Source organism: Dipteris shenzhenensis, chromosome 32 (assembly GCF_047967505.1).
Source record: "Dipteris shenzhenensis isolate YYH24624 ecotype China chromosome 32, Dip_SZ_1.0, whole genome shotgun sequence".
In the NCBI taxonomy this organism is placed as follows: Eukaryota; Viridiplantae; Streptophyta; class Polypodiopsida; order Gleicheniales; family Dipteridaceae; genus Dipteris; species Dipteris shenzhenensis.
Window position 1 is genome coordinate 19710652 of NC_141627.1, and position 72089 is coordinate 19782740.

At 41.5% G+C, this 72089-nt stretch overlaps 1 protein-coding gene across 1 annotated transcript; it reads left to right on the forward strand.

Annotated features, from left to right (window-relative positions):
- The first annotated feature begins 30843 nt into the window (after nt 1-30843).
- On the forward strand, nt 30844-50348 carry HL (HAL2-like protein). Its single transcript, XM_087371193.1, has 3 exons — nt 30844-31582; nt 48666-49353; nt 49565-50348. Exons 1-3 carry the CDS (start codon nt 30964-30966, stop codon nt 49866-49868), a joined length of 1611 nt encoding a protein of 536 aa, XP_087227319.1. The 5' UTR covers nt 30844-30963; the 3' UTR covers nt 49869-50348.
- The last annotated feature ends 21741 nt before the right edge of the window (nt 50349-72089 follow it).

The window sequence follows — 72089 nt, forward strand, 5'->3', positions numbered from 1 at the left end:
GCAATGCCTTCATGGACTTCACTCAAGATTGGCATGATCTCATGAGGCATTACACCTTCTTAATACCTGGTCCTTGCCCATCTTGTATAGTTGTCCTGCAATGAGTTGATAGGGTGTTGCCTTTAGAATCAGTTTTCTAGCATCTACTACTTTCATTTCAACGGGTGGTCTTCCTTCCATTAAGTACCCACCATTAAGTACCCAATGATATCTCCACACCACTCTGCAGCATCTATTTGAAATAGTGTGGCATCTGGTAAGTCGTCTTCTACTCCAGTGGCTTCTTCTCCCGACTTGACACGAGACATGTGATCGACAATGTAGTATTGGCCACCTTTGCGGATCACTATTTTGAAGTTGAATTCTTGAAGCAAGATGAGCCATCTGGTTATTCTTCCAATTGTACACGGATAGTTCACAAGATAAAGAAATGCTTGATGGTTGGTGTAGAAGAAAAATCATTTGCTAGTAGATAGTTCCAAAATTTCTTTACACTATACACCATTGCTAGGGCTTCTCTTTCTGTGGTGGTATAGTTGATCTCTGCATCATTGAGTTGTCAACTGGCGAAGTAGAATGGGTAGTCTTTCTTATGTTCACCAGGTTGACAAAGCACACTCCCAATTGCATACTTGGATCCATCAGTATGAACATGAAAATCAATATCCCAATTGAGAGATATAAGGATGGGTGTTGTGATTAGGCGCCACTTTTAAAGCTCAAAGGCTTGGTCACTCTCTTCTATCCATAAGAATTCCACTAATAATTTGTAAAGTGGTCTAGCTATCATGGCATACCATAATATAAATCTTCCATAATAGCCGGCATGTCCCATAAAGACTTGTACACCTTTGGAATTTGTAGGAGGAGGCAATTCCATGATGATTTTGATTTTGTCCATGTCAGTTGCAATCCCATGTTGAGAAACAATGTGTCCCAAAACCGTGGGTAACCATGAACTAGCATTTTGTTGGATTTAGGGAGATGCCATACTCCCTACATTGGATTAGTACTGCTTCAAGACATTTGAAGTGGTCTTTTTTGTTTGAATGGATACACAAATCATCCAAGAACACCTATAAAAACTTATTCAGAAATGACTTGAAATCTATGAACATCACTCGTTGGAATGTGGCCGGGGCATTATAAAGGCCGAATGGCATGACTCTATATGCAAAAATACCCCATTCGGTAGCAAATGTTGTTTTTGATTGGTCTTTAGGAGCAATTTGCAATTGGTTACAGCCACTGAAGCCATCCAAGAAGCTATATATTTTGGAGCCTGTCACCTTTTCCAACACTGTTTCTTTTAAGGGTAGGGGATAGTGATCCCTAATTGTGGCAACATTCACATTCTTTAAGTTTACACATATTTTGAGATTCTTGTTGCGCTTAGGTACAATGACAATGGGTGAAACCCAATCAGTGTGCTCTATCTTGTAGATGAATCCAGCATCTAGGAGTTTTTCCAGCTCATCATAAACCATGGTGCCATACTTAGGATTTGTGCGATAAGGTCCACATACCTTAGGGTGAGCACCTTTCCTTATAGGTATCGTGTGTACTGCCACATCTGGTGAAATTCCTTTCATCTCTTTGTATGACCATGCTAGGTAGTCACGGTATTCCGTTAGGAGTGCTTTGAGTTTAGTTTCACCCTCTTGTCAAAGTTGTTTCCCAATGAAATCTAGTTTTTCTTCCTCCCCTCTAAGGGCCAGGTTTATTGTGCATGTTTTTGCCGGTCCCTCATAGATTGGAGTTTCTCCAATGCTATCAGTTTCTTGAACTTCAGATTCTCTTAGTGGTCTTGGCATTGCTATTGGCGCACTACCACTTGTGTAATTCTTGAAGTATTCTAGCACTTCTCGAAGATTGGCATCTGATGTGGTGTTGAACTAGCCTGACATGTGCCATGTCTACTGGGTGGCATAGTTTCATTTACCAACTTGTTAGGATCTTTTTTACTTTCTTTTTCTGAAGGCTCTTGATCGAGCTTCATCTACACATGTGGCTTATATTTCCGAAACTTCTTACGTTGGGAACTATGGGGTAACTTTTCCACTAGTAAGATGTTTCCAAGTAAGGGTTCATTTGCTGCGCATACTCCTTCCAGTCCCTCAGGAGACCATTCAAGAGGTGGTGGTTCTGATTTTGAGGGAGCTGGCTTTGCAAGGTACAATTTGATGATCCTTGTTTGGACTTGTTCAAATTCATTATAAGTGTTTGGCCTTGGCTTTTCTACAATTTCCTCCTTCAACTTTCTTGCGAGATCTTCTGCTATTATTCAACTTTGGAGGTTCAACTTTCGGGAGCTCGACTGCCATTAGGGCATGCAAAATGGCTAAGTCATTATCAAATATTTGATCTTCAATTTCAGCCTTCTCAGCCTCTGTTTCAAGGTCCCAAGGAAAAGTACACATGATGAGGATCCAAGTGGCCTATAGACTGCCCATTCATTGGGGAGACATGGGCATCAAGCCTCTGATGTACCAAGTCTTATAATGCTCAAATCTCCTCTACCCAATTGAAATGTCAGGATTCTAATCCATAAACTAGAGATACAGGTCTGTCCATTGCTGACCCAACATGTGGGAAAAATAGCACACTCAGCCCCCTTTTTGCACTACTATGAGGAAAACAAAACAAAACACAGTCCGTGCAAAAACACAGTCTAATTAAACTAATCAACCTATAGAAAAACAAAACAATTTCAACCTCGAGGCTGGTTTAATACAGCCACATATAATGAATCTAATAATTAAACTAATCAAGCTACTAGCAAAACAAAACAATTTCAACCACCGTGCTAGTATAGGATAGTCACAATTTTAACCACTGGGCTGGTTTAGGACACGGTCACAATTTCAACCACCAAGCTAGTCACAATTTTAACTACCAGGCTGGTTTAATGTGATGGTCACAACTTCACATATTAGACAACAACAAGTACATTGCTTTTCATTTTTGAATTTCACAATTAAAAAATAACAATATATTGCTTTTCCTTTCTCAATTTTACAATTAGACAATACCAATATATTGTTTTTCATTTCTTTATTTATGTTCAACCACAATTTCAATCACTAGCTGCTATTTGACTTGAACCAGTTTCAGGCTAATTTAGGACAATCACATTAAGTCCAAGCCATCCCGGTCTAGAAATTAAGTGGTATATGACTTGAATAGTAGGAAATTAAATGTAACTAATTTAAGTACTAAGAAACACAGTAATTTCAACCATCGGGCTGGTCAACAACTAATGTTTGTTCAACCACGTTGGTTCACGATAATCACATAATTGCTATTTGAGTTGAACTAGCCAGGGTTGCATGATGTTCCAACCACCGAGCTGGTTTAGTAAAATAATGATATATTGATATTTTGTTTTAAAATATATTGCTTCTAATTTATATCGGGATGGTTTAGGACAATAACAATATATTGATGTTCTATTGGAAACTATATTGTTATTACTTTTTGTTTAATCACACTAGTTCAAATCAATCACATAACTCATGTTTGAGCTGAACCAGTGATGGTTGTATGATGTTCCACCAGGTTGGTTTAGGATAATCACACTAAGTCCAAGCCATCCTGGTTTAGAAATGAAACAAGTAAACTATCCCAAAGCTCAATCACAAACAACCACCGAGTTGGTTTAGGCAACCATTGACCTACATTGTATCAAGCATGTGTATGATGTGCTCGTCAAACATCTTGTATCCCGTTTTCTTTCTACAGATGTCCTTATTTAAAGAAACTCTCGTCTTTTTGCTCCAAAACGCCATCACTCTAGCAATGACTTCCACACTTATATTGTCTCTCCTTTTCTTACATTCTGCTGAGCCCACAGGCTTCTCAAGTGAGGATGATCCCATAGGCTTCTCAGATCGGGATGATCGTGCATTGCTTTTGCTCTACTTTCAACCACCCTTCTGATTGACAACATCTTTGACATTGTGCGCCCAAGCTGTTTCTCCTTTGTTTCACACCAACATAGCTAATGTCACCCTCTTTATACCTAGTTGATCTAAGCTATGCACCCCTTTCACTTTCTGTAGGCCATTTCTCAAGTTAGAGACCATGGCCTCTTGGGCGTGCATCTCTCAAGGTGTTAGTAGGGTTGTCACTCTACAAACTTTACAGTAAATCTTATGAAGACTTGAGACTTATATTCACCTAAATGGTTTGATGTTGCTGCCTCAAATGCTCCCACCAATCGTGACACCACAACTCGTGTTCTTTTCTTTGATGGAAATGATCATATGTGTGCATCTACAACTACTTCTTGCTATTGCTCTGCAAGAAGTCTTCTTTCTTCTCATTGTTTCTTTCTTTGCAACATTGCAAAAGTTTCTTCCATGCCATTGCTTTCCTCGACCCGCAATTTGTTTTGTATGCCTTGACCAAGCTTTTCAGCTTTCCTTTCTCACAACCCTCTATCTACTTCTCTTGCAAGCCATGGTGAGCTACATGTTGCCATTGACGCTATGGCGGTGATCAGTGAACCACCAGAATAGACCCTCCAAAATAGAGAGAAGATAGCTTGTGATGCAAGCCAAGAATAGAAGAGGAATAGGAGACAACTTACCCGAAAGATGACAATGCCAAACCAAAGTTTATGCAAGGTCACATCGAGATGCATGCAGGTTATAGGGCGGGGGTAGGTTGCAAGTACTTAATATTTCAAGATTTGACGAGGGGAGGTGTGAAAATTTAAAATTTGTAGAAGTAGCAAAATTTTCAACCGTCAAGTTTCCCCCTTGCGGCAATACATGTTAGGAAAATTGAATATCCCAAACAGCTGCAATGTGGCCTAAAATGCTTCAAAACACAAATAGATCAAAGGGCACATGATCAAGTTTCATGCTATGTATTATGAAATGCAATGACCTTTGGCATGCTTTTGAGCCATATAGCAAGCAAATGCATGGAAAAAGAAATAATTCAAAATTGTAAATAGTCTTGGATTTATTAAAATATCTTTGCACATGCACAAATTGCACATTTTCAAAATTTCCCATTCTAGGGTGAATCTGGATACCAATATCAACAACTATCAATGTTTTAAGACCACCATGTAGTAGTACCACTAGTTTGTATTTCAAATTTTCAATCCGTTTTGGTTTTCAACTAATCAAAAAAAGTTATGGAGCTTGCCCTCAAACGGGTGTGCATAATTTTAGCACAACATTAAAGTCCCATTAACCCATATCTAATGTTCTCAATTAGGTATGTCCTTGGGTTGAGGAGAAGCTCACATAGTGCACTTTTGAATGATTACTTGGTTGCATGTATGTACAAAACAAAATTTTGATGTTTTTGAATAAATTGCTATATCATATACTCTTCAGGATGCATGCTTCACATGCAACATAGCACTTGCAATTCTTTAATGGTCTCGTTCCAAATCGTTATTCCATAATTTTTTGGTCTCATGTTCAAGTTTGGAATGTGTACTATAACTTGAAGACAAAGTTTGTCAAATTTCGTTGAGCAATGTATAAGTTATGGGTCATGCAAGATACCTATATATATAAATTTCCCTGAACCTCACCAAAAATGGCTACACCCAAGCAAACAATAACCTAGATGTCAAGACATAAGCTATCTCGTGATGAAAGAGCTAGAAGAACAAAAAAAAGACCTCTGACATGAGAGGAGGAACAAGAAGAAGAGGAGCATTCTCATGCAATCCATAAACGTTATGAGTAAATGCCAACAATTTCCACTGCACTGTTGGGATATCTCAAGGTGTATGCCTCAGGCACACCTTATGTTTCTATGTGTGAGTGCTAGAGGCACAGTTAGGTGCCCACAAGCACAGTTAGGTGGTGGAAAAGCCACATAGGATGATTGAGTGAATCTAGGAGCAGATTGAGGAGATGATTGTGGAGCTTTGAGGTCATCAGTGATGTCAATGACCTTGTATGAGGTGCCTACTTAAGGACCTCTTTCTTCTTCATTCTATATGCAAGTATTCTGATTTTGTGTCCACTCTACTCTTTCCTTTCAGTGTTCCAACATGGTATCAGAGCCATTTGATCCCCCTTGAGCCCATTTTTGCCACATCATCATCTTCTTCTTCTTCTTCTTCTTGACCATCTCTCCCTCTTCTTCCAAAAATTTGCTTGAGCTTGTTCTCCTCTGATTCTCACCCATTTCCCATGCCCTTTCTGCTGGAGATCCCTCTTGTTGGGGCGAGTTTACAGCTGTAAGCAATTGAAGTATAAGACGCGCTGCTGGTCGCCATTGCACGAAAATCGTCGATCCTTCTTCCTACAAGTTCTTTGCGCCTGCTCTGTCTTTGCCTAATTCCTTCCAGGGCAAGCTTCTCCATACCTAGAGCTACCTTGTGCTGAAATCTGAGCAGCAATGGCTGCATATTGAAGGAGAAAACAGAGAAAAACCAGTCGACTTTGTTCAAGAAGGTGAAGGCGACCTGACGCATATTTTCGCCTCTTCTTCCCAGAGGATCTACTGTGGTATACCAGCTTTCTTTTGCCTTAGAAAGCCCCCTTTCTTTTGCTTTGAAGAGTGTGATATGAGCCCTCCAAGTTCAGCTCTCTAGTTTTGATAGTTTTGACATACTTTTGAAAATGATGCTACATAAAATGCTACTCTAGCATTTCTGGTCTTTTGAAGTTTTCAATAACTTCACTACAAGTGTTGCTTCAGTTTTGGTTACCCACCAGTGGTCAGTCACTTGACACATGGCAGATTTGACATAACCAGGGTTAGGTTCAGTCAACCCCTTTTGACTTGCTAGACCTGGTTGTGATTGGAAAGTGTTTATTTCATTCACTTCTATGAAGCATGCAAAAAGTAGCATCATTGTTTGAAAACTAGTCACTACTATTTGCTACATCAAGTGCCTATACTTTGGAAGTATTTCAGTTCTTTTTGCCTTGTAAGAGAGATAGACACTGCCCAATATCTGGGTTAGACCCTCTCATGGCTACTTTATATAATCTTGAGAAGTTCAATGGAAAGGGCTTCCATACATGGCAAATGAAGGTAAAATTTGCATTGATGCGGGAAAACTTATGGGGACTTGTCAAACCTGCTCCTACCGCTTCTTCTATGGCCTCAAATGCTGGAGAATCTTCAGCTCCGACACGACCGTCAAGGGATCCAGCAAGAGAAGAAAAAGCATATGGTATAATTGCTTTAGCTTTGGGTGATGATTACATACATCATATATCTGACTTGGAGTCTCCATCGGAAGCATGGCAAAAGCTAGACTTGATTTTTGGTGCAAGCTCTCACATATCTAAACTATCACTTAAAATCTCTTTCTTTGAATTAAAGATGGCAAGTGATACTACTTTAGCTGCTCATGTCAACTATATGTGGAGTCTTATGACTCAGTTAGCTTCTATCAACTCTCCTATCACCCCTGATGATGCTATGGCAGTACTACTTAAGAGTATGCCTGAAAGTTTTGATCACATTGTAAGCACTTTGAAGAATCTTCCCAATCCAAACCTTGAAGGCATTATCTCAGCTCTCCAAGAAGAAGAAAGACATATGGAGTTAAGGAAAGGCAATGACACTGCTTATATTATGAAATTCCAGAAGGGCAAGGATTCTCCTTGCAATCACTGTGGAAAGACAAATCACCTTTCAAAGGACTGCTTCAAAGTTAATCCATGCAAGCACTGTGGCAAAAACAACCATAGTGAGAAGTTTTGCAGAGACAAAGCAAAGACAGAAAATGCAAATCTACTTACAGTGAATGAGCCTCCACAAGATGAGGCATCCTTTGAAGATTATGCATTTTAACTCATCTCTATGTAAGCTCCAGATCTCTCTTTTTATGTCAAGGTACTCAGCCTGGATAGTCCTCCAAAATGAATGAAAATAAACTATTGTGTGTTGTGAGTTTTGTAAACACCTCTGGTCACCTTATGATGTAGGCCATGTGTATGTTTTGTTCCATGGTACCTCTTGCAGACATTGTGTGCATGTACATGCAAGGGAGATAACCATTGGAAGGTCTGTTTGTATCCCTTTCTGTTTACCTTACACCCAAGGGAACCCTTGCTAGCATGAGAACCTAGCCATAGATTTATCCTTGACCACCATGAGATGGCATGAGAAACTATGAGACTAGATGTATCCATGACATAGCCTGAGGCATTTCCTTGAGGGGGGGTTTGTTGGGATATCTCAAGGTGTATGCCTCAGGCACACCTTATGTTTCTATGTGTGAGTGCTAGAGGCACAGTTAGGTGCCCACAAGCACAGTTAGGTGGTGGAAAAGCCACATAGGATGATTGAGTGAATCTAGGAGCAGATTGAGGAGATGATTGTGGAGCTTTGAGGTCATCAGTGATGTCAATGACCTTGTATGAGGTGCCTACTTAAGGACCTCTTTCTTCTTCATTCTATATGCAAGTATTCTGATTTTGTGTCCACTCTACTCTTTCCTTTCAGTGTTCCAACATGCACCGCTTCCGCACTTGTCGAATATTGTCCAATGAACCTCACAATGGAAAAATCCTAAAGGCTCACAATGAACAACATCAAAAGATGAGTGTCAAAGGAGGAGGTGACGTCCATTTGGCCAATACGTCCAGAGGTAAAGGTAGAGGTAGAGTAGTCTCAAGGTGAGGGAAGCCAAATCCAATGAAGAAGAAGGCACTTGATGTCCCAATGCTCAGGCTGTTGAGCAGTATTGGTAGATTAGGCACTAGGAGATTAGAGCATCAACATGCAAAATGTAAATGGATGTATATGATAAATAACCTCATCATGAGGATCTCACTCTGTACTTTGCAAAGATGTCATTTTGGCACTTTGTAAAGGGACTCCCCATAGATTTCTCCTTACATACCAATAAACATGCAAGGTGTCACACAAAGGGTGTGATCACACAAGAGACTCTCAAATGCATTGGTTGGTGCACAAGAGACAATGGAGAAGCAACTAAAGAAGCTTCATAATGAAAATGAAGCACGTTATGAGGATTGAGCATTTGAAGAGCACAATGAGGGATGAAGCAGCATGAAACTTGGTTGTGGGCTCAAGCTGCACAGTTAGCAAATGTAACCAAATTGGGCATGCAGTCAAGGCAAGAATGCATGAAACAAAGAGGTACTACAGTCACACGTAATAGATAGCACAATATGTCACCACTCTGCAAACCAATGGTGCCCAATGTAGCTACATCCCAAAGGTGGTGAAGATGAACTTTTATGCCTAGCTTTGATAGGCAATTTTTTTAAAGAAAACAAAGTTTATTATACAATTTTTAATGCATCTATCAGATTTCATGTCACACCTTGTAGGCATATATTTCATCGTACTTGATTAATATAAACCATGAAACCAAGAATGTTGTGCCCACTTTGTCATGTTGAGCTCCATCCTTCTTTGTATATGATTTTTGGGCTTGGCAATGTTAAGCTCTTCAGTCTTGTAAATTAGAAACTTTTGTATTTGGCATTTTCCATCTCTTTTAATATTTAACATCCACATATTTTTTGGGGTTCTTAATAATGCTCTTTATCTTTTAATCTTGAAATGTTTGCAGAACATATTCCAAGTTCTTATTATTAAATTGTCCACACAATGTATCAGTACTTGACTCTCAAAATATTTATTTAAAGCCATATTTGTAATTATAATTTGTGCAACAAGCAAGCCCATTGTAGAAATCCACCAAACATGAAGCAACAAGAAAACCCATTGAAGCAACCTATCCAAGATTTTACAAGTGAAGCAACAAGAAAACCCATTAGAGCTACCTATTCAAGATTTTGCAAGTGTTTCAGATCACAATGGTGTGTGTGTGTGTGTGTGTGTGTGTGTGTGCATGTGTGTGTGTGTGTGCGCGCGTGCGCACGCGCACGTGTGTGTGTGTGTGTGTGTGTGTGTGTGTGTGTGTGTGTGTGTGTGTGTGTGTAGACATTCACAACACCCCTTTCATAGTAGTGAAAAGTAGACAAATTTGGAGTGAAAAAAGAGAAATGCTTTAGTAGAAGTAATTTGCAATAAATATCCACAAAAAAGGAATAGACATCATTAAAGAAAGAACAATTTTTGTTCCCAAAAGAGATAAAGCGAGTAGTAATGCTTTGAAAAGTAGTTGGCAGCAACACTTTTATTGAAGAGGGGAATCTGCCTACCTGCCACCATCCAACAAGAAAAATGATAAGGACCATGTTTTAACTTGGTTGGGAAAACAGGTGTCATTAACACCCCTCCCTTGTTATTGGAGTCACAATAAAATCAATGCTTTTGCTTACACCTTTTCAAGATTAAGTAGCAAAAATAATGAACTTTTGGAAATAAGTTTTGGTTAAGTAAAGAGCAATATTTAGCACTATTAGCCAAAGGTTTATGAAAAAAATAATGCACATTTAACTAAAAAGAGGTTAATGCAAAATGAAGGAGGTGAGAGAGAGAAAGGGTTTAATTAGAAGGAATTTAATAAGATAGGGGTGGCATGAGGGGGTGAGGAAAATATCTTTTTTTATAGAAAAAGGGTAAGCAAGAGGGAAGAATTGGGAGCATAAAAAAGGAGGGGTTGTTGTAAGAGAGAGGGAGAGAGAGAGTGTGGGTTTTAAAGTAGGGGGTCTTAAGAGGGAACATGGAAAAACCTAAACAGACTAAAGAAAAATAAGGTGCCAAGGAAAGAAAGGAGGTAGAGAAGCACAAGGTGAGGAGTCATTTGTTATAAAGAGAGAGGTTAAAGCAAAAAAGAGAGGGGGGGATTTTAATGTATAAAGAAAGAAAAAGGGGGGTCTTTTAGAAGTATTTATATAGAAGGGGGGGGAGGGGGGAACTTTAAGATAGAAAGGGGACAAAATAGTAAAAAGAAAAAGAGGGAGGGAGTAATTAAAAGAGGAGGAGGGAGAGTTTAGCAGTAAAAGATAGAAAAAAGAGGGGGGGGGCAGTAAAAAGGAAAGGGGAGAAATCAAAACATCTATCTAGAAAGGGGGGAAAAGAAAGGGGGGTTTTTGCTGTAGATATGTAATGTATATATAGAGCTTTAAAAAAGATGTAGGGTGATAGGGGGAGGGAGAGAGGGGGTTTTATTTGAAATAAATAAAGTAGAAAAGAGAGGGGGGGGGGATGTTTAAATAATTAAAGAAATCTAAAGAAACAAGAAGAAGGGGGGTTTTAAACAAGACAAAGGGAGGCAATAAAAGAGAGGTAATAAAATACCTCAGAATCCATGCTTGGATGGAGAGGTGTGAAGGCACGTGTGGGGGCAGAGTAGTGGAAGCGTAGACCAGAGCAAAGGCTATCAGAGCAGCAATGTCGAATGGCGGTTGGAGCAAGTACATCAAGGTTGACGGGGTGGAGCAATGAGCAGCGAGGGCCAGACAGTAGCAGGGCCATGTCAGGGAAGGAGTAGTGAGCCATGGGGGTAGACAGCAGTAGAGCGACGTCACATCAAGAGTGTGAGACGTGAGGCAAGGATCTTATAGGTTGTAGGGTAATAGATAGTGAGTGAAAGGGAGGGGGTTAATATAGAGGGAAGGAGTAAGCTAGTCGGGGGATTCGGGGAGATGAGAAACAAGGAGCCCGATGAAGCGAAAGCGGGAGGGACAGTGGGTGCACAGTTGGAGGAAGGCAAACCGCAATGCGAGGAGCAAAGCTAAAAGAAGGTGGCGCATACGAGAAATAGGGGGTATTTAGAGTTTAATAAATACAGAGGAGTAGGGGGAATATGGGAAATAGAGGAAGATATGTTGAGAGTTCACGCTCAACATCATGTGATCACGTGTGCATAGCACCATCTTGTGATCATATGTGCATAGCACTAACCTTATAGAGTGCTATAAAGGAAAGGGTTAGATCCCCTAACCCTAACCCTAAATGGGTTTGTATATATTATATTTTTTCAACTAAATCTAGTGTACAGTTAGTCATTTGTGGTGTGCTCTCTAGTTGTGCCCTCTCTCCTCATCTCCACTCTTCTCCTCTCCCCTCTTCATATTTTGTCATGGTATCAGAGCTCCCTTGCCTTTCGCTAAGGCATTGAGATCATTGTGAGAGAGATTGAGTGATTGTGAGTTCTCTTGAGTGTTCTCCGTGAGAGTTCACTTCCAGTGAGAGACTCCCATCTACTTTCATAGAATTTCCATCATACAATTATGTCCATGTGAGAGAGAGAGACTTCTATTGATTGAGAAGTCTTCAAAGGTTTTGTGAGAAAGATAGGGAGTGTCTTCTTCTTGCTTGAGAGAAAGAGAGTGATTCCTTCATAATATTTATGTTCTTTTCTTCCATGTGAGAAAGAGAGTACCTATTCATTCTGAGAGAAATTTTTTAAAGGGAGAGTTTTGTGACCATTTAATATCCATAAGGAGGAGGGTAGCCAGCAAGGGAAGCTCTGAGAGTACTCTCAACGGAAGCAAGAATGGAAGAGGGAGAGAGAGAAACAGAGAGCCACACAAGTTTTGGTGGGTGCAGAACATCCTAATCTTCTTTTTCATTCATTTATATATGTGTTTGAGTATTGTACATAACCGGGGTAAAGGCACAGTGATCTTTAACCCCCACATCTTATGCATATGTTTTTTCCACAAACCTTTCGTAGTCTGCTCATTTACTACTGTGAAATAAACTGACTCTGCAAGATGAAGTCTAATAGTAGACTTTGCTAATGCATCCAACTCATTCCAATCATCCTCAGACATATCCATAGGCTTAGCTTCTTTTGAATAAGCACATCCCTTATTTGTTCTTTCCACAAAGAAAAGTTTGTCCCATCAAACTTTTTAATGCTAAAAAACTCCTTTTCAGACATGGAAGAGGATGCCATGATGCAAATGAAGCAAAATCCCAAATGCTAGTGCCTGCAAGAGAGAATCACACCAAATACCAGGTGCACCCAAATGTGTATGCCACAATAGAGTGAAATATCACCAAAACTCAAAGCTCAAAGCATCAAAAGAAACAGCTAACTCATGTGTATGTACTATGAATCCATATGAGCAAATCTTGCCCAAAAGAAAATGCCAACTGCAATGGCAATCCAAAATGCCAATAAGTGTCAAATGGCTCAAGCATAAACACGGTGACCATCCATGGGCATATGCATCAACAATATCTCATCCAAGAGAGCATAACACTATCAGTGCATCACCTGCAATGTGTCAAAGCTGTCCCTCAGCATAAAATAGCATCCATGTGTAAAGCTTCCATAAAAAAATAGCATACCACAAGGTAATCTGGGACTATCAGTGCATCCAATAAGGATTGCAATGATGGCCTATAAATCATCCAGTACAACCCAATGCACACCACAAATGAGCGCACACGGCTCAAACTGCAACCAGAGTGATCTGCATTAGGTATGCTCAAGAAATCATGGTCCCACGGCAATGACCGCTACTGAAAATAGAACCTGAGATGCCTCAAAACATGGGTGCCATTGCATAATCAGACTCAGCAAGAAAATCTGCAAATATCTCTCTTCTGTTGGAACTTCAAAATCCCAAATAATGAGTGAGAAATGGGAGTCAACACTTATCCACTACCATGTGGCATAAATCTAAGGTCAAAATGACTTCTTTTGGTAACTGAGAGGTCCAATTGAGAAAGCAAAGAACTTAGCTTGAAGGGAGCCGAGAGGAAAGAAGATGTCTAAGTGATTAAGCATGTACCATAAAACATGGCAGCCACAAGATGGAGGACTTACAAGAGAGATTGGTCTTCTTGATAAGGCAGGTACATTTCATGTAAGGACGAAACATATTCCAGCTATTTTTGACATAGTAATTATCATCTTTGTTTGAGAACCCAGAGTCCTGTCGGTTGGAGCCTTTGGAGCGGAAAAATATCTCCTTAGTGAGACCACACTTGGAGAGATCAACGGTTTTAAGAAAGAAGGGGATGTTGAGGAAGTAATTAGAATTCAAATGTTGCCGACCATGGTAGGCATCATTTTTGCATTGTTCGACCTCTTTGGAAGAGAGGTTGCAAAGGAAGGCTAGAGATTGGATGGTGAAAGGGGCAAGGAAGCTGAGATTATTAAGGCACCATATTTTGTGTCTGGAGGGGAGTAAAGGAACACATGAGGCAAAATTCTTCAGCTCTTTTCCTTCAAGGGGTTGAGGAGGCTGGGAGTGAGACTGGGATAGAGTCTCAAAAGAAGCTTTGTCCTCAAGGGAGAGGAGGTCAAGGTTGATGAAGGAATGAAAGGTACTATTGGGAGGAGCAAGGCCGACAGGGATGTGGAGTGGGAAAGCACCATTGAGAATGAGTATGTTGTTGGCGAGGCCGGGGATAATGGAGTGATACTCATTAAGAGCATTGGTATCACCGAGATCAATTGGGGAAAGATTATCAGCAACTCTTTGAATTCTTGCTAGAGTGCCATCAGTTTTAGAGTGGGAGAATTTAAGAAGTTTAACCCAATCATTGAAGGAGAGGGTTTTGATGAGCAGAGGGGAGTTTTTTGCCAAAGCATTAAGATCATGAGTCCTGATAAACGAAAAGAACTCAAACACTTGAAAGCATGAGAGTATTGCCTGAGAAGCAGGAGAGGGAGCAGGCAGTGGGTTGTTGAGAGTCTTTGCCTTGTTTTTGTAAAGGAGGGGAGAAGAGAAAAAAAACCAAGTTAGAAAAAGGAGTCAAAAAGCCAAAAAGCGGCCTTGATGACTTAAAGGAACTATGTGCAACCGACCAGAGTTATAGGGGAAAGTGTGTGTGTGTGTAGTAGACATTAACAACACCCCTTTCATAGTGAAAAGTAGACAAATTCGGAGTGAAAAAAGAGAGATGTTTTAATAGAAGTAATTTGCAATAAATATCCACAAAAAAGGAATAGACATCATTAAGGAAGAAAAAAAAATTCCCAAAAGAGATAAAGTGAAAAGTAATGCTTTGAAAAGTCATTGGTAGCAACACTTTTATTGAAGAGGGGAATCTGCCTACCTGCCACCATCCAACAAGAAAAATGATAAGAACCATGTTTTAACTTGGTTGGGAAGATAGGTGTCATCAACATCCCTCCCTTGTTATTGGAGTCACAATAAAAATCGATGCTTTTGCTTACACACTTTTCAAGCTTAAGTAGCGAAAATAATGCACTTTTGTAAATAAGTTTTGGTTAAGTAAAGAGCAATATTTAGCACTATTAGCCAAAGATTTGTGAGAAAAATAATGCACATTTAACTTAAAAGAGGTTAATGCAAAATGAAGGAGGTGAGAGAGAGAAAGGGTTTAGTTAGAAGGAATTTAATAAGATAGGGGTGGCATGAGGGGGTGAGGAAAATATCTTTTTTTATAGAAAAAGGCTAAGCAAAAGGGAAGAATTGGGAGCATAAAAAAGGAGGGGTTGTTGTAAGAGAGTGGGAGAGAGAGAGAGTGGGTTTTAAAGCAGGGGGTCTTAAGAGGGAACATGGAAAAACCTAAAGAGACTAAAGAAAAATAAGGTGCCAAGGAAAGAAAGGAGGTAGAGAAGCACAAGGTGAGGGGGGGAGGAGAGGAATTTTGAGAGAGAAGGTAAAAAGGGGGGGGGGGGGGGAAGGGAAAAAAGGTAAAGTAACTGTAAGGTAAAAAGTGAATAGGAAGTGTGTGTGTGTATGTGTGTGTAGAATTGGATTCATGGGTCTACATTTGCATGGATAGCTCATTGCAGAAATCAACTTCTCGGCTTGTGGTCCCCTAAAATTTTGATATTGGTTCCACTCATCGCCTAAGAAGTGCATACTCATTCTTATGACTATCCTGTGTACTCTTCTCTATAAATATTGCACCTCCACTTTCCACATACTAATATCGTAATAAAATACAATGGCTTTGCAAGACTTTGACCTCATCCATGAGCCTCATCATCGGATCCTAAACATGTGATTCCTCATAGGATGACTTCAACTGTCTCAGCCACTAGTCCCCTACACTGTTTGATGTGATTTTTCTCATTGCCTACGAAGTGCTTACTTATTCTTGCCATTGTTCCGTAAAATTCTCAAGTGCAAATATTACATTTCCAATTTCCATTGTCGAGCATTGTTATGTAATCATGTGCCTTTGCAAGATCTTGATCTTGTCTCTCTATAGCTATGATTGCAGAAAGAGAAACATAAAGAATTTCACCCCTACTATTCTATTCTCATCTCAGTACTTAAAGGCTATAGAATTTCAAAAAAAATAGTCCCAAGGCATATATACATATCAGCACAATCTCTTCAAATACAACTAGTACCTCACACCTGACTACAAAAAGTAGGATTTACCTTAGATAAACCCTTTTGCATTCATTGCCTTACTATTGTGGTTGACTCTTAGCCCAATACACAAGATATTGGAGGAGTCAACCACTTCAAAAATCACAATGAACATCTCTCTCTCTCATTGCTCACAATTTGATCGTGGTACACCTTACCCCAACATGCTAAGTATAGAAACTATGGACTACAACTTTATTGAATGAAAGAGCCTTGCGGCTCTCATAGGCATTCTATATGCATGAAATGGGTTAGAAAGCGAACCAAATTTATTTTCGGTACAAGCACTAATACCACCAATGTATGTATGTATACCATCGATAATGTAACATATATCATTGGATTTTGTAACAAATCATATTTACTACCAGTATACCGATGCTATCCATATTACTAGTGGTATAATCACGTGATTCACTAGTGATTTTTCCAAGTTACCAATGTGATCATGTTATTCTCATGATTTTTGGATTGAAAATGATGTTTGTGAATAACATGTTAAAGAAAACATTAAAAGGTTAACAAAATCCCTAAGGTCACAACATGTGCACATCTATTGCCACTAGTCTCATATTCTCTCTTCTTCTAAAACCAATGCTCCCATGATCTATCATCAAATATTCCAATCAATTTTGGTTGCAATGTAACAACCTCCAAGAATAAACCCTTGGAAATCATGTTTGGAATAATTGTCTCGATTGTTTACTTAAAAGATCACAAGCTATGGACTTTACAATGTTCACAAGAAAGCTAGCTTCTTGCAACACAAGACTTATAAGTGGAAGCTTTCCAATGTCTTTCAATAACAAATCCAGCAGCACAAGGGACCCATTTTAAAACAATATTTTTTAGCATGAGTTATTAACCCACCGTCTCATAGTTTTGTACATTATGGTGATTGCATCCTTGGCCCCACCAATTTCTGTAATTGTGTTGGCAATTTATGTAGTTTGCTTTTGTTTAAAAGAAGTATCACTACTCTTTGGCAACACACTTCTCTTGGATAAAATTCACATAATGTTTACTAAGGGTCTATTCTCATTGCCAATCCATCAAGGTACATCCATATGTAACTAGAATAAAGTCCAAAATATTCCTTTCAAACATTCACCAATGCGTTTGAGATTGAGGAGTCTCTATGGATCTAATTATAGCTAGGCAAAACCTAGTACAGGATAGCATCCCTCATAACATCAATTGTAATACCTTTTTACCAATGGTTCATCTTATTTCAAATGTTCTACAAATACTTCCTGATAAAGAAAATCATCTTCCATCATTTGCAAACTTGTCCTCTTTCTATTCATTGATGGATTCCAACTAGTCTCTTCATTCAATTTCATGTCATTAGTAGCTCCATATATATTATCACCATGTGTATGCTTACGGTCTTGGATTCATGAGCTCCATATCCTCAACTTCAACACAATCTTATAATGCATCAAGCCTTAGAACATAAAAAAGAATAGTCTTTGTTACCTTTCAAAGATACAAATGGAAATATACTGTTACATCTAATGGAGTACATGGACATGGACATGGACATATGCTCCTTTCATCCCTCTAGTGACGATTTTAATAACCTTGCATTTCTTGGATAATTGTTCCTTTGTGGCCATGCATGTTACCATTATTGCCAAATCTTGCAAACCCAAATTATCATCTTTCAATGCCTGAATTCTTTCTCATTTCAAAACCTTGAAAATACTTATACAAAGGATCTTCATGAAGCCTTATCCATCATTCCCTCCTTATCTAAACTTTGGGGTCCCTCCCATATTTTCCCCATATTAAACCATGAATCTCTATCTTTCCCATTTCTAATCTTTCCATTCATACTAACCTAGCCATCCAATCCATCAATTGAGATAGATACTCCAAACAATCCATGACATCCAACTGTAGTGCAAAATGTGATTGCCTCAATGCATCCCCATCACATAAAATGCTATAGAAACTCTACATCATCAATGAAGGAATGCATGCCCTTCCTCCTTGCATTGACAATGCTACCCATAGCAATTTAAGTGTCAAAGATCCATCAAAGAGAGTGACCACTATCATGGAAGAGAGTCACACAATATCATGCATAGATGTTCTCACAGGACTCCAAGGACATTATAGAAATAAGTGCAATATTTTTCCCATCAAGAGTTCAACCTTATGCCCTTGACCGAGTGTCTCCAATTTCTTTAAGCGATGTATAAATCAAACCCTATATTTTGGTTTATTGAATGTTTATGAGTCTTTGTTTGCTATCAAAGCAACAGCTATTAGGAAAAGGAAAGAGTTTAGGTCCTAAAGAGTAATCATAGATGCAAAAAGGGCAACTTGATAGATTCCACATGAGGTGGCCATTGCATTCCCCTCCCAAGAAATTAATTTCTATGAATGTAACCTAATGCTGTGGCACATTCTTCAAGGTTCATGAAGTGTAAGGGATCCATGTCAGCAACTTTTAGGGACTTTTATATTTCCCATTTTCTCAATCGATTTGAATCTCCAACTTGATTTTTTCTAACTAGCATGAATATACAAACTAGCTTGCCACTTTCATTGCTCGAATGGTTCACCATGTTACACATCTCCTAACTTTGTAGTGAGTTGAATTAGGATCCTGCTCTCATTGTCCACCACCCAATATTTGGAAGCAAAAATTAGGGAGTGAAATTGGGATCTCACCCTCATTGTAGTAAGGATTGAAATTGGGATCTTGCCCTCACTATCCACCACACAATATTTGGAAGCAAAAGCTAGAAAACAAGACGAGAAGAAGAAAATGATGTAGTGAGGAAACAGTAGAATCCTTCTGGAGTCAACACATGATGGTCAATTGTTTGGAGATCACAAGGAGACATTTGTCTAAAGGTTTCACGCTTTGGTGCCAACAAGAATGAATGTCTCTCTTGAGTGTGTGGATTTGTGTCCCCATTATAGTGGGACGTGTGATAAATTGTGTGGACGTCTCAACACAGATAAATATTTATCCCTTTGATAGTAGTCTTTCCCATTTCTCAACACCAACATACTGGGACCTTTAAACATCTATGATGATTCTTAGGGACTTATTCATTCTAAAATTTTATGTCCTTTTAAAGTCTAGGTTTGAATGGGACTATGTGGACAGGCGCTTCAGGGAGAAAAGTGAGAATGTTTTTTGAGCTATTAATAATAACGTTTCTCATTTTTGTTTGGAGCTAGAAATAACCACATGCTAGGGTAGATGGAGATGTAAGATAAACTATGCAAACTCATATTCATAGCTAGTTGTTTTTAAAACTAGGTTGCATATGCCCTTTTATACTAATACTCCAATGCTAAATTTAAGCTATGTACACTACATCCAGTAGAGTACAAGTGCTTATATTTTCACCACAAAATCTTGCCATTTTTTACTCTCACCTCTTGTTTGAAGTGTACAAGTGCTTATATTTTTGCCATAAAAACTTGCCATCCTTTTTTTAAGTACTAATAGTATACATAATAATTTATAAAACATGACATAGTCTCACCTCTCATCCGAACATTGAGAGAATCCTTGATTTAATCTCTCTAATAAGGCATATCTTCTAGGATTAACAACAACGATGTTGATAAAAGGACATTAACTAATATTGACCCATTCATCTAACACAATTCTACACCTAGTAACATCCAACTATCCTAAATGACATTGATGTATGAATTCCTTAATGCCTTCATATATCTTGCCAAGAACATTGTGACATACTTTTAAAAAAAGCCTCATGCAAAGCTCAAATCAAAGTATGCTATCCTTTACTAGACATTATTCCAATTAAAAAATATGTCCTAACATAAATTGAGTGTGAATCCCTATTATCTTGTGTTCACAATATTTCAACAATTAGACATTTTGATTAATAGACATTCTTGAACCATGATTAACTGACTTGAGGGTAGTATTGCCTTTTCACATGGCTTAACTTTTAGATTGTTATAGTATGCATCCTAAAGGGAAGTTTTTCCTTTCTATGCCCTTGTTTAGCCACGTCTTAGAGGCTTAGGCATTGATCTTCAAAGATCTAATGGTCTAAATCATGTTTTCCAATCCAAATTTTGTTGCTTTGCTTTTTCTAGGTTATGACTACTCTGATGGTATCTTATCAATTGAATCTAGCTATGCTACAATTTTTATAGTCCAGCGCTAATCTTTCGATGTACCTAAATGTATTTATACAATCATTTTTAGTGGTGGCATATCTAATGATTGTGTTAATGAGTTTTCCTTTGCTTGTCAATCTTCTGCACCAACCAAGGCTGTATATAGCATTTGGACGAGTAGAAGAGACTGCTGGATTGGTCGCGACATGTGGACATGCGATGGGAATGGCAAAAATGCTAATGGCAATGGTGTAATTGTAGTGGCTATGGGTATGCCTTCCCCTCCTCCTCCTATTGCTGATCCTATACCTCACATTGCTGACTCATGCCTTTCCCCATGTCCCTTCTTGTTTGAACTCGTGTGGCGTGCCTTTCAAGCACTCCAAGAAGCCTCTCAAAAGCAGAGAATGTGCATAGACACGATTACAACCACAGAGGACCTTATCGTGGAAGGCACGGGAGGAGTAGAAATTAGACAAGCCAGAGGGAGGAGCAATGGGCAAGCTGAGGATCCTAGGAAGCTATTGGCAGGGGCTTTATGAGGGTGAGCAACAATAGTGCAGCATCAACAGCAAAAGAGGGAGGATTAGTGCATCAATTGTCATTGTGGTAGGCTGAGCAGGAAGTGGAGCAATGGATGGAGAAGAAGCAGCAAAACTGGCATTATCATCAACTCGCAACATACATCTCGTGAGTGCCTCACCCTGTCATGGATCATCATGCTTTTCCTATCATGCCTCTCCCTTCTCCTCCCCAAAGATCAAATCTTTCCCTTGCAAAGTTTCCTTGCCCTCCTCCACTCGCAACTATGATGATGATGCTCACCATTCTAGAGACGTGTGTGCAGAGCAAGAGCCCCAATACTAGGTAGCGATGAAAGACCATGGGCATGGTGGAGCTATGGCCTAGGTCGCATTATTCACATTGTTAGCTTGTGTGCTCTCAAAATCTTCATCGACCTCGATACGAGTCTCAAGTCCAGTTGGCGATTAGCGATGTGAAATCTAGACACAAAAGGTGGAGGTTCCGATAAAAAGCCTGAGCCGCCCTTTCTAGCAGAAGGCATGAATTTGGAGCTGCTGGAGAGCTCGCTACCTATATTGAGGGTTGGCAACCCCTGCCATAGCATTGCCATTGGCAAACTCTAAGGCAACACTCAATGAGACCGAGCAGATGGTGGTGAGATCAAATGTGCCTTATTTGGCTTCCTATTTGAAAGGTATTGACAACGTGTAGAGCCTGATAATGGCTTTGTCTATGGAGTGCAATGATTGGCAGGATACTTCTACGCTAGAAAAAGCACAGAACGTCTTGTAACTAGGAATTTCTTGCCTTAAAGATGAGTTTAGAGGTCTACTAAAAAGGAACATTGAATATGTAAATCCCGACTGATTCCCAATTGGCAATTTTGTGGGAAATCCATCATTTAGTTCCATGTCCAAGGATGCTACTTTGCTTTTTGGAGCGGACGACTTGTTTGAAGGAGAAGAGGAAGCGGCTCCTTTGCGTCACATTTCAAGTCTGAAGCTCGCCTGGTGAGGGAGTATCTCCAGCACCCACTTGCGTTTTCATGGTGTGGTCTATGTAACTCGTACTCATTTACCTGTTGTGTGTAGGCTGGTCTGCCTTGCCTTGCAGTGCAAGAAAGCTTTTGGTACCCCTTGACTACCTCGGATCTCCTACCAACATGGTAACTCATGCGAGAGCGAATAATGCTGATTTATTGGTTGTGCTCTACCAATGTCAAGAGTATGCACCCAACTTTAGAGTGCAAACGAATCACAGTACTTGATAGGATATCGATCAGAGCCAACTGTGGTAAGCCTGTTAGAGAAACAACTCATCGAGATATCAATTCTACTCTAGTGGATATATTGTTGCAAAATTTCTTGCAAGTACTTTGCATTACCTACCATCCCGTCCTCCAAAGTCCCTTTAAACACCCATCACAACTCAAAACTTTATTTTCGGCAAACCTGTCTATTGCCTTCCTCAACTCCTCTGCTCATGCTCTTGGGGGAAAAAACTCATATCTGCTCATAGCTTGGTGCACCTTTCGCTAGAGTTTGCATTATGATGATGTTGCTCTAATAGCTTCATGCTACGTGCGTGTGTGCGTGCATATGTGGGTGCGTGCATGTGCGTGTGCGTGTGCATGTGCATGTGTGTGTGTGTGTGTACACATAGATAGATAGATAGATAGGCGCACACACACACACGACACACACATGTATGTATGTTCATTATTTATCATAATTTTAACATTGTTCAACAGTTATGAATAGCGTATTTTGATATGCCTTCTACTTTGAATATATTTTTCCATGTTTGCAGAAATTGAAAGAGATTTATGTGACTGGTGTGTGCAAGATATTGATTTCTCGGGTTGCAATACAAATAGTACTACTAACATTGAGGTAATATGTTAGTATCTTATCATTAATGAGACTTATTTTGGATGCTAATATTCTCGATGCTCTCAATCTCGATGCTTGAGGAATGGCATGTTCCCTTAGATTATTATCCTTTGGGGAAGGAAGTGTGCCACCTCCTTGCCCACACTACATGTGGTTATTTTATATATATATATATATATATATATATATATATATAATACAAATATTTTTAAAATGCTTTCCTTGTAGTGGATATATTTACTTTAATCTAAACTCTTACAATATTTCTCCCTTTTGATGCATGTTCTTCATGCAAGGGAGCATTCAGAGTTAGGAGAGATAGCCAAGTTGGATGCAAGGTTGAAGGATTTTAATTCATATGGTTGTAGTCCATGTAGCAATATTATATAGGTTGCAACCAACAATGAATTATGAGCTCTTGTGAGCATAGCCTTATTCATGTATTTGTTGGGCTTCAATTCTCAAAAGGCAAAAATATTTAGACATCACCAAGTCAATAATAAAACACTAGCCCTAACATTTGCAGGGAGGATTGGGTCCTAATGGACCCTGTGTCGTGTCTCATGTCAATGTTTTTACTCATTTTTTTCTTTATATTTTTTTCATAAAATGGTAGGATTCAAAAGCAGTTTCAAGTTATTAATTACATGCTCCATGACAAAAAATGGGACTCCAAAGTATAGGGAGCGAGCAATCAATGAATGAATGCAAGGAATATGAAATATAGGGAGCGGTGAATGAATTCCAAGGATGGACAAAGGATGTCATGATAAGCAAATTTAACTTGTGATCTATCTCTCAGGGCATTGTGCTACTCAAATAGCTATTTTAAAAGCCATGATCTCCTATTTTTTTGTAATATGTTATTATCTATTTTTTTATAGTCTTGATGCTTTCTTGATGGCGTCTTCTAAAGGCTACCTACCACAACCCTAGTTGACTATATCCTGGCAAGTCATATGAGTATTCACTTAGAGGATGCATCTTCTCCCTTTCTTAAACAATCATGCATGCTTTTCTCATATTGATTTTTCTTCTTCGATTGCACCTAGAGTTGGACACATGTTGGCTTGTTTTTTTGGATCTCTAAGGAAATGTCATGCTATTGTGAGGTGCACCACCTTATTTTCTTACCCTAGTAGTTACAATTCCAATTTACAAACTGTAGAATATTTACAAATCGTCCCATTTAGTTTCCATTGCTTTGAAAGAAATTATACTCTTTGATATAGGAACATGTGGGTTTGATCTCCAAGCAGATTGGCTCTTAGATTCAATAAAATTTGGTATTTTAGATGATCTGTCTAACATCTTGCATTTATCTCCATTGCACTCATAACTACAATGCCATCATGTTTGCATCAACTGTTGGCATATTGGCATTTAAAGTGTGATTGGATTCCCTCTCCTAGTTCTTGTGAGCATCGTTTCATGTGCTCTTAAACAAAGAACAGCACAAGAAGTATGAGGTTAAACCTCTACTAACAATGCTATTTCTTTTCTTTCCTTGTGTATAAATGATTATTTTTCTTTGAAACTAATGAAACCCACATCAATATTAAAGCAAAGTTTATGAATCATGATACCTTCAACAACAATTTCCTTGTGGAGTCCTATATTAAGACTCTCCACCTTTGTTGCCTTTAGGATTGAACTCACACCACTTTGCGAAAGGAGTATACCTTTCAATACCTCCAACACTAATGTGCAAGATAAATGAGACAAAATGGCCATCATCTCCAAGAACAGCTTGAGTATAATCATCCTTGCGAAACATAAATTAAATAATCATCCTTTATGAAACATAAACTAACATGATTCCAATATTGAATATTAATGTCTGTGACCCCTATCTCAAGAGAGTGGTGTTTCAAAGTGCCAAATGTATTGCAACTTGAAATTCCAAGATCAAGACTTTTGGAGCTAAGCCCCATCACTCTTCAAGAATAAATGTAGCTCTTCATTCATACCTTCAAACTTGCAATACATTCAAAAATGAATTACAACTCTTAATGCCTTTAGGAAGAGTACAACCATAGGGAGATTGTTGTAGTACAAGCCAAGCTAACCCTAAGATCACATAGAAACCATAGCCTATGACACCTAATGTAAGAGACAATGCATGGAGATTGCTATAGCTAATGCTCAGCTAATGTAAGCAAAAATATAATGGTAATGAGGTCGTAATTATGAAAAAAAACACTAATAATGACTATTTTACCATTAGTACCATTGAAAATAGTTACCATCAATTTCTTATACTTATGTGGTGCAATTTGGGAATTTATTAATAGTATTTGGCTCTTTATCTCAGTGATACCTCAATTGGTAAATTGGTGGATTCCATCAATCACAAGGAATATTCTAACTTAGCCCCAAAGATCAGGTAGCTATCAACACCTATCATAGGAAAAAATGCATGGAAATTGCTACAAGAAATATATAAAGCTAAAATTTAGTGATAATTATGCAAAAAACGTTACTATTAGTGACTTTAAAAAGGGTGTAATAGTATTACCATCAATTTCTTATTATAGAATTCATCAATAGTACTAGACTCTTTATCAGTGATGCTTAATCATTTGACTATTAGAATAGGAGCCATTAAAATAGATGTGTATCAATAGTATTGATACACATCTATTCTAATGGCTCTTTGACTTCTAAAATTCCTAACATCTACAACCCAAATCAATTACAATCGCTTCCTAATATTCTGCACGGAATTCCTATCACTAAACCTCAGTCCTCTCCCTGTGCTTCATCTCTCCTATTTCACCTCTCATACTAATTAGTCTATCACCTTCCCCACAAACTCAAGTAACATAAGCTAAGCTAAGTTAATTAATTTAATTAGCTTCTTGTGCCACTCTGCGTCTCACCTCCTCATGGGACAACGGCACTAAGTTTTTTTCGTGTTGTAGTTTTGAGCAGCTTTGATTTTTCAAACCATCTTCCATGTCGCCATAACTTGCAACCTTCTTCTCCTTCGCCATAGCTACAATTGCAAGCTTCTTCCCCATCGCCATAGCTCGCAACCTCCTTCTTTCTCAGTGCCAAGCTTCTCAGCTTCCTTCCTCTGTCGCCATAGCTTCTTCTCCCCTCCATCTACTCTACCATCTCACATTTTTTTCCTCCTCATCTTGCATAGCTTCTACTTCCTTCCCTTCCTCCCTCTTCCAACCTGCATTGCCCCTCCCCCCATGAGCTTTGCCACCCCTCCTCTCCTCTCCCATGGGTTGCTCTACCTCCACCCTTGACAGCGAGGAATCTGTTGCTCATTTGCAAGGATTGCAAACGCTACATCAAGGTCGCCATCCAGTATTGCCATGCTTTTGCCATCCAATATCGTGCAAACTCCTTTGCCACTCACGCCTTGGCTCCCGTCTTCCCTCTCCGTCTCTCCAATCCACACCTCTTTGCCCTCAATTCTCACCCTCCCTATTACCTCCATTCGTGCCTCTTCTAATGCTTAGCCCCTCGACTCCCTCACCCCATCCCTTCCCTATATGCACTCGACAAGAATCTTCTAGAGTGCAACAATGCCATGCACACCTTCTGAAACCTTCGTTGAAATCATGCTCTAGAACCTTCATCGAAATTGAGCCTTCAACCTTAGGATAATTCGGTCTTATGGGTGATTAATGCTCCTTCGCTTAGGTTAATTGGACAAATCCTGCATCCTGACTAATACAAATGCCCATTTTTCAATGTCGTGGGCACCTACTCATTCAATTGTTGAATTCCATCAATGATAAGGAATATCCCATGATAATAATGCTATTTACTTGTGTCTAGCAACATGCATCATAACCCATAATAATAAGCCATACTTGTTTTGCAATTAAGAAGTAATGAAAAAATGATATTCATTCTCGGAACCAAATTCAAGCTCATTAACATGCTCAATTATGATGGTTAATATGAATGATATGGTGTGCATGATTAATCTTAGTTTTCTATTATAATTTTTGGATATTTGGGGAACATGCCCCTCTCCAAGGGGAGCTTTCTTTAAACATGTAACATAGCATACATGAGCATAGGATGGGAGTTCTTTGATTGAGAGACATTCATGCCATATGTATTATATATTTAAAAAATACTTATCCAATGTGATTAGTTTTTGTTATGGTCTAGAGGTGCCATATAAATTAAACATTGATCACAAGATCTAATTGAGTATGTGCAACCGATGGCCAATATAGATGGACAAGGATGGATGACACAACTTACAGGGACATAATAGGCATGGGGAAGTTAATGTGATAGAAAGTGGTGAGAAAGATGGATGTAGACAACCCAAACAAAAAATAGATGAATTGTGAACATCGAGTGATCATAATAACATTTAAGGCTAGCCTCAGGTAGTGCTGTCAATGAGGGGATGCAAGGATGACTCAAGAAATTAGACTTGGCTAGGGCAATAGTTAAGGTGAACTCTAATACAATACAAAGGTAACATAAGGGGAAGTCATTCAACAAAGATAGTAGTTGGCTAGGGCAATAGTTAAGGTGAGCTCTAATACAATACAAAGGTAACATAAGGGGAAGTGATTCAACAAATAATGGATGAGATTCAAATGCCTTATGTGGCTGGAATGTCTCGTTAGAAGTGCAATGAAGCCTAGAAGTAGACAGATGGGAAAAATTAGAGTGATGCAATCATGGTGGATCGTTTAGGGTTGGCACTCTTGGAAGTTCCCCCCTTTAGCCAACAACCCAATTAAGCTTCCAAATTTGAGTATGGTAAAGAAAAGCTTGATCTTATAAAAGCCTTGTTGTATATACTTTGGCTTGAGGTGATGGTATCTTGAAACATGCCAAAAAATAGAACGCATGAATTTTATGTAGGATAAAGTGTGCCGAGGTTAGGGGGGAACAAGGTGTAACATGTCATTCTTTTTTTATATTTTCACTTTGCCTTTTGTTGGTGGAGCTCTTGAAGTGCAAAGGGTGACAAACATGGTACAGAACCTAATAGGACATGTAGGAAGAGAACACATAAATTTTAAGTGATAACCTAGGAGGGGAAGGTATTGCTTGTTAGCGGTGGGATCTCATCCATCCAATGAGATCCACCTACATCATATTCGAAGGATTTAAAGACAGTCAACAAGGCTTTGCCCCCACCACATCCTAAGAATATCCTAAAAAGTCAAAAAAATGGTTTCTTTTCTTTGGCCAAATTTTGTGAGCATGCGTACACGCTTTTCTACATTAGTAAGGTATAATAGTTGAAACATCCTCATCATATTGTTTACAAAATCTATAAAGAAGTTCAAAAAGTGGATAAGCCAAAGACAACATCATTCATTATGTAAGAATAAATGACTTTATGTACGATTGGAATATACTCTTCCCACTAGATACTTGACTTGAAGTTGCCTCACCAAGATTTAATTCTAAGGCTAATAAGAAAAAGGGTAGGGCACCATGACCTCTCTCTCTCTCTCTCTCTCTCTCTCTCTCTCTCTCCTTCCTTCCTTCTTTTGTGGCTATACATGCACGAACTTAGCTCCCCTTTTAAGCAAGACATTAGAGAGACTAAAAAGTTGCCAAGCTTTGACTAGCCACTAGTTAAGCTCGACTTGAATGTGTAAAGTTTATACTAGCTAAGGAGATTTTTCCATTGCAAATGTTTGGTGCCCTGAGTGGAGCCTATCCTAGCGTTTACCTTACCTCAATTCAAGAAAGCATCCCATGGCAAAGCTCTTGAGTATAAAACTTGTCATTCATGCAAGAGATCGAGATAATTCGAATTGTCCCGTTGGCTCCTTGATTTCTCTTTTTGCCCCCAAACTTCATCCTTAACTCTATAAGTGCTAATTCCTTCCATTTATGCAACTTTGTTAGTGAGGCTAGATTGTACCAAGGTTTGCCCATGTAACGACAATGATTCTGTGAGGCCAACTAAGTGCAAAGGGTTCATTATATTGTGCAAAGTTCCCTTGCTTGCACCGTAAATGCTCTCCTTACCATTCTTATTTTATTTAGCTTGTGTGCTTACAAGATGGATGCAATGAGCTTACTTTAGTGTAGGTCCATAAAGAGAAGGTAAGTCAACCTTCCCTGGGAGAGAGATGACAAGCTAAGCTCTCTTAAAGCATGGGGTTGTCCCCCCACTCATTGATGTTAAAGGAGTTCAATTATTGCTTGAAGGGACAATGTATTCCTTATCAACAGAGTGAGATCAGAGCTAGCAAATGTAGACTTGAAAGGCAAGCAAGTGCTCTATAGCTTAAGTCAATGAGAGAATGTATTGGTTGTCAACAAAGTTCTATAAGAGCTAGCTAGTATTAAAATAATCAACTAAAAAAATAACATGCCACATGAGGCACCCTACACAACTAACATCATGCATTTAGGTGGTAGGTCACATGTATGTGGAGAAGACAAACTTGGAGATAACATGTATGTGGAGAAGGCAAACTTGGCCAATTCTTGGGCAAGTTTTGTTTGGAATTCTAGAACTACTTATGTGCATGTAACAATAAGGTCGACATCAAGTCAATGAAGTAGAATCTTTATAGTGGTAGTAAAGCACCCTTCCTCAATCTAATAGATATGCCGGTTTGACCCCATCATGTTTATGATGTAAGCACTTGGATGCCACGGACAAGAGATGGGAGGATGGACTCCCACAAGGTTGAGGAGGTTGGCATGCATTACCTTGATGCATGATGGCATGCCGAGTTGTTTACGAGGGGATGTTGGCAGGCAAGGAGTAAGGAGGGCCTAAAGGAGGCCAGCAGGAGGAAGGAGAGGCTAACACCTTAGCCTCTCAGGATTGAGAGAGGCAATTCTTGGAGGAGCATCTTTTAGAGGGACATGCGATTTGACAAGGTTGGGATTTCAATGAGCTAAAGGGGGAGAGGAGGCCTCTGCCCCTTAAAATGGCGAGCAACGGAGCTTGTGAGCTAGATTTTGAGGGGGAGAGGATGATTTCCCAAGTTTTCCCCAACTGTAAATGCCTGGGAGCGGTGGGTATAACCTGATGACAAATTAATTTATACCCACCTCTTGATTATTTGGTGCAATTGAGAGAGAGTGATAGTGACATGGATAGTGTGCGAGTACGAAGTACGATAGAGTACAAATTACGACAACGACAGAGTTAAAATCAGACGGTGGCAATTCAAGCAAGGTTCTCTCCACCCGGCGACCATGGAGAATGAAAAAGAAAAGGATGTGGCCGTTGGGTGTGGTCATTCACACCACCCGACAGATATTTCTTCTTGTTAGGCTGCCATTAAATGTTAAGAAAGGATGATTGGCCTAGTGGTTAAGGGAACTCTTGGGGGGGCAACATGTCTTGGCCTCTGGGTGTGGTTGTTTACACCACTCGGCAGATATTTCTTCTTGTTAGGTTGCCATAAAATGTTAAGAAAGGATGATTGGCCTAGTGGTTGAGGGAACTTGTGGGGGGGCATATGTATTGGCCGCTGGGTGTGGTCGTTCACACTGCCTGATAGATATTTCTTCTTGTCAGGCTGCCATAAAATGTTAATAAAGGATAACTGGCCTAGTGGTTGAGGGAACTCTTTGGAGGGGGGGTGGGGGGACATGTCTTGGGTTCAAGAGAGTATCTCGCGGGTATAATTTTGCACTCGGCCATGGTGGGTGTCCTCCCTATGCCGCCCACTGTTTTCCTATGTCAGTGGGTGGGACGTGCAAGGGTACACTTTCTTATCGGGCCACCTGAGGCGGGTGCCATTCATTCAATTGCTTGGAGGGTGGGTGCGACAAACTAGATCGACCCAAGCCGCTAACGGTGTGTGTGTGTGGGGCGGTCTGAAAGCACCAACAAACTCGATCGACCCAAGCCGTTGATGGGGTGTGTGTGCGTGGAAGGGATGACACGACGGACATTAAAGGATGCGTGAGCGGGCGCACGATGGGGACGTAGGGTAGGCGAGGCAGGGTCCAAGTATGGGTGCGGTGAAGTTGCAATGTGCCCCCCCTTTTCTCTCTCTCTCTCTCTCTCACACACACACACACAGACACACACACACACTCCCTCCCTCTCTCTTTGAGAGGGTCTCTTCTTCCATTGTGGGCAATCATAGAGTAAATCTTTGCAATCCTATGCTTGTTGCTGAGAAGAAAACGTGATAGAATGAATGTAATGTGTATGATTGGAGGGGCTCTTGCTCTTTCCTGTTGCAACTGGCAAAAATACATATGATTGTAGTGCTCATTCCTCTCCATCTGGTAGGTAGTAAGTAGTGATGGCCTTCCTAGCCAGTCGCCCTCCTCTTCCCTCAGACCCTTCCTTTCTTGCTTCTGATGATCTTCCTCGCCTTCCCTTCTCACTCGCCATTGCTTTCCCCCATAGCTTCATCCCCTCCCGAGCTTCTCCCAAATTCGAATGCCGCTCCTTTTTCAAAGACCCATCTCCCTCTCCCCGCCTACTTCCCTCCCTTCCCCCCTCCTCCTCTCTTGGTTCTCCCCAATGGATGGAAATGGAGCGCCTCAGCGATGACCCCGGTGGCTTCGACCACCGAACCCTTGAGAATGCTTCGGACGAGCTTCCTTCCCCTTCCCACTTGCAGCAGGAGGAGCCGCACACAGAGACGGAGCAGCTCGGGACCCGGCCTCCGCCCGTGGAAATCGATTGCGTAGCGTGCTCGCTGCGCCCAGATGACGTCGGGGAAGAGAGCGGGCCGAGGTTAAAAGATTTGGTTCTTCCCGTGGGACTTCTCCGTGGAAAATATGACCGGGAGCTTGAAGTGGCCGTGCGAGCCGTACAATTGGCCTGTGTGCTCAGCCAACGCACTCAAGAGAAGCTTCTGCGAAATGAGGAAAAGGCCAAATCTAAAATGGACCGCTCTCTTGTCACAGTCGCAGGTGGACGTCCTTTCCCATAATCTAACGATTATTGGTCGTCCCGAAAATGATTTAGCAACTTTCCTATAAGTTGTTGGGCGTAGAATTGTAGCATCCATATCTTCATTCCTGTTCCCTTGAAAAATGCTTTTGATTAGTGATGTCATGAATGTAGATAGGGCCAGCCACGGTAACCTCCGTTCCCCCCTAGTCTTGATCACTGACGTGCATTTGTTGGGACAACTCCTACTGACTACGCCAAGAGTGGAAAATTCGAAATAGACTTAATGCGCATCTTGAAAAGTACGCGAACTGATAAAATGATGGTATGTTGTGTGAAAAATAACTGTGCTTCGGCTTAGTTATTATACACACATGATACTCTCGCGATCAAAATCTGAATTTGTGCGATAGGATATATTATAGTCTTACAGAGAGCTATATATAATCTCTTGACTTGCGGGCATGATCGTCTCTTCCTAACGAGGTGCTGTGTTCCTAGGTGATTAATGTGTAACCTTCCTAACCAAGGCAGTTGGGAGCTGGCTGACCTTTTCCTAAGCATTCAAAGCAAATCCTTTCCTTCTCCACTTTCTGCTTGGTTTAGGTATAAATCTTTTCTTGAGGATTCTCATTAGGAGTTAAGCTTTCTAAATTCTAAAAATTCGATACTACCCATTATACAGGGATGCACAACCCTAACTTTTATTCTAGGTGGCGCTTTCATGATCAAGTTATTTCAAACATTTAAATATCACCCAGTCTGCTCACTACTACCTACCTACCTCCACACCGCATGACTTGCTACAACTTTGGATACATTAATTCCTGCCCCCACACGTTTATACCCTGTCATTCCGTGAATCGTTCAAACCCCCTCCTTAGTGAGTCGTTACACAAATGGATCTACATAATTCAAGACTCACCCGCATGACAATGGTCTTCCTAATGGCTGCAGCCTCAAGCTAGCGCCTCGAACTATATATTAGGGGACTGGAACACAATCTCTCTCTGGTTGCACACACTGTGCGATGCAACCTTGAGAATACCATTGGAAAAATTCTAACACCTGCAAACTATTCACAGGTAGTTTTACATGCTATCAAAAAAGCACATTCTCTAGAAAGCCTCGTTTCTTGGAGCTGCCTCATTTTGATATTCTTTCTAGCAACTTGAACTCTTATCACCTCTGATCCCCTGAAAACTGTTAACTTAGGCTCACTAATTTGCTATGAGGAAGGGAAAGGGCGGATGTGAGATGGGGAAGTAGATAACAAAAAATTGGGGACATTAGGGGGAAGGAGAAGCTAAGAGAGAGAGAGATTATATGCTTATGTTAAAGTCTTCTGGAGATCCTACAGGATCTATGGAATTGGAAATCACTATCAAAGTGATTGTGTTTCTGTACACTCATCTCATACAATTTCTGGAAATTCGTAAGTGGTTAGTGTGTGCTATCCAGCCAGCCTGCCATGTTTGAATTTTACTGCAGTGACACAAAATTTTAATGCACCCTGGTTGACTCATGAGGCCTCTTAGGCTGAGGGCATTGCTGCTGTACTTCTCTGTACTTGTCCCTGATATGCATGTATGCTCTACAGTGGAGGAGTGAATGCTCTTCATTTTCTATTTCCCTTGTTGGACAGGTTTTACATTCTTGCCTCCCTTGAAATTCTTGGTCTAATCTAGTGGATTGATCTCTTGCTTGTAGTACTCCATTTTTGTTCTTCGATCTTGCCATAATTTCTACAGCATTTTAACCATAACTAGGTCTCTGAATTTCCCTTCATCCTCTTGGATATCCATAGCATGTAATCCCCATCGCTCCATCCACTTGAGCCTTATCTGTGCCCTCGTGTTTTTTTGTCGCCTGCATAGCTTTTTGCGAAAGGTATCTTCTTCACTTTGTTAAGGTATGCTATGTATTGACACAGAACGTTCCCGTTATATTATTCCTGTCTCTGCAAGCATGATATGACAGGTTTGACCTGTTAGAGAGCTGAGAGTAAATTACAGCTCATACACAGTGATGTGTGTAGTCCCATGAGGACTCCATCTTTGGGACAGCATCGATATCTTGTTATCTTCAGTGCTTCAAGCAATTTGTTGAGAATGAGACTGGGTACAAAGTGCAGACTTTGAGAACAGACAGAGGGGTGGAATACATGTCAGATGCCTTTAAAGAATTCTTCAAGGACATGGGGATTATGCATCAGTGTACAGTGGTCAGTCCCTTATACACCTCAGCAACATGGTGTTTCTGAGAGGAAGAACAGGTCTTTGATGGAAATGGCCACATTTTGGTTGGAGGCAATAATGTGTGCAGCACATGTTTTGAACAGACATCATCACCCACAGGCTGCGTAGACATGGAACAGGCAGCTGTACCCAGCTGTCTGTTAGAAGGTCACTGCCCCACGTGTGAGCCCCTGATTTGAGGGGACAAGGGGGCAGGAGACCATAGGGGGCAGGGGAAGGTGAAAAGGCAGAAGACCTACCTGGCAGGGAACCCGCGCTGCAGCGTGAAGATGGCGCAACATCCTAGGCGCTCCTGGACCTGCACACGGGTGGAGTTGGCAGCTGCAACAGCAGCCCATAAGCAGGGCTTATGGGCCCTTAAATAGGGCTGGCCTAAGCCGGCCTGACCAGCCAGCAAAGGCCGACCAATCAGGTCGGTTGGTGGGCTGGCAGGTCGGTGCCTTGGGCAGGGAGCTGACTCCCTGGTTGGCCAAATTGAGGGGGCCTAGCCCCTCCTATAAAAAGCCCCCCCTTCCCCCCTCATTCCTCATCACCTGGACTTACAGCCTTGCACACAGGCAAGCGCACAGGGAGAGGAAGAGGCTCAGCATCATTGACAGCACTCAGGCTGTTTGTACACACTCGCCCTTGAGCTTTTGTTGCCCACGATTGTGGAGGAATATATCTGAGTTTTGTCCTATCTCTCTATCAGTTTTACTGAGTGTTGTATGAGCTAGACAGGAAGTGAGGTGTGAGTGATTCTATCCTCTATTTCCAAGATGGTATCAGAGCTAGGTTCACAGCTCTAGATCGGAGTACCTCTGCTAGAAGGCAACTTCAATCGACACTTAGGTTTGCTGCTTGGTCAAGTTCTCCGCTGTAAATTCAGTTTACTGCTCTTTATTACAGCAAGGATGGAGGACAAAGATTCTACTGTTGCCTCTTCAGCCCCTTCTCTTCCTTCCTCCTCCTCCAAATTCCTCTCATTTACAATCCCGAACTTCAGAGAGTCAAGGAAGCTAGACGGGTCGAACTACCCGATCTGGAAAATGAAGATCCGGAGTCCTCTTGTTGCCCAGAAGTTGTGGAAGCTAACGACAGGGGTGGAGGCAGAACCGGAAGACTTGTTGGAGAACAAGGGGAAGATTCTCATTCCAGTGGATGGTGAAGAGCTTCATAATTGGGAAGAGAGAGATGCCCACTCCCTAGCATTAATCATTGGGACCACATCGGACTCTGTTCTTCTGCACATCTAGATAGCCGAGACGTTTGTAGAGGCGTGGGCTGTCCTGAAGGATTTGTATGAAACGGACAATACATCTCGGATTCTGATGCTCCAACACCAACTGTACAATCTGGACATGATTGAGGCAGACAATGTTCATGACCATCTGACATAAGTCAAGATGGTGAGGGACCAGCTCGCGGCAGTTGGTCAGAAGGTAGATTCAAGTCAAATGGCAGTGTTGATCTTACACAAGCTACCTAGAAGCTTTAAGAGTTTCGTGACTACGGTCACTACAAGACAGAGGACCAAGGCTCTCACCTTCGAGGAGCTTGGGCCTTTACTATTGCAGGAAGAGGCTTGGGAAAAGCTATTTACGCAATTGGGCGAGAAGGCTCTCGTGGCGAGGGACAAGCCCGACAAGGGTAAGCTCAAAGACTCCAAGAACACAAACAAGACCGAGGATGTAGAGAAAAAGAGGCAGATGAAGTGCTTCCACAGCGAGAAGCTTGGTCATTCCGCTAAAGAGGGTGCAAGAAGAAGGCGGCAGGAGTCCAAGTCGAAGGAGGAGCTAAAGACCGAATCAGCAAATGTCACGACCGGCTCTTTCTTCATCATCGAGTATTGCTCCGCTTATGCAGTCAGTGAAGGAGAGGGAGGTTGGTATGTGGACAATGGAGCTTCAAAGCACATGTCCAACAAGGAGTGGTTCAAAACCATGGAAGGTACGCATCCTGATTCCAAGATCACTGTTGGGGATAACCGGTCATGCCTTGTCGTTCATCACAATTGCAGAAAACAAGGAGTTGATTTCTGGTGTACTGTATGTACCGAACTTGTGCAAGAACCTATTGTCTGTCAGTCAGATGGACAAGCACAATATGTCGGTATTATTTTACAATGGCAAGGTCACTGTCATATCCAAGGCAAACGGATAGGTGGTGACTCAAGGTGTCAAGGAGCATGGGCTATATCGGCTCAATGCTCTGTTGGTGCAGGGGGATCATGGAAGATCCAAATTATGGCATGAGCGGTTCGGTCACGTCAACTATGGCACTCTCTCCGAGATGCAGAAGACAAAGATGGTGGATGGACTTCCACCGATTGCAGGCAATGATCGTGTCTACAGGGCTTGCGTGGAAGGCAAGCAACACTGGGACAAGTTCCCACAGGAGGCCTCATCACGGGCCAAGAAGCCGCTCTAGTTGGTTCACACCAACATCTACGGCCCAATGCTAATAAATTCATTTGCAGGTTTGTGGTATTCTCTCTTACTTGTTGATGATTTCAGTCGCATGACATGGGTATTCTGCTTAGCCAAGAAATCTTAGGCTTTCGAGAAATTCAAAGACTAGAAGGCCCAGGTAGAGAAGGTAAGCGGGAAGGTAATCAAAGCCTTCCGCACCGACAGAGGGGGAGAGTTCAATTCTACGGAGTTCAATGGATTCTGCAAGAAGCAAGGGATTAAGAGACAGCTCACGACAACTCGCACATCTCAGCAGAATGGAGTTACTGAGAGGAAGCACAGGACCGTCACAGAGACAGGGTTGACCATGTTGCGCGGGAGGAATCTCTCGAAAGCCTACTGGGGTGAAGCCGTGAACACTGCCATTCACATCCTCAAGAGAACCAAGACCAAGGTTGTTGATGACAAGACTCCATACGAAGCTTACTATGGTAAGAAGCCCACGATATCTCATTTACTGGTTTTCGGTTTTAATGCATTTGTTCATGTGCATAAAGATGAGCGGACAAAGCTTGATTCCCATAGCCGGAGCTGTATCTTTATGGGATACAGTGAAGAGTCCAAGGCCTACTGCCTATTTGACCTAGACAAGAAGAATATTCTTGTCAGTAGGGATGTGATCTTTGAAGAGGCCGAGCCACAACCTGCTGAAGATGTTCTGGAACTTCCAGCGTTACCCTCACCCAAAGTCACCATCCACGAGGTGGAGCCGACTGAAGACCCCGAGGAGGAGGAGGAGGAGGAGGAGGAGCATGCCATTCTAGATCCAGCTCCCAAGACAACTTCATCCAAAGCTCCTCCATCTGAGAAGAAGCTACCTCAATGGTATTTGAAGACGTTAGCAGACTCACGGGTTACGAACATACTTGAGAGTAGTTCCGGAGCGCGGCAATCTCAAAGAAACATGAAGACTCCCTCCGCAAACTTCGCTTTGGTAGCTGAACTTGCGGAGCCCTGTTCCTTGCAGGAAGCAAAGGATATACCAAAATGGCAGGAAGCCATGAAGGCAGAGATGGATGCCATTTTGAAAAATGACACCTGGGATTTAGTGCCCAAACCAACCAGGCGGAAGGTCATCGGGACTAAATGGGTGTACAAGCTTAAGTTCAAGTCAGATGGGAGCTTGGACAAGTACAAAGTAAGATTGGTGGTGAAAGGCTATGCATAGTCAGAACGACTTGACTTCGACAAGACCTTTTCCCCCACAGCTAGGATGGTGACTATTCGGATAGTCATTGCCTTGGCTGCTCATCATAGTTGGCCTATTTTTCAAATGACGTCAAGTCTGCATTTTTGAATGGTAACATGGAGGAGGAGGTATATGTGGTGCAGCCACAAGGATTTCAGATTCCAGGATCCCCATCAAAAGTCTATAAGCTGAAGAAGGCCTTTTACGGGCTGAAATAGGCCCCTAGAGCTTAGTACCAACGGATAGATGTTTTCTTTCAGAAGATCGGGCTTCAACGGAGTCCATCAGAGGCAAATCTCTATCTCGACACAAAGGGGGATTTGTGGCTGGTATTGATTCTATATGTGGATGACGTCATCATTATTGGGGATCATACGAAGAAGATTGCTTAGGTCAAGAGACTTCTTATGGAGGAGTTGAGATGACTGACTTAGGCATACTTCACTACTTTCTTGGGATTAAGGTGAAGTAGGGAAAGAGTTGTATCTTTATTTCACAGGAGAAGTATTGCAGGGAACTGCCCAAACGCTTTGAGATGGAAAATTGCAAAGCAGTAGTGACTCCCATGGAAACTGGTCTGAAGCTGAGTGTGCGTGATCCATCGCAGCCGGTTGATTCATCACTATATCGACGCTTGGTGGGGAGTTTGCTTTACTCAAAAATGCTCGACTAGACATTTCCTTCGCAGTTGGATTGCTCTGTCAGTTCTCCGCCACACCCAAGAAGACTCATTGGGACGTAGGTATGAGGGTGCTAAGGTACTTGAAGGGTACTTGCACCTACGGCATCACTTATACCAGAGGCATTGAGTTGGAAGGTTTCTGTGATAGTAATTGGATAGGTGACATAGATACCCGGAGATCGACCTCTGGATATTGTTTCTTACTCTCATCAGGAGCCATGCCATGGTTGAGTAAGAAACAACCTACTGTCGCCCTTTCATCTATAGAGATGGAGTACAGGGTTGCCTGTATAGTGGCATGTGAAGCATTGTGGCTCAGGTGGATCTTGGAGGACATGAATGTGGCCCAAGGAGATGCGATTGCATTTACATGCGACAACCATAGTTGCATAGCGATCGCCAACAACCCTATGTTTCACGCACGGACGAAGCACATCGAGATCCACTACCACTCCCAGGGAGCAGTTGGAGCACCTCATTCGGCGCATGGGGATCGGCCCACAGCTGTGACATTGAGAGGGGGTGTTAGAAGGTCACTGCCCCACATGTGAGCACTCGATTTGAGGGGACAAGGGGGCAGGAGACCATAGGGGGCAGGGGAAGGTGAAAAGGCAGAAGACCTACCTGGTAGGGAACCTGTGCTTGAGCATGAAGATGGCGCAACACCCTGGAATGGACCTGCACACGGGCGGAGTTGGCAACTGCAACAGCAGCCCATAAGCAGGGCTTATGGGCAGAGTTACGGGAAATGGGGAAACGGGGACCCTGCTTATGGGCAGAGTTACGGGAAATGGGGAAACGGAAACGGGAAACGAAAACGAAAACGAAAACGGAAACGGAAAATTTCGGGATTTTTGAGAGGGTGAAACGGGGAAACGCCACGTCATCAAGGGGGTTTACAAAAGGGGGTTTAGAGTAATGCATACACACATTTAGAGTGCTCAACTTTTAAAAAAAGTGCACAATAAGCTATAGCTCTACCTAGTACCATTAATATTGATTGTAACTTTGAACTTTGAAGATTCAAGTTTCATTGTTCAATCAATCACACAATGCAAATTTCAATTACGCAAGGTGGGGTAATTTATAAATCCTATAACAAGTTACAAAATGGAAAAATGATTCATGATTCATGATATTTAAGAAACCAATCATGATTCATAAATGGTAATTCAGCTTTCAAAGCCCAAATGTCATAGTAACAAAAAGAAAGCTGAAACCCAAAAAAGGCTACATCGAGGATGATATCATATATGATCAAATAATAAGCTCATCCTCATCCTAAGACTCAACCTCTGCCTCCTCCTCCTCCTCCTCATCATCATCATTCTCCTCTATTAACAAATCATCATCATCAGGTGAGTGGGCATCATCTGGTCTATGAAATCCAATATATTTGTCATGCGTGTACTCGTGTCTCATCTTGTTAAGCAAACGCAAGTTTGCATTAACAAAGACAAGATCATTGGCCCGTTGCGTTCGTAGACGATTTCTCTTCTTTGTGTGGATATGGGCAAAGCTACTCCACAAACGCTCACAAGAAGAGGAGGTGCAAGCTTGGCTTAGAATGCGGATGGCAAGCTTTTGCAACTCGGGGGAATCAGCTCCATAATCCTCCCCAACTCGAAATCTGAAATTCCAAAACTCATAAATTTCAGATTTCTAATTTTGTATTAAATAACAAATTACAAGTTCCTAAAATCTGAAAATTAAAATGAGTTAATATTACCTATCATGCTGTGCATCTGGCCATCCCTACATGCCTTCCTTATTGCGATAATTGGCAAGCTGGTCTTTTATCCTCCGCCGTCCATCAAGAGTTGGCACCATCTTCTGAAGAGTGAGGTTCCAACCACGAACAACCTCTGCATCACTCTGTTGTGCACTTGCCTTGTGTTGAAACTCCAGGTCCAACACAAAGGCAGCTGCATGCATGGGAGAGTAATATTGATTCCATCTGCTCACAGCCAACTCTTCCAATTCTCTCAACCTTTGGGGATTCTTTTCTATTTCTTTGATATTCTCAATCATCCGATCCATCCCCTCATACACCTTACCAAGAAAAGGCATATCTCCATCAACTCGGTTAAGCAGCTTCACAATAGGCACACATAGATCAACAATGTGAGATGCATCAGCCCAAAATTCATCACTGCCTATGCACAAGTCATAACAATAAATTCCAAGAGCCTGCCTAGAAGTGGGCCAGGCATCCCACTCTGGGCTTGCCACAACTTGTTTCAGTGCAGGTCTCATTTCAAGGAGCCTATGAAGCATCAAAAAGTTGTATGCAAATCTTGTCTCTGCATACTTCAAAAGCTCCTTGTTGGCAAATTTACGGTACAAAGCAAGAGAAAAATTATGTCATGTGATGAAGTTAACCACCTCTTTTCCATTGTCAATAACATTCTTGACCCAATCCAATTTGCCAATGTCTTTCAATAAATTATTCAAGCAATGTGCTACACAAGCACTCCACTGGATATGAGGATACTTTTGCTTCAATAATGCACCTGCTGCCTTATTGGTATTTTCCCCATCTAAAACAAGTTGCAAAACATTAGATGGCCCCACATATTCCACTGCATCTGCCCACATTTGCATCAATATAGGTGCTGTTTTTTGTTGCACTCCACACTCTATGGAGTGTATGTAGAGTGCAGATCCCCTACAATATGCAAGGATACCCTCTAGTGAGTGACTTCGCACATCACTCCATCCATCTGCAACCAAACTTACCGCATACTTTACCCATTTCTCTTTCACAGGTTCAATAGCTTGCTTAACTGCCACCACCTCATCCTCTAGAAGCTTGCCCCTCAAAGCATCAAATGTGGGAGGGGTATATGTGGATCCAAATGTTTTGATTTCTGACACCATCTCTTTGAAGGGGTGATCTAGCAACATTGAAGCTAATCCCATTGGAGTAAAAAAATCGGGCCACAGCTGCATCTACTTGTGCCTTCCTTTGCGGATGCCATGATGTGTAAAGGTTGCCTTGCCTATATGAAGTAGACCGAGATGTAGCAGGAATATCAGCAGGAGCTCCATGTGCACTCGCAGAAGAAGAAGCTGTAGTAGCAGAGGGAAGAGGACTCCGAAATGCAGTGGCCTGCTGAACACGTGCTGCATGAGCACCTGAAGAAGCTCCTACGCAAGTGGAAGCCATTGTCTTTGCCCTTTTTGTAGTGGGCAATACTTCAACCTCTCTTTGCAACCTTTCTTTCTCTTGTGGTGAGATTACGGAGCATAGCCCAATCCCCCCATCCTTAATGCCAAGAAGATGACATTTGACCCTATCAGGGTTCCCTCCTCGCTCCAATCCACACCATCTGCATCTAAACTTGCGAGCTTCTCCTCGCTTGGAGTCATACTTGCCTACCAAATGAACTTGGCTCCACCAATAATCCGATTGGGTGAACTCCTTCTCTTGCTGAGGGACAACGCTTTGTGAAGTCATATCCATGAGCAAAAAGAGCACTTGTACAAGCTACAATAGATCAAATTTCAAAGGGAAAAGCCAAGAATCAATGGTTGCAGCCAAAAAACAGCAAGATGTTTGTGGCAAGAGAAGCATAGAGAAAGGAAATGTGCTCACCAAAGTTGGGTGTCCAAAAGAGCAGCCACTCGTAGGGTTGGGACTCGGGACTCGGGAGAGAACCAGGCGGGCCAAGAAATTGTGGGGGAGAGCAGCAAGCAGGCGAGCAGAAAAACGCGACGAGGTGCACGGCGTTTTTTTTATGTTTTGCCGTGTTTTTAGGTCACGCTCGAAACAGCACCGAAAACGGCGTGTTTCGGGTCTGAAACGGCGTTTCAGATGTCGTTTCGCCGTTTCGGATCGCCGTTTCGGTTTGCGTTTCACGTTTCGATGCCGTTTCGCATTTCGGGGGGTCTGGCACAGGGGGAACGCCGTTTCAGGCCTTAGTTGCGCCGTTTTGGCATTTCAGCGTAACTATGCTTATGGGTCCTTAAATAAGGCTGACCTAAGCCGGCCTGACCAGCCAGCAAAGGCCGACCAATCAGGTTGGTTGGTGGGCTGGCAGGTTGGTGCCTTGGGCAGGGAGCCAACTCCTTGGTCGGCCAAATTGAGGGGGCCTAGTCCCTCCTATAAAAAGCCCCCCCTTCCCCCCTCATTCCTCATCACCTTCACTTACAGCCTTGCACACAGGCAAGCGCACAAGGAGAGGAAGAGGCTCAGCATCATTACAGCACTTGGGCTGTTTGTACACACTCACCCTTGAGCTTTTGTTGCCCAATATATCTGAGTTTTGTCCTATCTCTCTGTCAGTTTTACTGAGTTTTGTATGAGCTAGACAGGAAGTGAGGTGTGAGTGATTCTATCCTCTATTTCCGACACTGTCCTATGAGAAATCTTTTTGGAATTGTTTCTAATCTTTTTCCAATATTCTATGAAGAGTCTTGGTGCCTAGACTCAGCAGGTCGGAGCTCTGATACCAATGTAGAGAAGGAGTAGGGACAGATTTGGAGAAAGGGGGATAGAGGAGCAGAAGGGAGAGAGAGAGAGAGAGGGGAAGAGGGAGAGGAAAGGGTAGGAGAGAGAGAATGGGGTAGGAAAGAGAGGGAGAGATTGAGAGGGAGTAGGGAAGAGAGAGAGAGAGAGTGAGCGTAGGCAGGAAGGAGAAAGGGAGAGTAGATACGATTAGATGTCACATCAAAAAGTACAAGATAGTGGGTGGATGGAGACTTATATAGTCCCTCCACATTTTCCACCTAAAGGGCCTCTAACTTGGCCTCTTTTTCCCCTTCATTACATATATAGAGCTGGTTGAGCCAGCCAACCAGGCTGACCAGCAGGTGCGCTGGTTAGGGTTGGGCCAGCCAACCAAGTCGGCCAGAGGGGGTTGGTTTATCCCCCTGCTGGGTCGGCCATTCTTCAGGGCCCTTCGGGCCTATAAAAGGGGGCATTTGGGCCTCCATTATACATCCAACCATTCAGCAAGAGCAGGAGCAGCCAGAAGCCACTCCCTTGGGCCTCACACTAGGGGTGAAGGAGAGTGGAAGGTGTGCTGCAGATTGAGTTCCCTAGAGGCTGGACCTTGGCTGTCTTCTAGGGCAGCAAGGTGTTGTGATCAATATCTTTTGGAGCAGCAAAACACCAGCAGTCAGGAGCAGCAAGAGACCTACTCTTGGAGCCTCTTCCCGAAGGACCAGGAGAGAAGGAAGAGCTGCAGACTGAGCTTGGAGGGCTGCCTACCTAGGCTGACACTCAGGGCAGCAAGGTAGAGAAGAACACTCTGGACGGAGAGTCTACATACGCTCGAGGTGGAGCACACGGGCTCAGAGATCTAGAAGTGCTTGACATCTAGTAGGAGAACCTTTTGGTATTGTATCCTGTCCTACTTTGTTGACAGACGGAAATATAAAGTGTTGCTTCTATATTTTCTTTGAGCATTGTCTATTTACTGGCTTGCACATCTTTGCACATAAGTTTAAGAAGTTTGTGATTCCACACCCCACACCACACTGTGTGAGCTCCTGGGCAATACTATCAGTCTTCCACTGTGCATACCCTGTGTTGGGTAATTTCTAACACACACACACACACACACACACACACACACATATACACGCGCGCGTGCACACACACACACATGTATATGTATATATATACAAATATATATGTAAGTGTCTATGTATATATATATGCATGTAAGTATATATGTATATATGTGCATGTGTGTGTGTGTGTGCGCGCGCGCACGTGCGCGTGCGTGTGTGTATATATATATATATGTATGTATGTATGTATGTACGTATGTGCATGCATGCATACATACACACACACACACACACACATATATATATATATGTTTGTTTCCATGTATCCTTCTCCTTTAGTGCGAGGATTTGTCATAGCTAAGTTTGCCCTTTACCTCTTGAGTGTCGATAGAACATGAGTAGGAAGACCTTTGTACAAAGGGAGGCTCAAGTATATGTGGATTTGTATGTGTGAGAGCATACGCTTATACTATGGTCTACACCCCCCGTTGGGCGTTGATGACGTTGGTGGGGATGTCATAGTAGCTAGTCCTTGCTATGCATGATGGAGGTTAGGGTTTTCAACCTTATGAGTGACTATCATGAGATTGAAACTGCACACGATGTTATGTTCTTAGAGGGTGAGTTTGGGCATGCCAAATATAGCCATTAGCTGCACTTCTCAGGGGCCTTGCTCACCAAGAATGAAAGACACTCGGCCTTCCTCCTCATCGAAATCTTCACTCTCCTCTTCGCTCTCAGTTTCTGTCTCCTCTTCATCATCCCCTTCTTCATCCTCACTTAGCTTCACATGACTCACCATGTCAAAACTCATTTTCTTTCCTGTTCTGGTATGCACGGTTATCATCATCATCTGTGGGGGGCACAAAAACGCGCCGAGAGGGGACTGACGAACTTAGCAAATGGGAAGGATCAGGACTCATAATGTGTGTGTGTGCGCGCGCGCGTGTGTACATATATATAAAGGTTGTCAAGGAACTCTATGAGTGCGGAGGAAAAAAAGACCAACCAGCATTTCTGCACAAGGCCACAGATGCTATCATCATCTGTGGGGGGCACAAAAAAACGCGGAGAGGGGGCTGAAGAAATTAGCAAATGGGAAGGATCAGGACTCACAAAGTCTAATAGCTGAGATGCTGAAATGGGGAGGAGACAAAACAAAAGAGATGATAACCATGCTAATAACTAAAGCCTTGGAGGATGGATTTCCAAAAGCAATTTACTAGTGCTTTGTTGATTTCAAGAAAGCCTTTCACATGGTACCCAACAACAAACTATGGGAAAGGATTAAACAGCTGCAAATCCCTCAAGAACTAAGGGAAGCCACGCTCAAACTATATAGAGTGAAAAGGTCCTCGCAGAATTGGCAAAGCCACTAATAGATGGGTCAAACTCTAAGGAGAAGATAATAATAAGCAATAACACAAGGATCAAACAAGGCTTCCCCTCCTGCGAACTCTCTTTGGTCTATTCATAGACAAATTAGAAGATTGGATGAGAGTACACATTAATGGAAGCACAAATTGTTTGGTATGTCTTACTACTACTCTACGCAGATGACATGATTCTCTTTGCAAAAGACAAAAAGGACATGCAAACACACCTAGATGCACTACGTAAATTTTGCTGACAAGGTTACAATAATTGGAACAAGAAATAAGTAAATGTCCTTCACATTTGAAGTGGAACCCCTAGAAGCATACACAACCTATAGACACCTGGAGCTTGAGTTTGAGAAGCTATAACTGGAATGCATGTGTGGAAAGAATAGTAATGGGAGGCTTGAAAGCCTTGTACAAATGCAAGAAAGCACATCTATGTAGGTGGGAAAATAAGTGGTGCTCAATCTTGACTCCAACGTCAACGACAAATGCTTGCTTATCCTGAATCGTTCTTTGCACCTCATGCAGCCCAACACATACTACAACGATCGGATCCCGTCGTCGCTCCTCTCCAACCTGCGTCGCCTGCTCCTCTCCAGCCGTTGCTGTTGCCATCAGCCCTTCATCCAAGCCCTACGTAGCCCGTCGTTGCTGCTTGTGTCGCCAACGTGCCACCCGTCTACGCCCGTGTGCCGTCGTCCATGCCCACCTGCAACCTTAGCCTCTAAGGTTCTTGACTATAGTGGGTTAGTGGGATTTGCTAGTTGGTTAGGTTAGTTTAGGTTTGGATAGGTCTGGCTAGTTAGTGGGTTAAGTTACCTTGTTTAGGTTTAATTAGTTTGGTTTGGTTAGGTTGGGTTAAACTAACTAGGGTTGAGTACCTCATGGGTTGGTTAGGTTAGACTAACCAACAGTCCTAACTGCCTTAGGAGTCTTAGGCTATTGATGTACTAACTGTCCTAGGTGATTGAGGGAACCCCCCCCCCCCCCCCCCCAAAATAAAAGGAAAGAAGAAAAAAAAGAGGGTAAATAGTTCACTTTCAGCCTCTTTTTAGGGACCTTTCAGAGCCTGCTTGGAGCCATTTTGGCTCCGTTTTGAAGCTTCTTCAACGACCTTTCTCTTGAGCCTCTCCATCAATATTTTCGTGTTTTCCACACACTATCTCAGGGGCTCATTACAATAGGGTTTTTGCTATCCATTTCTCCTTGCCTACATTCGAGCTCCTTGCCTACATTCGAGCTCCTCTCTCCAAGGCTAGTCACCATGGCACCGAAGTGTGTTCCTCGTGATATATCGCATGACTCTGATGAGGCTGCTCAGTATGAGCAAGTGCCTGCCACAGTGGTTGCATCCATTGGTGGTGTAGAGGCTCCTTCCACTCAGCCTCTCTCTCTTGCATCCCGGGAAGTGCAAGCAGCGCAAACGCAGTTTCTGGATGCCCTTTCCTATATGCTTCAGGGTGCTTTTTGCCAGATAGGACAGGAGTTCATCCAGCAGCTTACCACAGCCATGGCTATGCAGGATACGGCTCTTGTCCAGATGGGACAGAGATTGGTCAGCAGATCGCATCTGCCATTGCTATGCAGGATAAGGGTAAGCAGCCCGCACCCTAGCAAGGGGACCATTCAGACAATCAGGATGTTTTGTCTGCTCCACGCAGGGGTTTTATGGCAGATGCTCGTCGTGCCTATGAGCATCAGTCTTCTGGACCATTGCATGTATCCCAGCTTGGGGATTATTTGGACACAGATGATGCATTTTCTGTGCCACAGAGCACCTTCTTGCAGGATGTCAAGCCATCTTTTGGCTCTCAACTTTCTGCATCTATGTAGGTTGAGCTGTCTCTTTTGGGCCGACCCGTTGGTGTGCATCCGGCTAGTGCTTCTTTCACCGCACCAGCGAGTATGCCTGGAGTTGGCTTGGGTTTATATGGCAGCCCACACCCTTGGGAGAGAGGTCAGTTCTCTTCTCAGCCCTTTGGTATGCCATCATTTCAGAGAGATGCATTTGGTAGAGAGACCCAGCCCGGAGTTCATGCACCTATCGCTCCGTCAGCAAGCACATATAGCCAGACGCAGCCAGTGCATCAGATGGCAGCAGCTTCTACACAGCAGGGGGTTGGTGGTGGGCAGCAAGCCACTTTTGATGACATGTTGGCAGATTCTTTGCGTTCATATAGGGCCCTACTTGAGGCCATCAAACTTGAGATGCCTTTCTCCGATTATGTGAACCTCAAGCGTGATGATGCCCGCACTTTTGGAGGTTACACACACAAGAATTATGCGACCTGCAAACAAACACAGAAACACTCATTGAAACAATTAAGATGGGTGTAGGCTAGCTCACCACCCAACCATGACGTCCGTGAGGATGAGACTTGAGCGCTGGTATGTCCCCTTCGAGCCACAAGCTGAGCTGCTGGCACATCTCCCCAACCAGCCTGGCATCCCATACCACCAGGTGGCGCCTGAGGGCCTGTTGGGTCTTGGGCTTCGCTAGGAAGGAGGTGCGTTCCGCAACTCAATCCAAGATCCAAACCAGCAAGGAAGAGCTAAGCTTGCTCTGGCTTGCGTGGCTGAAAACTGAACCCATGGGCTCCTTATATAGGCTCGGGACCATTGCGCTAAAATAGCAAAACCCCTAATTCGACCCCTAATCCATCTGTGTGCCCTTGTAACTCAACCCGAGAATCATCTGCCTAGCCCCAAGCCTCCCCAGGCTTCCTGAGCTAGTACTATGCGCCTAAAGCACACGTCAAATACGGACCGTGCACATGACACTCACACTCTTAGTTAATATTGAGGCTTTGATACCAATGTAATAGGTGAAATGTCAGCCTTGATCTCTCTCTCTCTCTCTAGCCTATTATCTCTGTATTGTGTGGACTGAATGTATTGTACAGATAAACACACAAGAACTCATGTGCTCTGCTGTGAATGAGTGAGAACGAGGCAGGATTGCGCTGCAATACGGCCCTTCTTTGAAGAGAGTATGATTGAACCAAAAAGGTTGATTATAACTGTGATCTGTAGGCGAGATACAACTGTATGAACGTCACGCTTCCTGTGAGGATGGAGAATGGAGAGGAGGCAGCCTTGATGGAGAAATGCTGGTTGGCCTTTTCTTCCATTGCTCTCTCCTTTACAAACTTTATCGTGTCTTCCCTTGCTGCTTTCCCCACCTCTGATTCGTTGCTGTGTAGTGTTGAAGATGGATGCAGGAGAACTTGTCAAATCAAAACACAAGAGAATGTAAAACTAAGATGTGATGTTTCTTAGGTTGAGACCTATTTTGTTTTTGTTAGAGCCGAGTGGCTCTTCAGGTTCCATAACAACCCTTGTAGTCTGGCAAATATTCTATAAGGGATTTTCATTGTCAGCCACTTCTTTGCTGTGTTTTGCTTTTTACAAAGCATTGCCCTATATCTTTTCAAAAATCTAAGACGTGATGATGAGGGACATGATGACCTTTCCCAATATGACGGTAACCGTTTCTTAATCATTTTACCTCGTTCCTTTGTGTCGTGTGGGCAAGCTGTCTTAAGTTTAAGTGTAGGATCACGGTCTTTTGTTATTGTCTATGGGTTGATTTGTTACATTTTGTATTATTTTTTTGAAACAGATTGGGGAGTGCAAGCAGTAATCAGTTGGGTATTGTCACAGTCATTCTGTGATGAGGAAGTATCCATGGTTGCTGAAGAGGATACTGATGCCTTGAAAGGAATGGATGGTATACATATACTGCAACGGGTGGTTAACTCTGTCAATGAGTGCCTCAGTGTTTGTTCCCGTGTTGGATTAACGCCCCCTGATCATCCACTTGGGACTATTGATGTCCTTAAAGCAATCAATAAGGGCTGCTCCCAAGGTGGTTCAAAGGGCAGATACTGGGTCCTTGACCCTGTGGATGGGACACTAGGATTTATTCGTGGTGACCAGTATGCAATAGCTCTTTCTCTGATTGAAGATGGTGAAGTGGTTCTTGGAGTCTTGGGCTGTCCAAACTTTCCCATGAGGAAAGAGTGGCTGGGCTATCATCATAGATACTACCGTCTCATGAGCAAATTGTCTCCACCTAGTCCCAATGTTTGGCACAAGGGATGCATCTTTACAGCTCAGAGAGGAGGTGGTCAACCCTGGATGCAACCTTTAATTTGGAATGTGAAGGATCTGAACATTCTGATGCTGGCCAGGCCTGTGTCTGTTTCAGCAATTGATGATCCTGCAGAGGCAACATTTTGTGAACCTGTGGAGAAGTCTAACTCGAGTCATTCTTTCACAGCAGGGCTGGCCACTAGCATTGGGCTCAAGTAAGTTTCTCCTGTCCCAAGGTGTCCATTCTGTCCAGCTGGTCTTTTCAAAGGAGAGAAGTAAATGCATGGCTACCCTAACCCTCTTTCCATTTTGGAGCAAGTAAAGGAGGAATGAGATGAAACTAGAGATGGAAACAACTTTAACTTTGCTTTTCGAATATGCAAATTGTGGTGCTTGCTTCTGATACAGACCTTCATTCTTGTACAGGAAGCGTCCTATGCGGCTGTATAGTATGGCCAAGTATGCTGCTATTGCGCGGGGTGATGCAGAGATCTTCATGAAATTTGCTAAGTCGGGTTACAAAGAGAAGATATGGGATCATGCTGCAGGAGTGCTTATTGTACAGGAAGCAGGGGGTGTTGTAACTGATGCAGGGGGTAAGCCATTAGACTTTTCACAAGGAAGATATTTAGAGGGATTAGACAGAGGTATCATTGCCTGTTCTGGAAAGAAGCTACATGAGAAGCTGATTGAAGCTGTTGATGCAAGTTGGAACTCATCAAGACTATAGCATCCTTGATCCCTTTACTCGCTCTGCTTAGGGATTGTGTCAAATGACTGGCAAATATATCAGATAAGAACCCAGTGCCTCGCTGGGTGAGGAGTTTTGTAAGGAATCATGGCTACGGCTTCTACATTCTTGTGATTACAAGCTGGCCTGTCAAGAATAAGTCCAGCTTGCTGCTTGACACAGCTGTTTTTTCAACAGTGGTTGAGAAGGCCTTCCCTGCATGATGTTGTTTAGTACCTATTTTAACAGACTCTAATGGGAAGTGCTGTATTTTCCAGGTACTCGCAAATGAAGTGTGCATGGTTTGATGATTTTCATGTTTTTTGACTTCACTATTCTATGGTAATTTTGCAGAATCTCTATTGTACTGTTGGTCGATCTCTGACTTGGGGTTTCTCTAGATGGATTCCTGTGTCCATTACTTTGTGGCTGTGAGACTCTTGGAAGATATATACAAAGAGAGATGAAATACCCTAGCTTATATGATTTTTAATGAGATAAGATAGTCCATATTACATTTATCAATGTTATGGGGACATACTCGCTCAACTTTATTTTATTCCTATTTGTTTTGGTCCATGGAGACTAATTAACCTATGTTTGTGCATGGATTATTTTATTTTATGCATAGGTTAATCTTTTAAGCATGTGTCTAAGAGGGGTGCACATTATTTGTGAAATTCAAGAAGGGATTTGAACCCATAGTCTTGTGTTTCACACACGTGAGCTCTACCACTAAGCTATAGAGTAGTATAGCTACTCTAAGGATAACTATAATATTATAAAGGGTCCCTCCTCCCCCTCCTCTTTTTGCATGTCCCTTTCTCTTTAATGTCCCCTTCATAAGTGGTTCCTCTACCCCCTCCCCAAGCTCATGTAGCTTCCTCTTTAATGCCCCCTACCCTCCATTATTCTTCAATTGAAACTCCTCCCCTCCCCCTTTATCCCTTCGTTCAATCATGGCCTTGCCCTCTTCCTTTTCACCCCTCTTCTTTTCTCCACAACTAGTTAATAGGAATTTCACATTTTTTCAATGTCACGGGGGACAGACTGGAAGGACAAATCATAATAAGAATCTCAAGTGGTGTAGCATAGATTCTTTGTCCCACGTGTCGTTGCAAATACCAATTCTATACAAGGGTTTCCAATATATAGATCGACCTTTGTATACTTTGGAAGGTGATGTTTTGTTATCAATGGATTAGTATATCGTTGATATGAGAATCTATCCAACTCATTTGTCACGTCTGTGTGTTAGCTCAATTTTATTGAGACTGAAATTGATCATCCACCTAGGTATGTGAAAATTTATGTGTCCTAGGCTGCTAGACAAAGAAGTGCCCTTGATTGGTTATCTGCCCTGAGCTGGTTCTGTACTTTTTGTTTGAGTTCCATCAATGTGCCAGGTTTGCATCTTTTAACTAAAAGAAAGCAATGATATCTATGTGGACAAAACTGGATATAAGAGTGAATTGAGTACAGTAATAACTGTATCTCACAAAAACCACTTTAGACCAAGCTCATATACTTACTGGATTCACTACTATAATTACTGTTTAGGAAGTAAACCTGTCTTCATATAGAAAGTTTTAATTGATAAATTCCTTCTAAAAAGCTTATTCAAAAAGGAAGCTGGAAGTCCCTGCAAAAGATTTTCATAAGCCTCTCAGAAAGAACTTTTTGTGTGGTTCTAGGCAACATCCTGTGAACAATCGTGACCAAGGGAAAGTCCCAAACTCAATTGTGTCCTGTGTAGCGGACAATAATAGTTTCAAATCTCTTACCACAACCTCAGCTGTCCAAGGCTGCTGCGAAGATAAGGATATTAACCGCCAATGCTACCATTACTAAGTGCTGCAATTGCCTACAATTTTTTTCAATTCGATCACGAGCAACACATCTATATGCTGCTTCAATAATAACTCAATGCTCTAGCCGCATTACTCCTTAGTGACTTCCATGTCACCCTTGTCCATATGATTCAACATGGCATGCTACCTGATTGGTCTTCTTTGCTGTCCTCTTTTTGGCCTGCCCTGGGTGGTAGGGACTAAGTAACGGTTTGGGCAAAATACTTCTTCGAAGATTTATGGTTGTTCTCCAAGGTTTTTTGTGGTTCAGATTTTCCAAGCTCCAGTTTTAGCTTAGGTCAATTAGTGCTTGCTAGGTGCTTTGTGATAAGAGGGCTTCCATGCATTTTGCACCGTTATCGACTTTCAATTCTCTGTACATCGACCCCGCCTAACACTACAGGTTTTGTAGTTGCAATTCTGAACCTTAATAAATTCTTCGCGCTGTCGAGGCAAGTCGATGTGTGCGATTTAGCTTCTGGGGCAGGTAGAGTCTCCCGTGACAGTTTGCAAGTTTGCGAGGTATGCTGGTTTTTAGCGGTATCTCGCATATCGGTATGAGAAGAAGAGCCGCTTGTCGCTGAAGACCTTTCTGTTTTGCGGTAAGGTTGATGCTTGCTCCCTCAATCTCCCGCAATTGGTCCATCAGTTTTGTTTTCCAACGCTTCGGACTCATTGGGAGAATCCTTTACATTGGCCTTCGGTTACGATGGAAATCATACAGCAATGCGGGATCCGTATTCGTCTTCGAAATCACATGGCAAGCTTGTGTTTCTCCGAGAAGACTTTACTGGCTTGGTGATAAACTATCCAAACTGAAAGCACTCCTGCAGTGCTCGAGACGAACGTCGTCCATCATCAAAACCCATCAGATTGCGTGTTCACAGACTGACTTGAAACTCAACAGTCTTTGATTGTTCTGCATTTCTATCCAAATTCTTTTGCGCCTGCAATTTTGCTGAATTGCCGCTTGCCAATTGCAGAATTGCTCGTTGCCAAAGTGCAATGAGACCTTCATGCGCGCATGCAGGGAACCAATCGATGGAATTCGAAGTGCTCAAGATCATGACGAACTATGTAAATTTTGGCGCTTGTTTTCACTTTTCTTTGTCATCTGATTGTACATGGCATCAATCATCATCCTGCTTCCAAGCATGTTAATCTTTCGATTAATTTGCATTCAGTTTTTCATTATACAAAAGGAATTGATGCAGCTCCTATCATCAGGAAACACCCACAGTTTTTACAGTAAGAAGACATGTACTAAGGCTTTGGAGATAAGTTTCTTAACCTTGCAAGTTTGTGGAGATTTGTTTCTTAATCTTGGAAGATAATTGCAATTGCTAAGGCTCTTTGCAATTAGATTCTTCATCTTGGAAGATAATTGCAAGTTCTAAGGCTTGGGAGATAAGTTTCTTATTCTTGGAAGATCTTGGAGATGAATTGGTTGTAGCTTGTTTTTCTCGAGTGCAAGTGCTCGGTTCAACAACTCCTCAAACGTCTTGGTCGAGTTGACAATTTCACGTGATCGATCATCGTACAATGGTCCGAGCAGAACCTGTGATCAAGGCCAAGCCTAGAGTGACTTATCATCTAGTGGTGTGCTCTAGTGATTGCAAGCAAGAATATGAGGAGTCAAAAAAGTAGTGGTAAATGTGGTAATGAAATAGGAGAGCTCTTCTTGGAAAAAACTCTTGAGTGTTGCTGAGATAGAGTATGTTCTTGAGAAATTGCCTAATGAGCCACACGGACATGAGGCCTTTGTGAGAGTGGAGGACAACAATGGTTGCTCAAATTGTTGTGCTGAAAACAAGGCTGACACCACTTGCAGAAGACATTCTCAACAGAAAGTCTGACCAATGGAGTCATTTGTCTTCTTCCATCTCATTTTTCTAGGATATTAATTTCAAATGTGCTAGTGAGATGTCAGCAGTTTTACCCGTCCAGTGCGACAAGACTCTTCACTCTTTTCGGGCAAGCCTTTTGAATGATAAATATGATTTACGTTGTTTCCTTGCAATTGGGCTAGATGCCTATAACTCGAATAGTAGTCTACCAATGATTAATGTCCACATAGCCTTACTTTGGCATGGTGGGGTCATCCATTGGTAAACTTGCCTTTGGGTAGATACTTCACCCCTGGCTTTGTAATAAGCTCTCGAATAATGCTTTTGACTTTTTTTAATGGGCATCTAGCTTTGTCACACACATGTATTGACTATGACATGCCTCCCTTTGTTTGCGATTGAGTTCTTTCTTTTTTACTACAATTGGGTTAGATCCTTTAAAGGTAGTTGATATGACATAGTAGTGTATGTATGTACATACATACATACATACATACATACATACATACATACATACATATATATATATATATATATATATATATACACACACACACACACACACACACACACACACACATATACATATACATATACATATGTATATGTATATGTATATGTATATGTATATATATACATATACATATACATATACATATATATATATATACATATATATATATACACATACACACACACACACACACACACACACACACACACACACACACACACACACACACACATACATACATACATACATACATACACATATATATATATATGTACACATACATACATACATACATATAAATAAATAAATAAATATATGCTAAGATCTCCCAACTAGTATTCACTCAAGCATATTTAGGTCTGTATGAAAAGTGGGAAACATCATTTAGAGAGCGTGACTCTACTATATGCCGTTGAACCAAAAGAGAGCAAAAAATTCATGCCTCACATAACAGTGGGGAACATAATTCCTTACATACCTCTCATCTATAGGGAACACCAATTTACATAGCATGACTAAACTAAATGTCGTCAAACTGAAAGAAACCAAGAAGAGTCATGCCTCTTATAAAAGACATGAGGCTCTGAAAGAGAGAGCCAAGCCAAGGATCCCCAAGTCATGCAGAAGGGGAAGGGAACATAAGTGCTCAAAAGACTAGCAATCCCCTTCTAGGTAAACCTCGCTTGTCTCCAATCCCATAATGGACTCCTAAGAAGAAAGACAACTAGGGAAAGTAGGGCTACCTCAAACTTGGAGCCCACGGATACACTACAATAAGTATTCACTGTTAAATGACATGCTAATTTGTTTGATCACTGGCAATGTTCATTTTCATCACATGGTAATCACTTTTAAGTAGAGAAAAGCACAACATATTCAATTGTGGAGTCATGGAAAATTTTCTTCACAAGATATGAGAGCTAGTGCTAGGGATGCAAATCTCATTTCAAGTGAGATGGATTGTATCAGAATCATACAACGCATTCTCCAAGAGAACTTTAAAAAATTCAAATTATTCATCTTTAATGTCAAAAGGTGGAAATTTGTGTGTAGCAGGGCTCATGATATAATAAGTAAAGAATTGAATTATTTTTTTTCCATTTACTCTACCAAATTTGGGGATGATCTTACAGACACATTTGTTCTACCTATGCATTGAGAGAAGCATGCACTTTCTATCATATGGCTGCATTTGGTCTATGCAAGCAGGGTTACCATATGAGCCATAAACTTATCATGGATCGTCTCTTGAGATCTTAGGTTGGTTTTGAACCCAATCACATTGACAATAAGTGGTGGGATGTTATTCAAGTTGCACTTTGAAAATGCCATGTATTTGAAGATGTGGAAGTGGAGCACTCCCTGCAAGAAGGGGAAATAGAGCACATAGAAGCTAGTACTTCTAATATGTCTCCTAGGTATGTTTATGGGAATGAGGATATTTTCACTTGATCCAAGCATTTCTCATACCACTATGACTTGGGAGATTTGAATTTACAAGATGCAAGGGCTTGAATACGGATGATAGAGAGTCATCTGATGCTTCATTGGACTAAATGGTGAATTGTTTATAAATGACCCATTTACATGAGCCATAATTTATCTTCCAAAAATCATGTTTATTAATTCTATCCTGCATATCGATGCTTTTATCGATGATGTTGTGAAAGAATTACTCTAGCAAGACTTTCAATGTTTATATCATGCTGTGAAAGGCTTACTCTAGCAAGACTTTCAATGTTTATTTGGACGTTTATTTCAAATTTGATATCGATGCTTATGTTGCCAAAAATATCAAATCTTATTTTGATGCCCATAAAGCTCAAAATTTATTTTGATGTTTTACATTTTCTAAGTAAGAGGGCGTCAAAAATTAGCATCAAAATTGACAGCATTTTGTAGGAGTCCTGAACCCTCTTCTCAAAGAATCTTGTTCATGTATCTCCTCCAAGCTAGAGGAATGAGGAATCGTTCTTACCTATAGTAACATTGATTGTACAACAAGTGAAAGACCCTAAAAGATCTTGTCAATCTTAAAGAATTTGAAAAGGAGAGGGAAATATAGATGAGGCAAAGATTGTGCATAGTTTATAGATAGTCTCAGAAAGCAAACGAGTTACATCTTGCTCAAATTTTTTAGACAGACGAAGAAATAAAGTTCTTGTTCAAAAGAAAGAAGATATTTGAAATTAGGGTGTTGGAGATGAGGAGGTGAAAGAAATCCCAAAGCTAAAGGAAAGGGGAGGGAAAAACATTGGAGATGGAAGTAAAGTAGAATTAGATGGAAGGGTTAGATTTCAAGAGATTTGGTTCGATTTTGGTTGAGAAATTTGGTTCATTACACTTGAAAAACGTGATAGGGACGATGAGGGCACAAGGAGGAGACTTGCATTAGGCTTTGGGACATTTTGAATAAGAAAATGGAAGAATGACGTCACATCCTAGCCACCATAAGGCAATTACATATTCAAGTTTATTCACCTTATCTTGCTATATCTTTGCAAGGACTCTCTTACAGGACTTTTGAGTCCAATTTTTTTTTAATGGGGTTAGATGTATCAAAAGTTTTCCCTACTATATACGATTCATTTGATGTGGGGGTGTTGAATTTATTGCACCAAAACTTGTTTATTAGTGTAGTAATATGAAGCATCTAACCAATGGATGAGATAACATCATGAATTATCCATTGCACCTAACCAATGGGTGAGGTAACATCATGAATCATCCATTACACCTAAGCTCTAATTCGTGAATGATTGGAACTATGTAGTTTTCATCAATCATGAATAGATTCATAGTTTGGTAGAGAATAATAAACTGCATGGAATGTTTGAGTGAGTATGTCTTTAATTTAAGGCTTCCATCATGGTATGTTTCTCTAATGGATCCTCAGATTGGTTGGTAGGACAAGAGAAGCATTTTGATGAAAGTGCTATGGTATTCATGCTCTTTCTTGTCTTTAGAGCAAAGGGGTACACAATTCATTGTGGCTATCATTTTCTTTTCTAGAAGGAGGAAGAGGAAGACTTAGGCTTGAGGATTCCATTATGCCATTTTTTCTCATCTAATCTTTTGATTGGGTGGGGTAATAACTGAATCATGATAGAGATACTATGGTGGTGGGGATCTTACTAGTCTTTGGAGCAAAACGGATTGTGTACTCATCATGGCTAGTGGATCAATTACAATGTAGATGCATGTAGAATGGGAAGGACATGTATTCATTGATTATCTCACTAGGCATGCGATTCATGATTAGAAGCGGTATTCACAAGGGGAAAGAAGTCTATGTGGGCGTTAGACCCAAATCTTTCACCAACATACCAACAAGTAGATAGGACCTAGACTTGCCATGCTAACAATGTTAGAATCAACGTGGCTTATATACTTGTAATGTTGTTTTGGATTGGTACCCCAAAGTACATGTCTGAGTTAAAATTATTATTTTTGGACCCATAATATTGAGCTTCATGAAAAAAGGTTGGCTAATTACACCTTAGACACGACTAGAGTCAAAACTTGAGTTCTAAACTCGTGTGAACAAAGAAAAGATAGAATTTTCCCTTAATAAGTGACTCATATTGCACCTCTTGGATCCATCAACGTTGCCTTGTCCATATTCAATTCCTTTAACGTGTATTCTCTTGGTTGGATTTTTAAAGATCTAGCCTTTTTCGTAGTCACAAATCCCTTTCTAGTGCAACTAGATAGGGTCGTGTAGTACGCAAAATTTGGAGTATCTTGCCAATGCCCACACACAGGAAGAATGGGATAAGAAAGATAAGTATGCATATCATCCGATCAAGAAGAATGTGTAAGGTGTCATGCTAGGACAACTCAACACCATCAAGACATCAACAGAAGCATGGGATATGTTCGCAGCTCTCTACGAGTCCAAGAACACTTCTAGGATTCTCACATTGAGAAACCAAATCAACTAGAGTTTTTGCAACAACAGCGAAATCAGTCATGCTTATGTACTACGGCACAAAGACTACAACAATCAACTCGCATCTGCAAGAGAGACTATGAATCCAGCAGAAATGGTTCAAGTCATTGTGAATGGACTAGGAGAGGGATATGAGATTCTAGTCTACAGTATTGCCATCCAACGGCAAATTCTGACACTGGAAGAACTTAAGTCAGTCAGTCTTGGTAAAAAACTCAGGAATCATGCCATTCATGCACACAAAGGTCATTGTAATGATCAGGCATTCACAGCTTCAAACAGAAGTAGAGGCAAAGGCAGAGGCAGATGTAGATCATCATTCCAGAGAAGTGGTAATCATCAACAACAAAGTCATCAGCAAAATAAGCATTAGAATCAGCATATCAACATCATCCTCAACAACATCAGCATCGGCAAAGAGGAAATCATTCCAATCAAGGAAGATTCCAAGGACGAGGGAATGCATTCACCAATGTGTCAAACATCCAATGAAACTACTATTATAAATTTGGAAACTATGAAAGAGATTGCCGCAAGAAGCAGTATGACCAAGGCGGTCAGTCTAGTAGCAATTGAGAGAATTTATTGTGAAGATAGTGGGAGAGAGGGAAGGAGTCTCACTTGCGGCTTTCTCACATACACAATGGGGGAATACACACAAAGGTGGAGGCTGAAAATAGTTTTTCTCTTCTTAGTTGTGAAAGCCAAAAGAACTCTCAAGTACAAAGAAATAGAAGAACCCTATATGTGGGTCTCAAACCAAACTCAACTAAGGTGGCATACTAACTGAGCCACAAACTAGAGTAGATAAGGATAGCTGTCATCCAGCTATTATTCGTGGGTGGTGTACCAACCGCATCTCCAGCTAGCAAGTTGGTGACATAAATGCACAACGGTCACCCTGGCATATCGCGAGTGGAGCTCGATATCTCAACACTCCCCCTCGAGCTCAATCCCAATTCCTGCACACCAAGCAGGTCTCTGAACTTGTGCAGCTTCTCTGCGCCCAATGCTTTCATGAATATGTCAGCTACCTGATCCTCTGTGCTGACATAAACTAGATCAATAAGACCTAGTAAAACCTTCTCCCGCACATAGTGATAATGCACCTCAATGTGCTTTGTTCTAGCATGATAGACTGGGTTATTTGCCAAGTGTATGCTGCTCATGTTGTCACAATAAATGACAACTAGCCCATCTGTAGACTGATGCATATCATAGAGTAGCTTATGCAACCAAGCTACCTTGCATGCAGCCATTGCTGCACCCTTGTACTCAGCCTCTGTGCTCGACAAGGCAACTGTAGGCTGTTTCTTGTTGCTCCAAGTGACTGCAGCACTCCCAAAAGAGAACACATATCCACTGGTAGATCGTCTATCAGAAATACTACTAGCCCAATCAGCATCAGTGTATCCATGCAATTGTATATGAACCCCAGCCTCATAAAATAGTCCAGACTGCAATGTGGACTTCACATACCTGAGTATGCATATAGCCGCATCCAAATGCGGTTTCCTTGGAGCCTGCATAAACTGACTTACCAATCCAACAGCATAGCTTAAATCTGGCTTGGTAATAGTCATATAAATCAAAATTCCTACTATGTGTCTGTACATAGTAGGGTCTTCCAAAAGCTCACCTGCATCTGTGCTCAGCTTCACATTCTGCTCCAAAGGAACTGAAATAGGCTTACAGCCTGTCATCCCATATTTGGACAGCATGTCCAATCCATACTGCCTCTGCAAGAGCTATATCCCACTTGGTGATCTAATCACCTCAATGCCCAAGAAATAACGCAGCTCTCCCAAATCCTTCATCTCAAACTTCTGCTTCAATAGCATTTTCACGTGAAGGATATCTTCATCACTATCACCTGTGATGATCAAATCATCAACATAAATGACAAGCAGCATAATCCCTTTCTCTGTTTTTCTCACATAGAGTGAGAAATCTGCCTTGGAAATCTGAAAGCCAATAGTGACAAGATACTGTCCTATCTTGTCAGACCATGCTCTAGGTGCTTGCTTCAAGCCATACAAGGCTTTCTTCAACCTGCAAACAAACTTAGGATGAATAGCATGAACATAACCTGCTGGCTGCTCCATAAAGACCTCTTTTTGCAAATCACCATGCAAGAAGGCATTCTTTACATCCATCTGGTGTAAAGACCATCCCTTTGATACAGCCATAGCAATGACTGCTCTTACAGTTGCCATCCTTGCAACCGGACTGAATGTTTCTTCATAATCAATGCCGTATGTCTGTGCATACCCCTTGACAACTAATCTTGCCTTGTATCTGTTCACAAAACCATCTGCATTGTGCTTGATTTTATAAACCCACTTACAGCCAATTGCATTCTTGTTTTTAGGCAAAGGCACCGATTCCCATGTAGCATTGGCTTCCAAGGCATCCATTTCTTCATCCATGGCTTTCTCCCATTTTTCATTTCCCATGGCTTGCTCAAAAGAAGTGGGTTCTGGTTCCTATATCACTTTGACCATATAGGCATAGTGAATGGCTGTAAATCCATCATATTTCAGCCTATCCATAGGATACCTAGCTCTGGTAGACCTGTGCAAAACAGGCTCACTTCCAGGTGCTCTCAAAACATCCCTGGTCTTCCTTACTCCAGGTGTAACAACAGAAGGAATACCCAACTCATCATCAATGCTCTGTTCTGAGCCACTGGATTCACTATCCAGTGACAGCCTCCAATAGATGTAGCTTTAGTAGTCCACACATCAGAGTGGATTAATTCCAATGGCTTTTTACTCTCTTGAACATGCCTTGGAAATGGTTTCCTTGCCTGTTTTCCAAATTGATAGGCTTCACAAACCTTATGCATTTTTGCAACCTTGAATCTAGGCAATCCTACAACAATATTTTGGGCTTGCATTGATTTAAGTCACTGTATATTAACATGACCAATGCGTTTATGCCAGATATCAATATCTGCAACACCGGTCCCATGTGCAAACATTGCTGCACTCAATTCAGGCATGTCCACATCCAACGTAAACATCCTGCCCTTCTTCTTTCCTTTTGCTATCAAGCGACCATTATTTTTCATATCCTCAACAAAGCATCCATGAGGATTAAATCTGACCTGCAAGCCCTGCTCAACCATTTGACCAACAGAAACTAGGTTCTTGGTGATGTTCGGGACATGAAATACATCAGACAGGTATTTCTTTTTCCCATCCTGCATAGACAAAGGAATTTTACCAATCTGCACAATAGGATGTGCAGTATCATCACCATTCTCCACAAATCCTAGTTTTTCCATTTTCCTTGCATCCTGCATCCATTCTGCATGACCTGTCATGTGGTTTGACACACTTGAGTCAACATACCACACATCATTTCATTCTTCTGCACTTGTCACAAAATTGGTCATATGCTGCACCATAAATAGATGCTCATTTATGTCATCACCCTGTCTATTGGAAGATGCATAATTGCCTTGCTGCAATTTTCCATTCATAATGTCATTCTGCTTTTTGTAGCAGTCCTTAGCCATATGACCCATTTTACCACAGTAGTAGCATTCAACATTGCTGTTTGCATTTTGGCCTCTACCATCCACCACGGCCTCTTTGGCTCCCCCTGCCTCTAGAGTTACCACGTCCTCCTGCATAGGACTGGTTTTCTTGAGTTTGCTGCATATTCTTATTTCTACCACAGCCTGCAGATCGGCCTCCTCTACCTCTGCCTCTACCTCTTCCAGCATTTGAGTAGAAGACAGTTTCTTTTGAAGTTCCTCCTGAAGAAGATGCACCCCCATTTCTCTGCTCTTCAGAAATTAGAAGAGCAAACAACTCTTCAAAATCAGGAAATTTTTCACGGACGGCAATGGATGTCCGGAACTGTGCATAATCCTTTCCTAGACCATTCAAGGTCACAGAAACTAGATCATCATCTTCCACTGGCGACCCAATGGAAGCAAGTGCATCTGCAATTTTCTTCACCTTCATATGGTAGTCATTTATGCTCAAATTTCCTCTCTGAACATTGTGCAACTCCTGTTTGAGCTGCATTTTTCTGGCTTGTGTATTTGTGCTGTACATTTTTGCCAAAGTATCCCATGCCTCCTTTGGTGTACTTGCATCTTGAATATGCACAATCATAGAATCAGAAATACTGATAGACAGCCAGTACATAACTTTCCTGGCTCTCTCATGCCATCCTTTAAATGCTTGCATTTCCTATTGATTGGGAACATTAGGAAGAACTGGTTCTTCTTCATTTCCTGTAATGAACTCCCAATAGCCTTTTCCCATGAGGAAATTCGTCATTCTAAACTTCCATGCCTAGAAGTTGTTCTTGTCAAGCTTTTCTGTGACAATCTGTGAAAGAGAATTAGACGCCATTACAGAACACTGCAAAATATTCTGTCACTACAAAAAACACAACTTTTGCCTCACACGGGTAGATCTGCAAAATTGACGAAAGTGGTATTTGACCACACAGTCACTTCCTAGTGATGATTTTGCATCAACAGGCAACAAGCATGATTCTACAACTCCCAATATCTCTGCACATGGGCATACGATGCAATTTCTGTGGTAACTTTTCACCGACTAGCCGAGCAGTGGTCGCACAGCAAAAACAAGGCCTTTTTCTAAGTGCCTGCGAAAAGCTTCCGCCTTCAAAACGGGCCCCGAAATGGCTCGAATCAGAAAAATAAAGTCACCAAGGGCTTCGCCTACTCCCGTAGCATATACTGCGCTCTGGCCATACTGCGAAGGGCGTCTCAATATGAGACAGGGCACTCTTGCACTACTTCTGGCTGTGCTACCTGCAGAGATTTGCTCCCAAACTCGAAATAGGAAAGCAACACTGGTCCTCTTACCAGGACACCACGAACTTGGTTTGCTTTCTTGAGCTCCTTACCACGAACAAGGCTCTGATACCATGTGAAGATAGTGGGAGAGAGGGAAGGAGTCTCACTTGTGGCTTTCTCACATACACAATGGGGGAATACACACAAAGGTGGAGGCTGAAAATAGTTTTCCTCTTCTTAGTTGTGAAAGCCAAAAGAACTCAAGTACAAAGAAATAGAAGAACCCGATATGTGGGTCTCAAACCAAACTCAACTAACTAAGGTGGCATACTAACTGAGCCACAAACTAGAGTAGATAAGGATAGCTATCATCCAGCTATTATTCGTGGGCGGTGTACCAACCGCATCTCCAGCTAGCAAGTCAGTGACATAAATGCACAACGGTCACCCTGGCATATCGCGAGTGGAGCTTGATATCTCAACATTTATGTGAAAGAGGAAATCATCGTGGTGACTCCATAGCTTTTTGACACGTGATGATGGAGCACCAAGTGTACTAGATGATGGACGAGTGGATGGGGCCTTAGGGCATGGATTTTTGGCTTGCTCATGGTGGTTTTGTGTTTTTTTAGCTTGGTCATGGTAGTTTTGTGTATTTTCAGCTTGGTGTTTCCCCAACAAAGCTTGGGCTGGGCTTTGCAGTAGCAGTGGTCTACTTGCCACTAGAGATGGTTCTCACATAGCTCCACTATTGGACACTCTAACAGTGTGCTGAACTTTTTGGTGTAGATGTTTCTTCTATGAAGTATTGAGCACAGATGGTAGGGATTGAGCTAATGGCGACACTGGTCCAGCAACGCATGGACACAGATTACTCTCCCTCCAAACCCTTGACAAAGTTGCTGAAGTCCATTTTCTTAGAGTAGGATCCCATGCATAGGTGAACCTTGTTCACTTCCGTCCCATCTCCATGAGTTTGATGGTGGCAAGTTAGAATGTGCACGGGCTCCATGATTGTGCATGTAGCCAGCCCGCAGTACCTAATTCTCCATAGACCAATTGATCTTCTCTTGGTCTAGGAGCACATGTTTTCAATAGTAGACATCATGTGCCATCATACCTTCTCCCTAGAGGGAGGGGCCTGAAGGTTTTATCCCTAGTAGTTGGCGAGAGTGGCAGGGTATGCATTTTGGTATCCCAGGTGTTGGCCCTAGAGGTTTTTGCATAGGGCAAGATCACTCTAGGCCATACAATATGGATGGGCCTTTAGGCAAGAGAAACCGAGATTGGTATCCTGAATGTGTACGCACCTACTTGCAGACAACATCGCCCAACTTTCTGGCGATGGCTTCTAGATTGCCTCCCATAGGTGGACTCAAGGATTGTTGGAGGAGACTTCACAACCTTGAGTTCATGGAGGATAAGTAGGCAGGAACCTCTTTTGCAGCAGACTACCATTTGCTCCTTCTGCCCGACATTCTCTTGGAGCTGCTGTTCGCAAGTTGGTGCCTGTATTATTCTGCCTCTGTCATTCTCTTGGACCTGTTGTCCTTCTACTTCTGTCTGCCATGAAGAAGTTCCAGACTTGCTCTAGCTCATGAAGAACTTATCGAGGTGACCTTTCCATAGTTACACTTGCACTTGTACTATTGCATTGGAAGTGAAGATGCTTCCAGCATGATGTAAGCACTTCGACACTACTTCGACACACTATACTATAGTGACTTCTCTGATTGGTGCATTGCTTCGAGCTTGATGTGAGTCCCAGTTACACCTTGACTTCTTCGATCACCTCTCCGAGTGCTCATGGTGCCCGTGGTACACATTGGTTGGCTCCTCAAAGTGCTCGAGACACCTCCGACCTCTACTTTGACATCGGTGACTCTCCCTTAGCCATTTTGAGAGTCACTATGTGAGTGCTCTAGTTAGCTAACCCATGGACTTCACCGACACATATCTTGGGGCATTCCTGCCTGGTGCTTCATCGACATCATCATCGACTCGCAAGGATATGCGCACATGTGCAGTGGCTACTTGGAGGACATCTCTTACTCCTAAGAGATGCCAGCATGGGAGAGTAGTACTTGGGAGTAGTTCATTTCTACAATCAGTGGCGGTAGGGATTCTTGGTGAGAGCTTGAGTTTTTCAGGCTTTTAAGCATCCTGAAGTTCTCCTTTGGCCAGTGGTGCTATCTAGACAGATTTTATATTGGCAACACGATGGGCTATCTAGACAAATTTTATATTGGTGATTGGACTCTACTCCATGGTGGCTCCACCAGCATTCTAGCAAGTACTATGATGTGAGACCACTCTCCAGTGGTTCTTCACTTGGAGCAGCCCCACTATGGACTTCCCCAAAAGGAGGTCCATATGCCAGACAACCTCTTATAGAAGGAGGACCTCCTGTAGTTGGCTATAGAGTTTTGGAGATAGCCCAAGGATAGACCCAAAGATGGTGTATTAGATGATTTTGTTGAGTAGTCTCAGGAGATTCAATGCTAAGAGGATTCAACGGAGCAGTTACAAGCTTCTGTGCCAGGCCTTGAGATGGAGAGCTACTCTTCAAGAACATGAGAGAGCTTTATGCAGAGACCTTGCATCTATTGAGAGACTTGTGGAACATGACTCAAGGTCCCAATGGCTTAGGACCATTTGGAGTGTGCAAATTTGGAGCTATAGGGCTTGGAGGTTCGCAAAGTAGAGTTCTTGTACCATTCTTCCCAGGCCACATGGGTCTAGTAGGATGACCAGATTGTTTTTCCAAACTATAGGACCATAGGACCATGGTCCACTACAGTGTCTCAGGGACTCACAGAGGCACTTGCAAATAGACCCTCAAGAGATCCTCAAGTGACTACAACCTTTGATCTCGCCGGCTCTTTGAGTCAAAGGAGGCCTCGCCCACCACTCTTCTCACTAGAGAGGCAATTTTGGATTAGGTCCCCTTAGTTGTTTTGCAAGGTCTTAGTGGATGTCTGGAGGTTCCCTTCATTGATGAGGAGTTGTGGGAGGCCGTGCTAGCCTAGAAGTGCCCAGGAGAGGATGGCTTGAACCCAACCTTTTTTTATGCTTTAGGGAGTATATCTCCACCCCACTTCGATTAGCCTGCTAGGAGATATTTGACTCCAGATCCCTTCCACACTCCTTCAGCAGAGGTTGAATATGCCTGATTCTGAAGCAAGGAGATACATAGATATTTGCCAATGGAGATCGATCACCCTTCTAGACACAGTTTATAAGATCTTAGCTAAGGTATTGACTGAGACCCCACCTTCTGGATCTCTCTCTCTCTCTCTCTCTCTCTCTCTCTCTCTCTCTCTCTCTCTCACACACACACACACACACACACACACACACACACATACACACACACACACACATCAATTTTTCCTATAGAGGCAATCTTTCCTCAAGAATTTGGCACTCTTGGTAGGACTCAAAACCACAATTCCTTGATAAGAATTTAGATATCTTAGCCATTAGACCAATGCTACAACTCAATGTATGATATACCTTGGCTAAAAATAGTTTGAATCCTTCAAATGGTCAACCCTTAAAATTTAATGACATGCTCCTCAAATACAATTTAGGCTATTGATCATCGACGGATATGTGATGCCAATAATATAAAGTATAATGCTTAATTAAATGCCCTAGATGGGGATACATAAATGCCCTACTCATTCAAGTTCTACAACAATACATACTTTAAGGAGGTAGTCATCGACTATAAAGTGAAACTCATCATATTCCAATGGTCGAACCCCCAACACTTGGAAATATCATGGTTTCAAATTTTAAAAGTTGATTAGATTGGACCTAAATCTCTACTTTTGAACCTTTCAAAATTGATCACCTTAAATTTGGTACATGGCAATTAGCTCCATGGGAAGATTTGGAGGGACTGCTAAGCACAATGGATAATCAAACCCCCAAGACAAGCATAGAAAAGGCCATAAGCAATGAGGGATGTTTTAAAAAATGGAGCATTAAAATGAGAATGTGAGCCAGGATGTAGTGTCTAGCAATGGGCTGAGGCTGTTGTGCAAGGACCTGCCAAGCTGGGGATTCAAATGGCAACCATTAGGAGTCTAGCATTCTCTACTCTCAATGATGACTAATTTTACACGACAAGTCATATAAGGCTAGGAGTTTGAGCATGGATTCATAATTTTTTGAGGCCTTGAGATTTTTGTGTGGAACACTCAATTGGCCATAGGTAATGTTGTAAGAGCAAGCATCATGAAGGAGCATGAGTCACTCAAGAAACCTCAGCCCAAGGCACTCAAGAAGATAAAGATTATTGAGCATCATGCAAAGGCAAAGAGCTCTTCAGATCAAGATTCTATTGATGATTTCTTTTGAGAAGTTGAGAGCTTGGGTCCAAACTATCATTGCTATCAACTTGCATAGCTTTATAGTACTTGGAGTGCGATGAGTTGGAAGCTACTTGCTTCTTGCAATTCGTAGTAGCATAATCAATGCCTCATGCTATCAAATCTTTTGGGATGACGAGAAGCAGATCCTTGCACACCTGCCAGACCTTGATGGAATAGACCAGGCTGGTGGTCACTATGTCTTTAATGTAAGGTTATCCATACCATAATTCTCTAAAATGTTGAGGTACTCAATTTCATTGCAAAGCATTTTGATGTTGTTGAAATCAATCTCCACATGTATTCCATAACAAAACGTGGTAGCAAGCTCAAAGGCTTCTACTCCACTAAGGATGTCTTCCAATATGATGTGAGAGAGTTTGGAATCCTTGGCCTCTACAATTGGTTTGCATATCCAACTGCTTATGACTTTTAGACTAGACGAATAACCATTTTGCATTGGCATTAGGGCTGAGCATGATGTATCCCTATCAAACAAAGATGGGTTATGATTTGATGGAAAATGAGCTCAAAGAGAGGGCCACAATGACTACTTGGATCATTCCAACCCCAACCTTGACTGGTCCAATGGGGAAAAAATTTATACTCACTCTCTCTTTTAACAAGCCAAATGATTTGGAAGGCAACATTGACAAGTCCATTGGGGTTGGGGCTATGTTCAAGGTTTTGATGTAGTGCATGGATTGGATAGATGTTTCCTCCACCACAACCTGTAGTATGACCTAGTAGGCTCCATAGGCTTGATTTATCGACAAGCTCTTATTAGAGTCAAAAATTCTAGACCCTCAATAGAACAGGAAAGAAACAGCTTCCAAGAGTTAAGGAAGCTATGGAGAAATCGGGATTGCTAAGATGTGTCAACGATGATATATGTAGATTTCATCATGCATTTTGTTTATGTCTTCATTATTCAAGAGTACAATATTCAAGAAGAGCATGGTATTATCTAGGATGAAGTAAATATTATTGCGGATAATGACTCTCAAAGTGATAATGGCAGTGATAGTGACCCTCAAAATGATAGTGATAGTGATAGTGATAGTGATAGTGACACTGACAGTGACAGTGACAGTGACAGTGACAGTGACAGTGACAGTGACAGTGACACTGACAGTGACAGTGACAGTGATAGTCATAGTGATAGTGATAATGATAGTAGTTTATAGAAAGCTTTGTAAGCATGCACATGTATATGTTTTGTTGCCTTGATGGGACTTTGCATCCTTTGTTGCAATAGAACTTGTGAGTTTTTTCCTTACATAGTGTGGTTATGCAATTTATTTATATATTAATTTATTTTTTAAAATTATTACATAGTTTCACACAATTATTACACAGTGATAGTGATAGTGATAGTGATAGTGATAGTGATAGTAGTTTATAGAAAGCTTTGTAAGCATGCACATGTATATGTTTTGTTGCCTTGATGGCACTTTGCATCCTTTGTTGCAATAGAACTTGTGAGTTTTTTCCTTACATAGTGTGGTTATGCAATTTATTTATATATTAATTTATTTTTTAAAATTATTACATAGTTTCACACAATTTTATATAGGTTCTTACATAGTTTTTTGAGGTTTTACATAGCTTATTAAGGTTTTACACAATTTTGGTGTATAATTTTTCCATGTTTCAATTATGGATCCAATAAGAGTGCTCTAAGAGGGATCATGGTTTAAATTTTTATGCACATGTATTCTACATGGCATCTAGTGGGAGTGATCATTCAGTTTTAGTTGCACATATACTACATGGATGGGAAGGGACTAGAGTCCCGCAAAGAAATAAGTTCTCAATTTTGGATTAAGTGCACAAGATTCTTTGCAAGTTTGATACATTGAGTAATTGCAAATCATGCAGAGATGGAGCAAGAGCATTAAGGTCTGAGAGTATGTGCCCCCAGTCTCATACCACAATGGAAGGCATCACAAGCATCAATCACTAGGAGCCATTGCTCTCATCGTACTAGCACCTCTTGTTTAAATGTCTTTGGTGCTATTCAAAGCTTCATGTCATGACGATTCCAAATGTGATGATGCCCCTATTCACCAATCCATTAATGGTCATGGGGGCCTCATTAAGGATGCAAATAGGAATGCCATTCTTTTACAAATATGGCAATCGTGCTATACTAGATTCAAAGGAGTCACGATAGACTTCATATCATGACTAAAGGAGAAGAAGAGTAATGTCCTCGACTGGTTTCATGAGGAGTTTTCGATGCTTTATGCAAGCATGCATGTTAGCAAAGAGCTCTAAATATGTACATGTGTCTTTATTTAGACTTGTGAGTTTGAACTTCACATCCATGGACAATAGTTTGTAGACATAGAGAGCAATGGTGCGAGGGCGGTGATGCCGATGAGGATTCGATGCCTCCGTCGAATCCATGTACTATAGGAGAAAAAGGATACCTCATCAACACACTCTATGTGGCCTGCCCTGGAAGGATAATACCATTCTACCAGATCCCATTGGGCGCAAAGGCTAGCTCTCCCAAAGCCACAAGTGCCACCTGGGGGCATTCTTCTCTAGAATGCTAGGGGGGTCAATGGGCTACTCCTTGCCCAATCAGACCACTACCCTAATCATATACCAATGCATCCCATCCAAATTCCCATCCATCTCTGATTCCCCCTCATTGGTTTCCTTGGATAACCCTATTGGCCCTCCATAGAAGAAGTTGAGGTTATCATTGCCATGCTAAATCATAATCCTTAAGGGCACCCTAGCACTGGAAAAGTGTCCTAGCCATCTGCTATCGACCCATGTATGGAGTCCCTCCCACCAAGACTCAAGGTTGCCAAAGTTAATCTCCCTCATCCGTTGCCCTGCCCCATGCATGTGAGCTATGGCTCCAAGTCTCGCCTCTTCCTCCATGGGAAGTTTGCTCCATCTACCAAAGGAGCTAGCTAGACCAATGTCCCACTATGGCCAAACATATGTGAGTCCATTTTCCCAACATGGGCCCATCCTAATCTTTGACCTCCAGCTGCCATATAAGGGCTGATGCTCAAACTCCTCCCTGCTAGGAGGCTTGTATGAGTAACACTATTGTAGATGAAGTGAGAACTATTTCATAGAAATGAGAACTAAATGGAATATTCCTTAAATTGCCATTTTTAACTCATTTTTCAAAAACTGGCTTCCTATCATACATCCCAACAAAAAAAACATTGGAAAAATGGAATTCCTCACTTGACTGGATTTGCATGAATACATTAAATTGAGCACATTCTCAATTAAACTGATCTATGCACAAGGAACCATCATACTCTCCGCATATTTTTATCTCCTCATCAAGCAAATACTTTGTAATTCTTGGATAATTCTAGCATGTATTGCATCCTCATCTATTTGTGAAAGTTTAAATTTGATCTCCATCCACCTATGACAAAGGCATCTATCAGTCATCAGGAAAGTTGATGCTATTATGATGCATAGCTCATGATAGAAGTTGATGTTATCATGTTATGTCATAAGTTGGAGCAAAATAGCAATGAGCCATAATAGGATTTGAAAATGGGCAATTAGATCTATATTTATGCTAGGATTATTGCTTGGTACTTGTATGGTATATCTATTGGTTGGATGGAATTTCCTTCTATAAGAAATTCTGCACTAGATAATGACCCCCTTACATTGCACCCAATTTTGGAGTGCATTCAACTTTAAATTAGAATAAAATGCCAAGAGAGACCATTGTAGAGCCACTTGTGCTCTAAATTTTGAGCCAAAAAGCTCCCAAAACGGAGTCCTAGTTCAAAAGTTATCATCGTTTTACTATTTCTTTATTAGTTATGACAAAATTCGATGATGTTATCGAATTTTGTCATAACTTATGACAAAATTCAATGATATCATCGATTTTTGTCATAACTTATTACAAAAATTGATGATATCATCAAGTTCTATCACAATCATTCCAAAATTTGATAATATCATCAACTTTCATCATAACATTCGCTACTACAAGTCGATGCTGTCATCAAATTTAGGGTTAACTTTATGACATGGTTTCATGAAATCATCAACTTATGTCATAATTTGTGATTTTTAAAAGGGTTTATGGTACTTTTTGGGCAAAAAGCGGACTATGAAACCATGTTCAAAATTAGCTTTTTTGCAAAATTTTCTCTAATTGCCTCTCTTTTCACAAGTTTTTTCCTTGGTCGCCTCTCTTAGAGATTCACGTATGATCTTCCAAGCTTGATTTTTTATCTTAGCCATATAAAAATCTCATATGATCTTCCAAGCCTCTCTTAGAGAGTCGCTTGTGATGTTTCAAGCCTGATTTTTTATCTCAACCACATAAAAATTATAATTAATAATGATCGGGTGCAAGCGTTGTCATCAGAGCCTCAATCTCCCCTTCATGATGAGGCTAGTGAATTTGTTGGGCTAGTGCATGAAGCTATTGAGGAAAATAGAGTAGGTTCAACTATTGTACAAGGAGTGTACAAGAAGAGACACTGCTAGCACTGTTGATAAGTCATGCATAGATTGTGTTGATGTTTAGTTAGACATTTGGTTTTTCATATAAATTTTGATATATGGACATATTTTAAGATATTTAAATGATTTGGTTTTCTATTTTTCATATCGATTTCCCATTTGGTACATATTTTACATGTACTTCATTTGGTTTCTTTGTTATAATATAAATAACAATATCTTTCATGTTCATTTGATTTGAATTAAATTTCTATACTATCAATGGATGATGAAATCTTAGGGTGACTTTGTGAATGTAGAATATTTCTTGCAACCTTTAAAATAAAATTAATAATCTAGCATGTGTTTTGAAGATGATATTCATGTGTAGTCAAGTATAAAAGCCTAAGCATACGTATCTAGTTCATCTTAAAAAGT

Coding starts and splice junctions, on each gene's coding strand:
- HL (XM_087371193.1), top strand. CDS start 30,964: ATGGCCTTCCTAGCCAGTCGCCCTCCTCTTCCCTCAGACCCTTCCTTT. Junction 31,583..48,665: donor CTCTCTTGTCACAGTCGCAG/GTGGACGTCCTT, acceptor TTTTTGAAACAG/ATTGGGGAGTGCAAGCAGTA. Junction 49,354..49,564: donor GCCACTAGCATTGGGCTCAA/GTAAGTTTCTCC, acceptor ATTCTTGTACAG/GAAGCGTCCTATGCGGCTGT.